A 61513-nucleotide genomic window follows, 5' to 3' on the forward strand; every position below is an offset into this window, starting at 1 on the left:
TGTTTATCAACTATCATTTCCCACTGATTTTAGGAATGAATTATTGGTAGAGTTAGGTTTAGGTTTAGGGATTGGTTTAAGTTTATATTTTTGGAAAATAATGTTGATCCAGGATCATCAAAAGATGTTGATCCAGGAACATGTCTTACTTGGCAAAATCACGGTCGACCCTGTAGGGTAAGCTGTGTCAATGAGGTAATAAATGAATACACCTAATTTTATTTCAGAATGCCTGATATCAAATGAATAGAAATACAACTACAGAAATACAAGATCAAGTGTTTCAAACCAACTTCTGACTCTACATCGGGGCAAAAATAAATAAATAAATAAATAAATAAACAGAAAAAAAAAAAATATATATATATTTAGATACATGAGATAGGCTAATTGTATATTAATATACAATGAACAATTTGTATTTATATCCAAAGTCATATTTTTATGCATATTATTCATATTTTCATAACCAAGCAGGAAACGTTTTAATAATCACAATATTTAACAGCAGTCAAACAAATTTAAATATAATAATAATAATAATTTTTTGTATTACTTTTTTTTTGCTAATGCTAATGATTAATATCAGCCACAGTTTACATTCAAGATGTAAAGTCGATAAAAAAGTGATTAATAATTTCCAAAATAAAAGTTTGTGTTTATATAATATGTGTATGTACTGTGTATATTTATAAGTAGGCTACAGTATATATACACACAGATACATACATATATTCAAGAAATATATGTAATATATATTTATATATGATATAAAAAAATTATAAATACAATAAATATAAATATATATTACATATATTTCTTGAATATATATACTGTATATACACATATATGCAAGTGCATTCATATATACATATAAATATACACAGTGCACACATACATATTTTGTAAACACTAACTTTTATTTTGCAAACGAATTATCGCAATTCATCGATTTTACAGCCTTACCCTAAAGCATATGATACACTTTACCACACTGCAACCATTTTCGGAAAAAAATGCTCTATTTAATAATTCAGTCCTTAGCTAAGTAATTTACGTGGTTTTATATACTGCCAGTTCACCAATATGTGATCTAGATTTTTTTTTTTTATAATAGCTGCTATAGAAAAAACATTGAAATGTTTTGATAATGGAGGAGACACAGCTTACCCACTGACATATCTTACCCAACTTTTTCCTATATCCCTCAGATATGGCTTGATTTTATGTTGAGAACATACACAACATATCTTGATCAACTCATACTCCCAGTATAATCAGATACATACAGTATTGTACATTAAAATGAAAATTAGATCACTTATACAATACATTCTTCTGTTTCTAAAGTGCACACCAGCATGTGTTCAGTTTCTATTCTAGCGTTTCTGAAAACAACAGAGTATCAGCAAAAATAAAAAAATGCATCCATTGCATCCATATCGTCCTGGGGTGCCAAACAGTAATTCAACTACATATGAAACAACTCTTCTAAAAAAAAAAAAAAAAAGCAAAGGAGTTTGGTACATTCCCCAGCGCACAAAATCTTTTCCATTGCTTGATTTTTACTCTATGTTTATAGCATGTCCTTGTGCCACATAAACAGTTTGAGCAAACAAGCTGCAACAGTTTAAGATGCTTAACATTTTTTGCCTGGTCTTTTGGTCTATGGGGGGTCATTAACTCAGCATTAATCAAATGAGGAGAAAAAAAGCCTGTGGTCTGATGGGAGGAAATAGCAAGGAACACAACAGAGTGCAGTTCTCGCAGTCAACACGCAACACTGGCGTGTGCACACTCTTGGAATGGATGCTGTGCCGTGGATGCAGAGAGACTTTGAGAGAGGCTCTAAATAGGAAAAATGTGTCTGCTGCCTCACAGGTTCAAAGAGTTTGGCAATGTGATTTATTCTTTTATTTTCCATGTTGCAATGAAGCTTGGACTGATTTGGGGAAATATCTGCAGGGGTCAGAAGCAAAGCAAGTGGATGTAAAAAGCCACCAAAAGTCTATCTGTATTTCCTGTTTACTCTTAATTACTTCCGAAATTTCAGTCATAATGATGCATCATGCTAAAGCATTTGGCACAGAACATTCATTCACTCACCCCTCAACCACATGCAGCATCTTTGAATCATCAGCGCTGACATCATTGCGATTCTTGTTGAAACACGTTTGAATCTGACAGGTCTCAGAGCAGAAACTCTTGACAATGTAATGATGTTAATAATATCATGGCAACTAGCAGATATATTTTAAAGCAAATAAATTTCTATTCATTCTATTGTGTCCCATTCATTTTGACTAATCATCAAAGAATCATGGAAAAAATGTATCACGGATTCCAGAAAAATAAGCACTGATAATAATAAGAAATGTTTCTTGAGCACCAAATCAGCATATTAAAATGATTTCTCCAGGATCATTGTATTTCTTGTCTTATTTTTAATGTATACGCAGTTTGCTTTGCTTACAGCAGTGGTCAAGCAAAGCTGCATGAACTCCAAAACCTGATGATCATGTTCTCCATATTTAGGATGATCCAAAGAGCATCTTGTGCTTTTGTAAAATTATCACACTTAAAAATAGTGTTGAATCTAAAATATTTCTCTTAAATTTATATCTTTTATTCAAAACCTGTCAACTTTGTTTATTTCCTGGTCTATTTTTTGACCCCACTGTGATAGAGATAAAATTCAGGAAGAAGAAAAAGAAGAAAATGCTCATCTGTTGTCCCCATATTGGCCCCATTCTATCAAACATTTACATTCCAACTGAAACACACACACACACACACACACACACACACACACACAAAATATTCAGGCACAGCGGTTGTTCTTAAATTCCGATTTTGTTTTTCATATTCCATTTAAAATGAATGTAAATCAAATGCAATTATCTTGTGGGCTGTGGGGGGTGAAGTAATTATTTTTGCGATTACAGAGGACTTTTGTGAATTAAATTAGCTGGCTCAGAGAATGTTTAACAAACATTAGAAGTATGACAACCTCTCCATCTTACTAAACATGGCACATGATTGGCAGCCTTACTAACATAACATTTATCTTTTTCCACTGATAACTCTCCCGCTCTCTAACATAAACCTTGAGGTTTCTTCTTAGTGCTTAAAGTATCATCATAAACTTCCTTCTTTTATACCGACAGCTCTAAACTGGTCTGTCGTGTGCTCTAAAGCGCAGCTCAAAAGCATCATGTGACTGATACTCTTTTGCAATATCTGAATGGCTTTGAAATGCCAAATGGGAATAGTCTATAAACCCTTAGATAAATAATATGCATGATTTATCACTTTAACTCACATGACTTTTTACTCATCATTAAACACATTTCAAAATACACCAGAGGCCTCATCCACCTGAAATTCTGCTAAAGCCTTCTTACATATTTACTCAAAATCCAGCCGCATAACCGTAAAAATGCCAAATTGAAGATGACAGTGCTTTTAATCATTGCTACAATATGACATTTCCAGAAACAGCCCAACAGACAGATAACATTCTCCGGACTATATTTCTGGCAAAAAATAAATTGTCTTTTTACGATACCCTTTGGACCCGGTGGAATGAAGGTCTAATTCAAACCAGAGAGGGTGTCCTATTGGGGTGTCAGATGTTTCAACTGTCCCATGTCTGTCTGTTGTCATTCACAGCTGTATCCCCGTTTTCTAGTCGAGCCCATTAAAAAATGGAATGATTACAGCTGTTAGTATGTTTATTTTAACATTGTGATTCATCAGCAGATGAGCCAGTTGTTAGTGCTGATTTTGTTTGTCAGGGTGTTTTTATTGTTGCTGTTGCTACATTGAGAACACACAGATATTTGTATTATGTTGCAGCCCAGATCTAGAAAACATGGGTAATATGATACGTACAAATACAGATGACTGCAGTTTTGGGATTAGGGTGTGCAGGTGTTACGGTTACAGCTTGCATTCCCGACACTGTCTGTGCATGTGTTAGGGTGTAACCATGGAAACTAAATGGGAGCTCATGCTAATTATATGCTTCGATCACACCCTGTTTGTTCAAGGCATTATAATTCATATGAACAAAAAAATATGATTTGATTCTCAGTTCAGTTCAAATAAGGGGGTCTACACAAAAAACACTCTGATTTATAACAACTGGCATTGATTGATGTTTTTTATTAGTCAGAAGTAGTAGTATTAGTAGTTTTTTATTTTTTATTTATCAATATGCATGAACGCACAAGGAGAGAGATACATTCTTCATTTGTTGGCTTTAGACACAATACAGCTGTTAAAATACAAATAGTATTTTTTTTACCCTTGAAGATATAGTGGTAACACTTTACAATAAGATTTCATTCGATGACTACATTAGTTAACATGAACTAAAAATTAACAATAGTTCTATAGCATTTATTTATCTTTGTTAATGTAAATGTTTTATTAATACATTTAAAAAAAATATTTGCTAACATTAGTTAATGCACTGTGAACAAATAAAGATAGATTGCATTTTAATTATTAACAAAGGTTCATACTAAATTCTGTAAAATTAATTGCTAGTTATATGAACTATCTAACAAACAACTAATATTAAATCTGCAGTCCGTAAGTTTTGCCTATTTGTCGCCATCTCTGTTTGAAAACCTGCAATTGCATCTGTTAGGTAAAAAAAAAAAGTTAGCCTGAATGCACCGTGGATAAAAAGCGTCTGCTAAATGCATAAATGTAAATGTAATGTTTTGAGAAGTATATGTGTGGCAGTCAGTCACCACAATGGTGTGGATATTTCATATACTTCACTTTCACAGATTCTAGTTTGGAATATAAGAACCAAAAAAGAATTTAAACTGGATATTGTCATCTGAACAAGTAAATTACAGCTCTGCCACATTTGTTCTGACCAACTGAGGAAAAAAAGCATAAAAATAAATTGCGCTATGGTGATTTACTCTAAAGATCGGTTAACTCATATCACATAAAACCATGCAAATTATTATTATTGTTAAACTTTATTCTCAAATTCTTAATGTTGACGACATCAGCATTGCGTGACTATGTGTATAGTCTGTATCAGCGTGTGATTTCAGTTTCTGTTCAGTCTAATCTCTAATTGTCATAACATTCGAATTTCATATTAAGCAATTCTTTTAACCCAAAAAACTAATTATGCTGCCTTCGAACTGGTTGTCTTTGAAATAAAAATCTTGTGTAAGCCCAGGCTTTCTGCATTCAGATGCACATTTAAAACTGGAATATACTTATGTGACGAGTGGGGCGGGGCCGAGAGACGGGAGCCTGCTGCCTCCGTGAAGGAATCCGGAGGAGCAGGGAAAGGAGGACTCCTGGCGGCTGCCCAAAACTGGAGGAGCCGTCGCCGTACACCGGGCGGCGGAGGAGTGTCATGCCGTCCGCCCAACTCGTCACAATTTAATTTAATATTCATGTGTTTTCATAATCCTTTCTGGATAACAATCTGTCATAAAAATTCTAAAAGTAATTATTCTAGCTGCGGTGAGAAAAGGCTATATATAAATCGCCACCTGCAGGATCCTCACATGCGATAGCCTAGTAGTCGGGACAACTTCTTTATGTTTTTCGACGTGACGTAATGACGCAGCAACATGCTCGAATTTCCTGCAAAACCTACCCGTACAACCCTTAAATTAGAAAAAAAAATATTATAAGGTAACTGTTGTGAATAGGGCTAAAGTAAGGCAACAGTTTTGAAAACTGTTTGGTTATGTGCTCTAATATTGATTTCGGATCATTTTTAACCAAAAAAAAAAAATAAGTGACGGACTGCAGCATTAACAAAATAGACCCTTTTGTAAATTGTTACTGATACACTATACAACTAAGTTAAGCTCAATCAACAGTATTTGTGGCATAATTTTAATGAACATAAAATTTTTAAATCATTTTTATTATTGTGTATTATGTATATAAGCTGTAAAGTTGTTCTTGTCAGTTTTACGGCAGTTTTAGGATTTATTGCTGCAATGACAAGTCAGAAAATTGGATATAACCTTACTCTATCACTTTAAAAAAAAAATTTTTATTGTAAATACAACAAAGATTATTGGAATATTATTCTTGTTATTTATTTATTTATTTTTGACAAGAAATCACTATTTTAGTTTTTCTAATTAAGATTTTGACATTTAATTCAGAGTTTCTTTTTTGTATTTGTGTCCCTTGTGAAAAATAAATATACTTATATGTATTTGAAATACAGTTATTTCATTCTATGCTACAAATATATTTACATTATGTGCTTAATAAAATACCCTGCAATTGCACTTTTAGTATACTAAACTGGAATACTTAAAGTCTGCTAAATTGGAACAACCATTTTTGTACTTAATGCAATTTAATTGTGCTGAAGTCCTGCTGAAGACTAAAGATATACTGAAGTATATTTGATTGATTTTCTGAACTTAAGTTCTACTTAAGGTACACTTTAAATATCTTGCATTTAGATACAGATTGAAAGATCATATCACATCAAGTGGTGCTCTATATTAAATTTTATTATATATAAAACTTAATATATAATTTTATTAAGTCTTGAGTGATATGTCAGTAAATAAGTTATTAGATTTGAACTATACTTATACTTTATACCTTTTTTTTTCTTTTACTAAGGATGTCAAACTAGCAATTAAGTGGAAATTGTTTCAATAGTTTTTGCCAGTGTATAAGGGTAATGCAGTCATGATTTCCTCACTCAAGTTGTTTAATTTTTCTTTCCACAAAAAAGATGTTTTGAAAATAATGTTAAAGTGTTTTTTGTCCATTCGCTGAAAGTCATAATTTAGAGAATTTGTGGAACACAAAACAAGATGTTTTGAAAGACTTTGTGACTTCATGTCCCGCAGATTCAATAATTAATAACAGAAAAGTAATTTACATATAGCATTATTTGGCAGAGCAGCCAAGTATTATTCCTAGCAAACATATACTGGAACTTGGAAGGTTGTGCACATCTTATTTTTAAAATCCCATTTAATCTACAAGGTGCACAGATGCTTCATAGATGATGTAGCAACAGCGTAGTCACAATGGGCCAGTGGTGCTGAAGCAGTTAAATGGTTCCATGTCTCTCTGCTCTGACTCCAATAAGCAGTGCTTATCTCTGGCACGGTGTCAGAAAATGGCACGAGCCTGCAGACCCCCCTTCATCCACAAGGAACTCATAAGGAAACAGTCTCACTGCTGCAGGCTATAGGCTGCTCTTACTTATGCTCCGCAGATCACCCGCCAACCACACTGATGGATGTCTCGTATTCAGAGCAACAAAACACTACAAAGTGTTAAGTCAACACAAAGATTTTCAGCACGGAAAGAGATCACGGTCAGCACGCTGCTTTTATGATAAAAACTGAAGAATAAAAAAAGCAAACATTTCTATTCATATTCTGTGTTAATGGAATTTATTGTGTTTTAAAATACAAACTACAAGAAGTTACTATTTCAGTGTTACTCCTTTCAAAATCTCACATTTATTTTAATGGGTTGAATGTGATTCTTTGTAATTATTTATGAAATTTAAGTTGTTTTTAAAATTGTTTCTATCCTATTTTTATTTTTCAGTGTCAGTGACTTTTTCACAGTGGCTATACTACTGAAACCGTGTTTACTGTGGCTCCTATTCGCTTCTATTGCAAGTGCCTGTAACTGTAACCCAGATATATTTTGTTAAAGAAAAGGAGTCTAAACAAATTACATTATGCTATAAGTGCTGTCCACTGAGTTTAACTTGCACTGAACACACAATGTGCGTATCCAAAAATGACTGCTGTACAAAACTATATGCATCTGCAAAAAGAGTCCTTTTTAGAGTTAAATACATTCTGTGCTGCAGCTTGCCATTCATTTGACTTCTGACACCAGAGTCACTATAAATGCCACACATTCCATGCGCACGAGGTAATTCTGATTGGACACACATGTTCTAACAGTATCTGCTGTCTCATTTCAGCCAAATCATATCTGGGGGATAAACAAGATGCATCTACAGCTTTGTTGCATTTCAAAGCAATCACAGCATATTAGTGTAATGACTGAAAAATAGCCACTAAGCACATGTTTTGCATTTCAAACGTACATGTGCAATGCAGCTTTTTAATTACAAGATGACCCCACCTGACTCTATAAACTTTGAGTTGGGGTTTCAAAGGCAGTCGAAACTGACGATGGATGATGGGAGAACCTCAAAATGTTTTCCAATTAAATATTGCTATTTTATACAATGATGCAAGTGTTTTTTACAATATAGTATGAGTGTTACAATAATGAGTTTAAAAGTCAAAAACACATTTTATTGTCAAGATGCTTTCGAATCAAATGCTTTTTAAGATCTAGGATATTTCACCCAAAAACGAATATTCTGTCATAATTTACTCATGTTCCAAACCTGTGTGATTTACAAAAATACAAAATACATTTTAATTGTTTTTGTGACAAGAAGATGACAGAATTTTTATTTAATAAAAAGTAAAAAAAAAAAAAAGATTGATTTTTAAAAAATATTTTTTAGTGTATTTTGTGATTTATATTGCTAATTAAGTGAATTCTGGACTAGTAAAAAAAAAAAAAAGATTCAAATGTTGTTTCCTAATAAAAATTGCAGCTGTGACCATTTGCTTTATATACAGTAACGCTTTCCAACAATGAAACATAATCTAATGTTTGCACAACATCAAGCTTCATTTGACTATTCTTTAATGTAGTTTGTGTACAAATCTAGTTACACCTAAAGAAGAAATAAAAAAGGATGTAATTTAAAAAACCTGTTCTGAATAATTCTAACATGTAAAAATTCTTCTTTTGCTGTCAAGTAAACAGCCTGACCTTTTGACACTAAAAAACAAACGTAATCCCAGAGTGACCATGGTTTACGTGCCCTAAATAATCATGAAGAAATTCTGAAGTGCTGAGTCAAAATTCATCTGGAGGAGCAAATTCAGTCACGGATCATAAATAAAGGGCAGAATTGGATTAAATCAAGATGTGAACAAGGAATGTGGTCACAGATTAAGAATGAATAGTAAAGGGACAGTTAACAAAAAGCAGATTATGAAGTGCTAAAAATAATTCATATGCACAAACTCGTCTCATCTTCACAGAGTGAAGTTGTGTGTTTGAAACCACCCCCTGGTGCCTAACACAGGCCAAGCGAAGCATCAATCATTTATGTTTTCAACAAACAAGAATCTATTGGCAGCAGCCCATACACATTTTATTCCATCGATTTAAGGACAAATGCACCATAGCACATGTACTCATAAATTCATAAGATGAGAGGTAAACAGATAAAAGCCAGCCTGGTATATTATCGGATCAGCCATGTATTGGATTGACAGGGGCAACAGACCGGAGAAGGTTTTCTTCTCCAAACAGTGAAAGGTGTCAGAAATAATTAAACTAGGGTTTTCAAAACTTATTTCAGCAGATCTCCATCTGTTTTGTGAGAAACTCTGATGAAGCTGTCCCTGGACCGTGCGGCATGTCCAGCGTGAGCCTTTTGCAGATGGATGTTCAGGTGTTCTCTGTGGGGCCTAATTCGTTTCATGGTCAGAAGTTAGGAATGTATGAACACAGATTTCTATGGCTGATCAGAAATGCCAGATTTTTTTGCATTCCGAGAAGATTTTTATTATTCTGTTGAATTCTCTGCAATTAAAACTACCTGAGCTAACTAATCATGCATGCATGACTATGCATTCTAAACAGGTTGCTGAAATTCCATAAAGGAATAGTTCACCCCAAAATGAAAATTTGCTTTAAATTGACTCACCCTCAGGTCATCCAAGATGTAGATGAGTTTGTTTCTTCATCAGCACAGATTTGGAGAAATGTAGCATTAATTCACTTGCTCACCATGGATCCTCTGTAGTGAATGGGTGCCGTCAGAATGCAAGTCTAAACAGCTGATAAAAACATCACAATAATCCACAAGTAATCTACATGACTCCAGTCCATGGATTAACATCTTGTGAAGTTTCAAGTTTGTAAGAAGCAAATGTGCACATTTCTCTCCTGATTCACATTAGATTTATTTTTCACTGTAGAAAGCAATATTATGAGGACTCTAATGTTACCTTGAAGTAACGATTTGAAGTTAAAAACTTCTTGAAGAATTTGTTTCTTACAAACACGCAACTTTTTTTGCTTCACAAGAAGTCAACTGATGGGCTGGAGTCATGTGGATTACTTGAGATTTAATGTGATGTTTTTTTCAGCTCTCAATCTGATGGCAGCCATTCACTACAGAGGATCCATGGTGAGCAAGTGAACTTCAAATAAGTTCAGATGAAGAAACAAATCTTTGATGGCCTGAGGGTGAGTAATGTTTTAGCAAATTTTGATTTTTGGGTTAATAATTCCCTTAAACACGTATTGCAATGTCACTGTATTTGACTGAACGTCTGACAAAGCAGGTATAGCTCCAGGAAACATGTTACTTGTTTAAACATTATACATGCATGTGTGCAGTCCTTCTATGTTCTTGGGAAGTTTAAACTACAAGGAAAAACAAAGATAACGGGAATCCAATCACGTGTAACAATAGCAATTCTATTCAGACGTTTGTGCTTAGAACACATGCCGCCCTTTTTTGTAGTTGAGGTGTCATTCACAACTTACCAACAGGCTTTTATTTGAAACATAAGTCCTGCTAATCAATCAAATAATTAATAATACTAATAATAACATTTAATAATAATAATTCATTAATTGATGATGATTTGTAATATTAAAACATTAGTATGGGATCAGGTGGGGTTAGTCTTAGGTCATTATAGTTGTGTAGATTGGAAGATTTTCAAGTAACCCCAAAATAACCCTAAATTTTAGCAATGCTGTCTCACATTACTTCCTGAACAGTCATTGTTACAGGATTTAACTATTCATCTTAAAAATATTTTAAGTGAATTAAATAAAATAAAAAACATATCTGATTTTGACAGAATCTTGTTGTAACTTCCTCTTGAATGTGCACTGATGGGAATAAGATACAATTAGCATGTGTTGCAAACCTTACAATGGACCTGCATGAAAGCTTAAAAATGAAGTGATTCCTGTTGTATAAGATAGTCCACGTCTAAAGATTCTTTAGTATAAAGATTACATTAGCAAAAGCAACTCATAGACATCTATATCTATATACATCACAAAGAAGATAACAAGCCAAGAACCAAAGAACTAAATAACTTACAAGAAGTCCCAAAAGCAAAATTAGACTGTGCGCTGCTCATAGCCAAGGAGAAATCTCTGAATTACTGTCTCCCGATACTGAAACATAGTCTGGCTATTAAGATTACAAAAAGAGGAGCATGTGTCATCACTCATATAATCATTCACTCAGTTTTAAAAGATGCAGTGGAAAATATTTTATTGTACTTTGGGAGCACATGACGTGCTGGTTAACAGCAAGTGGTCTAATGAACACACACTGAGCAGGTTGAGTGTGACTTCGTAAGACTTCATAGTTCACCATAAACTCTGTAAATAAGCTGAGCATTACCTTACAGTAATTTCATGTCTTAAAAATGTACCTAATGGTCGCCACAATTAGTTGACTTCTTTTCTATCTACTTGCAGGTATAGATAGAAAAGACTTAATCCAGTCTTTTAATTAAAATGATTGTTTTTACTTAATTTGAGTAGCCTTGCTGAGACCTGACACAGGATTCTTTCATGTTATTTTATATTATTTACAAAAATTATTGATTTGATTTACTCATAACCATAATGTTGAAACCAACTATTATTGACAACAAAACAATATCGGCATCACCAAAAATTTTTAACATACTAATAATTCCATGCTTTAGACAATAACATTTACTACAGTGATGAGAAGTGATAAAAAATATTACGTTGTTGAGTTTGACTCAAAAATAAATAAATAGTTAAATAAATAAAAATAAGCACAATACTGTTTGAGGTAAGATATTTTGGTGTATTTGAAAGTAGTCTCTTATGCTCACAGAAGCTGCATTTATTTGTTTAAAAAATACAGTAAAAGCAGTAATACCGTGAGAATAGTATTAAAATGTAAAACTGTTTTCTAATTTCATATATTTTTACCATGTAATGAATTCCTGTGATGGAAAAGCTGCTTTTTCAGCAGCCATTATTCCAGTCTTCAGTGTCACACGATCTCCCAGAAATCATTCTAACATTCTGATTGGGGCTCAATAAACATTTATTCTTATTATCAATGTTGAAAACAGATTTTTTATTTTTATTCTTCGATGAATAAAAAGTTCAAAAGAAGAACAGCATTTATTTTCTGTTGCTTTTTTATTTTTTTTATTTTTTTTATTTTTTTTGTCTCACTGACCCACAAAATTAAGTAAATATTAATTCTGAAGAAAAAGTGGCTGCACTTGTTGATGCCAATGTTTGACTTGTTTCTAGGGTATTGTTATGTGGTCACTATGATTTTCATGGTGGGCACAAGGGCCCCTTATCTAAAAAACCTCCTCCTGAATACATATACATTAAAAAAAAAAGTATGGGCCCCCTTTCTTCAAAAGTCACATCTACTACTAACCACATTATTTCAGGACACAGCACATCGATTTACAGTGTAGTTTCCATTCTGGTATCTCTGCTCCACGACTGCTTGGCATACATTACAGGCATTTCTCTGACACTTATTAACCAGCTAAGCACTAAAAGGTGGACCTCTGGACCAGGAGAATGCTGGCAAATAAAAAAGCAATGAAAACATTTACTTGTCATTTAAAATCGTCTGAATTGTGTGGACTCAATTCAAGCAAACCAACAAAAAAGTTGCTTTTACTATTACGGGCATTATATCTATATAATTCTCTTTATTTCAGACATCTTAGCCCAAGAAATGTGTTAAAAAAAACGTTTTGAGTGTTTTGCTAATTAAGTTAATTCATTACCACATCCTATCCCACATAAAAGTCCATCCTTGTAAGAAGACAAAATGCATGATTATAAACTGCATGACAATGATATAATGTCACATATGGCAACAGATGAGTGCTAAAAACAGCTATGCATGACAGAACATGAGCACCAACACAGCAGAATATCATTGTGACAACAACGGATGGTTGATCATCAGGGGATCATGTCTGCATTTCCAAGAATCATTACTTTAGGTATTTACTCTAAAACTTCACTTCACATGCTAGACACATAAGTGATCCACAGCGTCTTTACAATCAGATTAGGCACAATGACTGACCAATCAAAACTGTGCAATACCAGCAACTGTGAGTAATAAAAATCCAGACAATAATAGCTAGAAAAATGCCACGGAAGATTACATGTAAGTGGTTCCAGAGAGCAAAAATGCTTTCGAATTGAAGTGATGATGTGTCTCAAACACAAAACAGAGAATAGACAAGCATTGTTAAGTGCAAGAACAGCCAAAACTAAATAACAACTGTAACATTTAATGACTTTATAGTTTACGAAACGACTTGCATTTAGAAATGAATTCCTCAGAAAGTCATTCACATCTTTCAGGTGATGCTTCTTAGAAAGCTAGCAGTTAATTACCTGAAACGCCTTTTAATGTTTTTAGCTGAAATAAAGCGTTTCCAGAATTACCAACAGTTCCTGTTAGCATGTTGTCTTAAAGACATTTCTTTGCTTGAGCTATGAGTACACACTTCTCAAAGCTAGTTTTCCCAAGAAAGCTAGATTTAGCTGCTAGGAAGTGCATGTGTGACTCTTAAGCATGTCAAAACATTCAGGTTTTGGTTAAGTATGCTATGCATTTGTGAAAATGTGATTTTTCAGTCTAAAAGCTTCACAAGACCTAAGGGTTCCATTTAAGACTGGGCTTTAAAGGGGTCATGATCTGACAAATCAAAATTCCTTTGATCATTTGATATATGAGGTCATTGTGTAATAAAAACATTCTGTAAGTTTCTCAACACTCTCTTGTTAGTCTGAAAACAAAATCCAAACAATAAACTTTATTTGATGAACTACTAACTACTAACGACCACATCAGTAAGAATTTGGCCCTTTGTTAATTTCATTTTAAACACAGATTCATTTACTAACGAGGCACAATTTGATCCAGGATTTTTTAGAAAGACCGAAACTAAAAGACAATTCTGTGCTGGCTATATTGGATCTGATGTCGTAGCACACAAGTGTGAATAACTGTTTTTATTATGTGATTACCTGTAACTTCCGAAGAGCCGTCAAAAGAGAAAATATCCGGAATTATGATTTTTTTTCTTCTCTTTTTCCGAGGGTAACTAGGTGATGCTAATTTGGCCAATAAAAATGTTAAAAAAAAATTATTAATCTGTATTTTTATTTTTTTTTGGTCTCATCTCGTTTTCCATCTAAAATGTCAAAACATCATTAACACAAAATACATTTCCTTAAAAAGCAAAACAAAGACTTGTTTTCAGAGGACAAACAATAAATGTATTGTTTAAAAACAGTATTATTATCTCGTATAATCATACCATTTTTCTCAGAGCAGAAAAAATGCTCAAAAATCCAAAAGACCTACTGTGGTAACAGGGAGGCCACATAAACACTTCCACGAAACAGAGTTGAAATAACCACACTTCTAAATCTGTTAGTGATTTCTCTTTGAGCACGAAAACAGAGTTCACACCATGCAAAGACTGATAGTAAAAAAGATACGACCCACTTGTTTTGAATCAAATCCACTGGATCTCCACCAGCGGCTGGTTATAAAATCAGCCTGTGAGGAGTAATATTAATTTTGATGCACAGATTATTAACAAATAAATAACATGTGCTGTCCGAGCATGTCATTACATCAAACCACTTATATAATACAATATATACAGGACACCCGATAGTAATAAAGAAAGTGGCAACCAGATAACTTGCTGAGAACAGAACGGATTTTGCATAAAATGTCACGGTGGTTTCGCGATGCATTACTTGGCAAGTGTAAACAGGAGAGCATGTATGGGGATGTGATGAGATGTGTCATTTTCATGGAGGAGATTCTCTTCCTGAGGCTCAAAATAATTTGTGGCTGTCGGTATTCATTGACTTGATGATGTTGCAATAACAATGCCTCTAGGGGACTTGCCCCATCTGCTTGGAATACACTCTCAATTTTTTTTGGAGTCGTCGCTCAAGCACTGATATAACCAAAGTCTGGTTTCAACCTGCTTCAACCACATTTAACAGCTGGCGATGTACACAGAGGGGGGACTAACATATATGTAATCACTCTATTACTGAAAAAAGGAAATACATCACAGCTGAGCTGTCATGCTTACATTAAAACATGTGACCCCCCCCAAAAGAAGTTCACTATGGACGTAATACTTTGATGCAGAATTGATCCAATTCTGGTTTATTCTAGCTTTCTTCCTGAGACAGTATTATTGTTACCTCTAATCACCACAATATATCAATCCCTCACTAGTTTTCTGTAGCATAATAGAAAACCACAAATTCAGATAGTTTGTCACTTACACCAAGACTGTAAGACTGGAAGAGACCAGAAACATCTGAGCGAGAGCACAGCAGATTGTGCTTTATTGTTCCAGAACACTCGGTATCTTGACACTGTAAAAAAATTGAGACTGTATTTCTACTTTCTACAGATAAAAAGGCGAGAGGGAGAGGCTTTGCTCTGACTTAAATATAGAATTGGGTTTCATGAATTGAATGGAAACTGGTAGGAGTAAAATTGTCTTCCTGAACATGTCTTCACTTGGCGGAAACATTTCCAGCAACCTTATGAAACAATTAACATAACGTTACCATAGTCACACAGCCTATTTGCAATTCTATTGTGTCTAATGTGCTGAAACGCTTTTAAAAACAAGACACAACTGTGTACTACAGTAGCACTTATAAAGAATTATTAGAAATTACCTATTTTCCCCCTCTATAAAATATATTAAAACAGTTATTTTGAATTGTAACAATTTCACAATATCCTTATTTTTGATCAAATAAATGATCGACTTTAGTAAACATAAGATATTTCTTTCAAAAACATTACAAACATATATACCCAAACTTCTGAATGGTACAGTATATACCATCTGTATAACGAATTTTATTTATTTGTATATCCATGGATGAGCCATATGAATTAGTAACGATTCAGAGAGAGAAAATAAATAAATTTTGGGGTGAGCAAAATGTTTGAGCTGGAATAATTATCATCTACAGTTTTTCTCTCTCTTCAGTTACAAATTTGGGCATGTTCCATTCACAAATTATTTTGGCTAAAGCCTCTGGTGTCATAATAGCTGTACTTGATATAGAAATCATTAATTCCACATTCCTAACTTGTTAACAAAATGTGTAGGTGGCTGGAATGTGTGAGGACTTGTACGGAGTCATTATCCCAAGGACAACATCTCCCAGTCACATCATTTGAAATAAACTCGATCACCAATTAGATGTGCATTCCAGATTCTTCGCAGGAAGTTCATCATCAGATGTTTACAAGGCTGATTCTGAAGCATATTTGTCTGGTAAATGAATCTTTCCAAATACAATTCTGTCTGTCCATCTACAATTCAAAACCTCCCCAAGTCCGACTCTGTGAATACAGACAAGCAGGAGATATGAAAATAATTCGGAACTAAAACAAATGGTGTCATCTAATTAAAAACAATATTACAGGAATGCTGAATTAATGATTTCTCTCAGGGGTTATATTCCATCCTTTTAAGACAGGGCATTGAAAGTTGTTGGCTAGTTTAGAACAGGGATGTGGCTGCTGTCACTCAAGACAGCTCCCGCCCCTTCCCACCCCCTGTCAAGTATATAAAGCACTCAGGTTTTTCTGTGAAACTCAGACCATTAGCAGTGTCACAGCTGAATACTCATCCCTAGCCAACCAAGATCTGGATGCTACTTGGAAATACAAAATAATCCTTTGAGTGAATTTTAGAGACCGACTGAAATTATCAGGTATGTTTTCTTGGTTTGCTTATTCTGACTTGTGTATTTTTGGCTTTAGTGACCTCAAAGGTCAAAAAATTGATTTTATGGCAAATCATTATCATTGAACCAAAGGTGCACTTGACTCCACAGGCAAGCATAAGTCTTACTACTGGGAAATGACATGGTTGAGCAAAACGTAACCTCTGTGTAACTTTGAAAATAAATGAATGAGAAAAAGAGTGTGCTTTTTATATGACTAATTACATTTTGGCATGTCCTACCACAGGTTCCATTCACAATGAACTCAGTGCTTCAGAAGGCTTTCCTGTGGTGTGTGCTGACAGCACTTCTGCTGAGCATCACAAGCGCAAAACCTTTGAATACAGATGGTTTGAGAAGGTACGCTCATGACTAAACCACTCATCTCATGTAGGTTTTGAATCAAACCTAATGGCTTTCTCTTGTCATCGGCTAGGCTCAGTGTTTGGCTTCAAGGTAAGGTGAGGAGAGATGTCCACAGCTTGTCCGAGAGGAGCGAGAGCGACTCAGCAGCTCTGCTGACTCAGAGGACCAGCGATCCCGAGTCATTTGTACCACAGCACAGGTATGTCACATTCTTTGACTGAATAGACACATATGAAGGCCAAACTGACTAATCATTATCATCAAGAGGAAACATTCCAGTTTATCTATCATTTCACAAACATTTTGGGAATGTTACTTTTGAATGTTCTCTGAATGAGATATAGACCATATCTATTAACACTTTATTGGAATGTTTTGAGAGAATCTCTCCAGGACATTCTGAGAACGTTCCCTGTTAGCTGGGTGAACTGATGCAGGAGAACTAATTGCTTTCTGTTTCTCTCTAGGAGTGTGAGGGTAAAGCGTACAGACGTAGCCTACTCAGTCAAAAGAGTGGAAAGAGCGGGCTGCGTTCTGTCCACCTGCTCCGTGCACGAACTGGCCCACCTGGTGAATATGATCAACACAAAGACGAACAACGCCCCTCCTGAAAAGATCAGCTCAAAGGGCTATGGACGGAGGCGGAGACGTTAGTTCCATCAAACCTCCCTGCGCTAACTTTCCACGAAAGCCATCTCAAGCTGGCATGGGTTCAATCTCTCTATTAAAGAACAACCCAGGAACACCTCTGCGGTTTGTCCTGAGCCTTTGGTTTCTATTGGCTCGGTTTACTGAGATACTTCTGATACTACCTATGCTGAACGTTAGTGTATTCTCTTCAGGCACAAAGGAGCAACTGGAGCATCCTTCTCTCCATCCTCTGCCTGATGGGTTGGACTGAGAAGGACTCAGGTCACTTAAAGTGGTTTTGGAAAATAGGACTGTTATCAATTTGAAAAATAAAAATCACAACCTTTTTTTTTTTTTTTTTTTTGTGGGTCTAAGGCAATACCACAGGAAATAGGTGGTCAATGCTCTGTGCATGTGTTTAGCATTCTTGTCATTCTAATGGAGCTTTGGGACTTGACTCTCTGTCTCTTCTGCAGCACTGATGCGCCCTCTGCTGGAGGAATGAAGGACCAGCCTAGAACTCTGCCAGAAGAGGACAGAGAGAGAATAGCAAGAAGAGGGAAAAGGAACTAACTTTTATGACTTAAAGCTATTTACCTTGGAGGACCAATGATGAAGAGCAGAAAGAGAGAGAGAGAGAGAGAGAGAGAGAGAGAACTCTTTATGGAAGAAATAATTTTTGTTGTCCTCAAGGGACATCCACATACTTGAAGACTGATTTATATATACTGTGGGAGCCGTGCAATATTTAACTTTAATATTGTTATCTAGTCTATTATAAATGTGTACAAAGATGTATATTATGAAAATATTGTATCTTAAAAGTTCATATTTATATCTACATACTGTACATGTATTCTTAAGACACTATTGTATACAGAAAAAGGGCATATATGGTTTATTTTGAAATAAGATGTTTATCCTTTAAGTCCATATCGCTATAGCATTTGTTCCACATGAATCATTTAATAATGTGACACATGTTAATTAATGATGTATTAAACCCCAGCAAGAGTGAGGAAGGAAAAATTGCCTGTGTTGTTTCCATTATTTCCATGGCAGCTTTCGGTTCTTTACCTTGAAAACAATCAGAATAACATAATAATATTAAGTGGTTTGAATGAATATAACAACATGTGTGTGTTGATTCCATCTAGACTGCTAGTGATAAAATTAATTAAATTTAATTTCTTTAAACAATAAAAAGTTTCACTTTTCAATTACTTTCACTTGAGTAGACACCGTATAATATATATATATATATATATATATATATATATATATATATATATATATATATATATATATATATATATATATATATATATACCTTAAATAACTGCAAAAAAGCTTAATAAAATCAGTTTAATTTAATGGTCTGTGGGAAAAATAAGAACTTCAAGAGCTACATTAAAAATCCAGCAGAGGGCGCGCTTTCCCCTTCAATTATTATACACGCTCAACGCAAAATAATAAAAGTAATTTTAGAAATAAATAGCAAAAGGTGAAGCAGCAAAAAGAATAACACTGATTAAATTATAAAGTAATTTTAAGATAATGTAATTCAACTGTCACTTAACGTACAGATAAAAAGGCAGTCTTGCGAAACATCGTTCATGTGATGAGTTGTGAGATAAGCGAAACAGGCAACTTCCACTTTTTTGTAACGTTAATTATAAGAAAAGCAACATTTAAAAGAAATTTACTTATCAAAATTATGCTTAAAATAATGTACACTCACAATGAGATGAATTGGTTTCGAGATGCGTTATGTAGAAGTTCGTGTTATTTGACACAGCGACTAAAAACACGGGGCTCATCCACAAGCAGGACGCAGCTGGACGCAGTCAGTGGCGTTTGAGTATCGTATTTTTATATGGATAAAAATGTAAAAGCAAAAAAATAATAATAATAATTAATAAGTTATGCCTTAAAAGTAGCATCGGTTCCAGCCAGTTCTCTGCTCAGATGAATAGAATGACAGGTGTATGTGTACACAGTGAGTGAGTAACATAACCAAAATATGACACAAGCACTGAAAGGGTTAAGTGCTGGGACATTTTTCACTTGAAGATGCTGCTTGTAAAAGTCTAGAGGCATATCTTCACACCCAGTGAGTGCTGTATTACAGGGCACAGCAGAGTGTCTCAGGGGACAGTCACACACAAGCACACACACACACACACACACACACACACACACACACACACACACACACACACACGGAGAGAGAGAGAGAGAGAGAGACAGCAAGACAGCAGGAAGAGAGAGAGAGAGAGAGAAAACAGAACTCTGCACCCATAAGGTGAGTTGGTTAATATATCTCTTTAAAACAAAGTTTACTAACCCCTTGGCTATCCCTACTCTGTCTCTTACTTACACTGTTTACATATCTCCCTTTGTAAAATGGATTAACTTTAAAACTGATGGATTAAAGATGGTCCAGTTTTATCAGTGGTGGTGGCATGTTTTGAATGTTCAGGCATTTCCTTATTCAGAACTGTGTTCTTGTAGATAAGGTAAGATGACGACTAACAACATTCTAGCATTTAAAGGGAGCTGTTTTACCCCAGTAAAATGCTGTAAATGAAGTGCTCTGGATATTCAGTAAACACACTAGGAAATAGCAATTTCCTTATGTGTTTTGCTTTTGTATCTGACGTTATATTAATAGTGTCTGCCAGATTGTTAGAACTTACGGATTTCCTTTTCCTGTTTTTGAATACCACAAGATTGTGGCAGTTAGCTGTCATCAACTTACTGAGAGGTAAACAGCCCCTGTTAATGTAGTATTCTTATAAAATAACAACACACACATTCATTGTGGTGCTTTAACTGTGTAATTCTTCAGGAATATTCCTTGAATGCATTTTAAGCTCATGAGGACTTTGTCTCTGTCTCTCAGGTGGAAGTTTCATAGATCGTGTTGCAACTACTACATTGTGCAAAATGAGCAGAAAAGGAACTCCCCTATCCAAGCAACAATCAACACCCAGCTTAGGGAGGGGTAAGTTTGGCATAGTATATGATGATAATGTATCTGAACGCTACATGTTACCTTAAAAATATGTCTCTTTTGTCTGTGTAAAAGGCCAGTGTGCTGATCCACTGGAACAAACTCCTAAAAAGGTGGCCTTCAGACGTATTGTCTGGTGTTGTCACTCAGTCAAAGTAGGTTAAAAGCATAGCATGACAAGGTGTCCGTAACATTCTCTGCAAGCATGTCGTAAAGTGCTCTATCAAAAGAGCGCGGCCCGTTTCTATAAATAACCTATTTGCATTGAAGCACTTTTCTCATGCCAAGTGTCGATGACTTTGCAAAAACTGTTTGTTTTCATTTAAAGCTATTTAACAGTTCATTCAGTTACACTAATGACATGCATACAATTAGACTGTTAATTGTTTTGCTTTTTAATATAGCTTTATGAGAATGATATCACTGGAATTTAATGTTTGCACCCTTTGATTACATGAAATTAGAGTTAACTTTAATCAAATTCCGCAAAACAAGAAGAATGCTGCAAATGTACGGCACTAAGTGGGCTGGACTTGAAATGAAAGAAAGCCTCTTCTGTCTTTGAGATGGTGAAGAAAGTGAGTTAGTCCTTCGGATAAAGAGAAATGTGAGGTAAGGGGAGGGGCATAGGCTCAGTAGGATGGGCAGGTGTGGAGTTACTGCTGCGCTGCAGGGCGGAGTTCAGCTTTTCTCAATTGTTTCCCTACAAATTAGGAAAGGTCAATGGAGACACGGTGTTAATAGGCGCAAATAAAAATAACTATTCTGTCTGTCACACTCGATAGTCTTTCCAAGACAACTCTGTGGTAGCCTGACCTTCTCAAAACACAGGTAAATAAATGCTCTCACTGGAGTTTCCATGACTTGGTGTGTTTTGTGTTAAAATTTACTTTGAGCTTTGTGTTCTTCCATACTCATTTCAAGGTGTAACAAAACAAGGTGAGAGTAGCTTCAGTCACGGTGCTGTATGAATACAGATTATGACGTTACGGGATGGTGTTTGGAACAGAGTATTTCTCTGGGCTGTGCGCCTGTCAGCTTGTGCTTTTCTAGAAGCTTGCTAATAATACTGCACTTACAGTATACTGGTGGTGTATGAGTTGTGTTGACTTAAAAAGGAGTTACCTGTGCAGGGTAGGGCATAGTTTGCGTGGGCTGGTTTAAAATCAGGTAGAGCTGTAATACATGACAGGTTGCTAAGGTTGAGCTTGGGAATGTAAACATGGCTCTTAGTGCCATGCAGTGTATACTGCATGTTAAGCCATAGCGTATGCAGCCTTCCTTTAAAGGTTGAGTGATGTTTCTGGAACATGAGTAAGCCAGGGCCAAGACAATGTTATTCCCTAATAAAAACATAGGGTGTGGGAAATTTCCCCGACAGCTTGCAAGCTCTAGAACCTGCCAGCATTTAGAAGGGTCTCAGGTTTAGCTCACAGCTTGTTGTGACATCCAGCCAAGCTCTCTGCTGACGTGATGCTGTCAGACACTTTAAATCGCGTTGAGCGGGATACTCAAGACTGGAAAACACTGAAGACCTTGAAGTGAAGACCACAGTTAGAAAGCAGCAGGAAAATAGAGTCTCCAAACACAGAGATCCAGTGAAAGCATGGCAAAATTAGGTGCTGAAGGTAAGAGAAAGTGTATATTCCAGCATTTGGTACAAAATGGTTGCTCAAGCAGAATACTAGGGGTCAGGAACATTCAAAAGATTGGACATTGGAAGGGTCAAACGGAAGTAAGGGGTAAACTGTGGCAAGCTTCTCTTCAATAGAAAGGTGATTTGTTGGTTGCACATGTTAAACAACAGCTCAACAATAGCACAATTCTTCTGATAGAATGGGTATTTTCAATGGGTTAAAGATGGGTTGAAATAAATAAGGAGTGATTGTCAAAATAATTGTTTGATTATTATTTAATACTAGTACTTTCATATATATATATACGTTTATTTGTGTTATACTGTATATTTTTATAGTAATAATATGAATGGAGGAATGAAGGAAGTGTGGTGTGGTTTGTCTGGTGAGGGTAACTCTCTCTCACTCACTCACTAGTGGTATAGAACATGTGACAAAGAATAAAAAAAAAAAGAAAGAAGCAGACAATGCCTAAAAATAGTTTCATTTAAATATATAATTTATCCAATGTTGAAGCCTCCCACATGACAGGGGTTTTCAAACTTTTTGATGGCCAAAAAATGATGATCACTTTCATAAAATATAATGGTAGTTATATAATTTAATACTATGGAAATACTATGGAAAATACTATTCATCATATTACTTACACAACATGTTGTTTCCAGTATTAATTCATTAACTTTTTAATTGTCTACAATTACACGAATTACTTGCTATATAAATCTGTAAATATAAAACTTAATATTTAAAACTAAAGCTACCAATTAAATAGCAGTTATTGTGTTAAATATTATTTATTTCCATATTTTTAAATCAGAATGAAACCATTATAATTTTAAGCAACTGTTAAAAATGTTTAATTTATATCTTATGTTATCATTTTAACTTTGAAAACCCAGATGCATGTGTGAAAACCTCTGTACGACACTCTCTTGCCTTTTCTTACAGTGTTGCATTTAAAACTTAACCACAAAGTTACACTTTGTAAATGTGTTGCATTAACTTCTGCTTCACAGTGTTGATTGTTCAAGTCTTCTGATATATGAAAGAACAACGATACAATATTCTTCCTCAACTAGAGCACAAACATGATTTCTCAAGATTATCCTTAGTAAATAAAGTAAATAAAGGTGCATGCCGTGCTCGCCGTGTACCATGTGCAGTTTCCTGCCAGAGGACACAACAACAACTGGTCTGACACTTTGGGAATCTAGTGACTGACCTCAGGACAGGAACTTGTTTAACCTCACAGATACTTGACTAAGACCAAGGCATAGAATTCAGAGGGAAACCTGAACTGTCTGGACCGATACTTGAGGACATGTTTATAACCATGATTTGTGCAGTTGCAAAACCACCATGGCTTCATTGCCACATTAAATGAAGTTCATTTTACCACCTTCAATAATAGTTGTACATTATAGCAAAATATAGCAATTAATTTCTTGTCCAAAATCGTACATATAATAGTAATAGCAAATTTTGTTCATTTCAAAGTAATATTCTCAGTTGTCAGGTCTTGGCAACACTTGGCAAGAACTTCGTTCTTTACTGTTATTCGCACAACACAGACACACAGTACACTCCACTTAGTCTCATTTGACACTGGTAAGGGAGGTAAGAGATGAAAATGGTAACACCCAGAGTATACTCTGAAAACTTTGAACAATTGTACACAATGTGCATAACAAGCTGTTCCTAGAACCTGATCATTAACATAACTCATAATAGAAAGTAGGAACCAACATTCTTGGTGTATTTATTGGCACCACTCCTTGCAGAAATGTCGCGTCAGTTCACAAAGATCTCTTTCCACGAAATGGATGAGAGAGTGCAACACTTGGCTGAGAAGGTGTACGCTTCGGCTCTGAAGGAAGAAGACACTAAAAACACCATGTCAATGTTCACCGTCCCTGAGGACTGTCCCATTGGCTTGCATCAGGCCATGGAGCGGGAGCTACGTAAAGAGATAGAGGAGGAGAAGTCCGAGAAATCAGTCAAGAGGTCAGTAAACTCAAATACTGTACAGGACGTAGAACCAATCAGCAATTTGCGTTAATGCGATATTGGAAATGTATTTCTTATGGTATATGCCCCGTTTTAGGAAACAGAGTTTCAAACTAATGCGATCCCAGTCAATTTCCCTGCAACTCCCAGTTTCTCCAGAATGGGCAATGTCTGTGATTTCACCCCAGCTGACCCCGTCCTCACCTACAGTCCCCCTGCCAATCAATATCCCAGAATTCCAGAGGCTCACCATCAGTGGAGACTACTGTGCAGGGGTAGGAGGCAAATTATTTTATATATACATACACTTTAAATATCATATATTAATTATAATGGTAATTGTAATGAATTAAAACTTCCTAATCATCGGGAAGAAGGAGGCGGGAACCGGTGGACAATCAAAATGAAACTTTAATAACAAAATAAACACAAAACAGCGCACCAGCCCCTCACGGACGACTGGTGCGCTCAAATAAAAACACAACTAAAAGCCCAGGCCTGGTCCTCTCTCGTCCTTCACTGTCGTCGCTCCAGTTTTATATCCTTCCATCTCCTCTGTGGGACTCAAGACCGGTGGTGGGTGGCAGGTGTAGCGGATTTCCCAATCACTCCACCGGCCTCACTCGTGTTCCCACATCCCTCAGCCCCGCCCCACTCGTCGCATACCCCCATCGCCCCTCGCAGGCCGTGGGGTACCCTCGAGACTGCGCTCTACCCCCCCCCCCCTCCCTCCGGGGGGGACCGCTCACGCGGACCTGTGGGAACCTGGGGGTAGGACAGATGAGGCGAGAGAAACGGAGATGGAAGGAGGAGTGACAGAGACGAGAGAGGAAAAAAAAAAAAAAAAATTTCGGTTCCCAGGCGCACTGCTGCTCGGCCCTCCACCGGCTGGGCGATCTCCTCCGCAGTGCCTGGCGGTGGCACTGGACGGCCCTCGGCGGACGGCACGACACTCCTCCGCCGCCCGGTGGACGGCGACGGCTCCTCCGGTTTTGGGCAGCCGGCAGGAGTCCCCCGTTCCCTGCTCCTCCGGATTCCTTCACGGAGGCAGCAGGCTCCGGCCCCCTGGCGAACGGCGCCGACTCCTCCGCTCCCTCACGGACGGCAGCCGTCCCTCCATATCGTGGGCGGTCGGCAGCGAGCTCGCCCGTCCCCGGCAACTCGCTCCAGTCCACCGCCTCGAGCGTCCATGGCGGCATCCTCCTCGCCTGCTCTGTGGCACCGCGGATTCACCACAGCGGCGAGGGATCTTCAGCAGCGAGTCCCTCCTTCTCCCGGGCTTCGGCACCACTGTAATGATAAAACCTTCGTATTCATCCGGAAGAAGGAGGCGGGAACCGGCGGACAATCAAATCACATTTTAATTACAAAAATAAACACAAAACAGCGCACCAGCCCCTCACGGACGACTGGTGCGCTCAAATAAAAACCAAAACACAACTAAAAGCCCAGGCCTGGTCCTCTCTCGTCCTTCACTGTCGTCTCTCCAGTTTTATATCCTTCCATCTCCTCTGTGGGACTCAAGACCGGTGGTGGGTCGCAGGTGTAGCGGATTTCCCAATCACTCCACCGGCCTCACTCGTGTTCCCACATCCCTCGGCCCCACCCCACTCGTCACAGTAATATAAAAAGAGATATAATAATGTGTATGGTCTATATAATAATGCATTTATACACACACACACACACACACACAGTAATATAAGGGGCAGTTTAAGAAAGTGAATAAACAGGGCCGGGAATTTAATTTGAGCCAAATAGCTATGAATTAGTGAAGCTAAAAAGAGTACATACAAGTGACTCTGTTCAGTTCTGCATGACCAGTTTAGGTGTGTCTTCCGAGTCAAATACTTTGAATGCTGTGGTACATTAGTTAGTAAGTGTCCATTATACAGTGATTGCTGTTTGGATATTAATATTATGTTGGCGCATGAACAGACTAATTTGTATGTGTTCACATCTGTTACTTTTAAAAGTACACTAGCAGATAGTTACCCTCAAAGCTAACATTATATGGACTTTAAGTCACAAAACTTTAAAGTAATAAATTCTAATTACCATTACAGAGGTGTATATATACATTACACTAATACATTCGTATGGGTTTGGGGTCAGTGAGATTTAATTAATCATTCATTTTGATCATCAAGGATGCATTAAATTGATCAAAACAGACTTCTGAACTTCTTCAAACAATCCTGGAATTTTTTTTATTATGGGTTTCTCAAATATTTTCAAATCAAAAGGGGCACAACTGTTTTCAACATTAATAACAGTATAATTTTAATATTGTATATAAAAACTGATGTTAAGAACTTTTGTTGGAGTCATGAGATGTTTTATTGGTATATATTTCTATGTATATATTTTGTAGATTTAGTTATATATGGATCATTTTGGATGATTTGTAAATGTATTTGCTGTATTTTGTTATATATTTAAGATATATGTGTATTTGTTTAAAAGATGTTACTTGTATCTTTATGATGTAATACATTAGGTGTATTACGGTAGTACGTTTTAATGAGCATACACCTTTTTGCACATATTTTTGTGGCCTTTGAGAATGAGCATTCTGTGCTGAATCTGGATGGATCTCTTTCATCTTTGTATCAAAATTAATAATAGTAAATATTTTTAAGCATCAAAATGGGGGAGGGAATCCAGAAAATTCAGCTTTGCCATCACAGTAATAATTTACATTTAAAAAATATTAAAATAGAATACTGAAATAATATATTTCAATATTACAGCATAAGAGACTTATTTTAAAAACATAAAAACTTTTGAACTGTAGTGTATATGCTGGTGCACTCCTCTTGATTCATCTATGATCACTTCTGACAGATAACAGTCGAGGACTATGAGCAAGCAGCAAAAACCCTGCTGACAGCACTCTTCATCAGAGAAAAATATTCTCGGCTGGCATATCACCGCTTTCCCAGGATAACAGCCAAATTTTTAAGGAGTGCAAATAATGAGATTTGGAGTGAGGAGGACGAAGTGCTGCCAGGTATGTCATGGTCAGCAACAGCGCATGCAGCGATAATGCACAATTACCGTATTTTCCGGACTATAAATCACACTTTTTTTTTCATAGTTTGCTGGTCCTGCAACTTATAGGCAGGTGCGACTTATTTATCAAAATTAATTTGACATGAACCAAGAGAAACGAACTAAGAGAAAACATTACCGTCTACAGTCACGAGAGGGTGCTCTATGCTGTGCTCAGTGCTCCTGTATTCTACCCCTGAAAAAGAGTGCCCTCTTGCGGCTGTAGACGGTAATATTTTCTCTTGGTTCTTGAGAACGGTATAACTGCAGCCTGGAGATCTCCAAATAGGGGCGGGAACTCCAAAACGGGGTGGGAGCTCCAAAATAGGGTGTGGTTTCCTCCCATTGAGAGACAGGCTCATGACACGCATGCACAATTTTTCCCCCAATCCACTTCAGTGCAAACTCCGCCCCACAGCTGATTCCAAAGTTTTTATTGGTTGTGTCAGTTAAAGTTTTCCAACACTATGCAACAAAAAATACTAACCCCTAAAGCTACCTTAACCAGTGAAATTGACTGAATGGCGGGATTGGCGCTGAATAGTGTAGTAAAGAAAGTTGCAGTTCAGGAGGTAAACAGTTAATAAGATTATGCGATATGAGACTCACCGGACAATGGCACCTTTTTAGTTACACCCAGCATAGACAGTAAAAGAAATGGACACAGCGACCCCATTGGAACTCAATTGAGACAAGTGAAGCCCATTTTTAGCGTTTTTTAGCACATCCGTTTCTGACGCGCAGACTCAAACTAAGCTTGATGACGTCAGCAATCTGACAGATGTAAATCTTCTAGTAGCTGTGCGTGAAAACTGCCATCGTTAATCTTGCAGAGATGGCGAGCTTGAGCGGTGAGTTCTTTGGCGTGAGTGAGCAGGAGTAAGTATTCTGATTAATTATTTTGTATAGTATTTTAAAATGTAATGCCAGTACGCCATATTAAGTTAATTGCCTGCAAGCTTCTCCTCCTGTCTGTACGATAATGCGACAGAGAGTCGAGTGGTTATGACGCAATCGTTAGCCTATTTTTACAAAAACTTTTCTACGGGGCCATAATGTAACATAGAAGGTAATGGAGCCCTTTATACATTGTCGTGTATCTTTAGAAATAAATAATGGACAAACGGAGTCTTTAAACGCCTCAGATGTAAAGTTATTCGCTGTCAAAGTGACGCCAAAATGAATGGGAGTCAATGGGAATGCTAACACAAGTGAAGTTCTGCTACAAGATGACGGCACGCGGCCGACTTCAACTTCCGGTCGACTTCCTTGCCGCCTGATCACTACCCACTCCTAGCCTGCGGCCCATTGCTGGCCACAAGCTTTGGGCTCTGCTCTCATGGAGAATATTTATTTATATAGCATATTTTATTTTAGATTAAGTACAAACTATGTTTAATTTCTAAAGTTTTATTTTGAAATGTAAGTCAGTAACAATTGGCTGAAGCCACAGCCAATGGTGAAAGTCTTTGCGAAAGGAGACCCCGCCCCATTTGGGAGGTTCTGCCCACTTTTGGAGTTCACGCCCCATTTTGGAGCTCTCCGGTCTGCAGTTATACCTACTTGGGATCTTGGCTTCTAAATAAATGCGACTTATAGTCCAGTGCGACATATATATGTTTTTTCCTCGTCATGCCGTATTTTTGGACTGATTCGAATTATACTTAGGTGCGACTTATAGTCCGAAAAATATGGTACCTGTTCAAAGACCTATAATGATAACAGCTATGGGATGACATGAGTGTTCAATTAAATTACTGCCCCAAATCCCCAAATATTCTTTCTCAAAGACTGTAGGTTGTTTATTAAGTTTTGGTTGTTTATTAAAATTTATACTATAAGCAGCCAGTCATGTTTCTATTTATGGCAGGACATAAATATAACATGACATCAGCTCTTTATGCTTTATTTCCATGGCAATAGATATGTGCCCTGCTCCGAGTGAGGGTGAGGATCCCTACAGTATGGAAGACCTTCCACAGAATCTGAACTACTCCCTGAAGATGAAAGACGGAATCATATACGTCTATGATAATGAAGATGCCTTAAAACAGGATCAGCCTCGGAGCTTGCCATATCCTGACTTGGAAACCTTTGCTATTGAAATGAGCCATGTCCTTGCCATGATTGCAGACGGACCAACGTGAGTTTCCTCATGTTATACTTCTCTGCAAACCTTCAAACCCCAAATTAAAGGAACTGTTCACCCATGAAATTTACATTTTCTGAAAATGTTCTCACACTCAGGCTAGCCAAGCTATAGATGAGATTGTTTCTTCATCAGAACAGATTTGGAGAAATTTAGCATTACATCAACTGCTGACCAGTGGATCCTTTGAAGTGAATGGGTGCCGTCAGAATTAGAGACCAAACTGCTGATAAAAACACAAAAATCCACACGACTCCAGTCTATCAGTTAACGTCTTGTGAAACCAAAGCTACATGTATTTAAAAACAAATCCATCATTAAGGCATTTTAACTTTAAATCATTGCTTCTGACCAAAATTCGAACCACTGCTATAGTCCGTAATCTATAATATTGCTTTCATCTGTTCAGATAAAGAAACCAACTCATCTACATCTTGGCTGGCTTTCAGGGTGAAAACATTTAAAACTAATTTTTATTTTTGTGTACGCAAACTATTTCTTTAACACAATACAATCTCAAAATTGATAACACTGCATACGCCTGTTGCTAAATAATAAACAGGATAGGTGGTATTCAGCAAAAAAGGAAATGCATTATTTAGACATTTTCTTTTTTATAGGAAGACCTATTGTCACAGAAGGCTTAACTTCCTGATGTCCAAGTTCCATCTACATGAAATGCTAAATGAGATGGCCGAGTTAAAGGAACTGAAAAGCGTTCCTCACAGAGACTTCTACAATGTCAGAAAGGTATTTATTTATTAATATTTACACTAATGTTACACATCTCTGTTACAGCTAACACAGCCGTATGTGTAATGCACATATTATGCCACACACAGGCTCTCAACAACAATGACGGCTGATCAACAACTTCAACAGTAGGCTAGATTAGTGTGGGTTAAAGGTATAGTTCACCCCAAAATGAAAATTTGCTGTTAATTTACTCTCCCTCAGGTCATCCAAGGTGTGGGTGACTTTTTGGTAACACTTTATAATAAAGTTCAGTTGTAAGTCACTTTTAAGTGATTAGTTAATGGTGAACTAATCATTTACAAAACATTCATAAGCGCTTAATAATAATTTGTGTATGTTTTGTAAATTAATTTACAAGTCATTTACAAGTAGTTATGATGAACTAATTACTTACAAAACATGACTATGCATTCATAGAAGTAAATTATGTGTTTCTGTAGCTCAAGTGGTAGAGCATTGTGTTAACAAGCGCAAGGTTGGAGGTCCGAATCCCAGGGAACACATGTTAGTAGAAAATTGTTAGCCTGAATGTAATGTAAGTCGCTTTGGATAAAAGCGTCTGCTAAATGCATAAATTAAATTATTTAAATTAATTATTACACTACCTCCTACATAATGGTCCTTTTCTAAATATACATATTTGTGAACATCTAGGTTGATACGCACATTCACGCAGCTGCCTGCATGAACCAGAAGCATCTACTGAAGTTCATCAAAGACACATATAAGACCGAATCAGACCGAGTGGTGCTGGAGAAAGGTGGAAAGAAGTTAACCCTCAAACAAGTGTTTGACAATCTGAAAATGGACCCATATGATCTCACAGTAGACTCATTGGATGTACACGCGGTATGTATTTCACATGACTTCATTTTTCTACATTTCAGCATAGATCTGTAATTAAGAAGTTGCACTATTGTTTGTTACAGGGCAGACAAACGTTTCATCGCTTTGATAAATTCAATTCCAAATACAACCCAGTAGGTGCTAGTGAGCTCAGGGAGATCTACATCAAAAGCGATAACTACATCAATGGAGAATATTTTGCACGTCTCATCAAGGTAAGACTGATCAACTCACATCCTGATTTAGCAACTAATACATAAGGCTAAAATAAACTATAGTTGTTAGAGCACCCAGATTATTTTTTAAGCAGGAAACAAACAAATTGTTACTGTTCTGCACAGGAGGTTGCTCATGACCTTGAAGAAAGTAAATATCAGCATGCAGAACCCCGTCTCTCAATTTACGGCAGAGCCCCTGAAGAGTGGGACAGCCTGTCTAAATGGTTTATCAGGCAAAAGTTGTACTCCCCTAACATGAGATGGATCATACAGGTGCCCAGGATCTAGTAAGTCCTCCTCAAATGTACCTTAACGTACCAATTTAAAATAGTTTGTAATTGTAAAATAAAATAAATGTCATATTTGTAATTATATATATATATATATATATATATATATATATACATAAAAAATTATATATTTCTATCTATATATATATATATATATATATATATATATACACACACACACAATTATTTATTCTTAAATATAACAAAAATAAAATAAATAAAAAGAAAAAGAATGAAATTACATATTTCAAAATAAATTCAAATTGTGCACTTTGTTTTTAGCGACATTTTCCGATTAAAGAAGATTGTTCCCAACTTCGCCAAGATGCTAGAGAACATCTTCCTCCCACTGTTTCAGGCCACCGTTAATCCTCAGAAACACAAAGAAACGTATGTCTTCCTGAAACATGTAAGTGCTTCATCACAGCTGGCAAGACCAGTCAGAGCAGACTCATGCCACATTAGAACATTTAGTAACCAACAGGGCAATTAACAGCTTTAATACAAAACATTCATTTTACTAGAGGAACAAGCTTTCATGCCAAATCCCTTCTGAACAATTGAATGGTTCTCAGATGACTATGACTTCATGTACAATTGTCACGCACAATAAAATCACAAAAACAACAGAAAACATGGATTACGCCCAAATCAGTAATGTCCTCAATGTGTGGTTGATGTCACACATGTTGATGTCTCTATATTTGAACAGCCCGGTCAGTGTTTATATAAACCATGGGCCTTAAGTAAAATAAAGGCAAATCGTGGCCATGGATGGATTTCAGCAAATCTTTGGATGTTTTTCTACAGGTGACAGGGTTTGACAGTGTGGATGATGAGTCCAAACACAGCGATCACATTTTCACCTATAAGAGTCCAAAACCTGAGGAGTGGACAATGGAGGAAAACCCACCATACACTTACTACCTCTTCCACATGTATGCCAACATCATGGTCCTCAACAACCTTCGAAAGTAAGGCGCTATAAAGATCAAGCTGATTTCAGCATTCAAATCCATTGCAAATAAGCAAGCTATTTCCCTCAAATTTAGCCAAAAGCTTTAGAACTGAAATTTTTGTTTTTTGTTTTTAGGGAACGTGGTCTTAATACCTTCCAGTTCCGTCCTCACTGTGGCGAGGCAGGATCCATCACTCATCTGGTGTCAGCCTTCCTCACAGCTGACAACATCTCTCACGGACTCAACTTGAAGAAGGTCAGTCTCAAAGACAGACTGTTTGTGTGAACATCAAAACATCAAACAACAAACAAGTCATGACAAACAGTATTAATGTATTCTTTTCTTATGATTTGTTTTCTTGTCCGATTTCTCAATACAGAGTCCAGTCCTGCAGTACCTGTATTATTTGGCCCAGGTGCCCATTGCCATGTCTCCACTCAGCAATAACAGCCTGTTCCTGGAGTATTCCAAGAATCCCCTCAGGGAGTTCCTGCAAAAGGGCCTGTGTGTGTCTCTCTCCACGGATGACCCGTTACAGTTCCACTACACAAAGGTCAGGGAGAGTTACTGGGAATGATGTACATGGAATCAGACACTTCTGACACTGAATGAGTTCATTATGAATCTTTTAGAGCAGTCATGTGATGTGATTTTATGTTATGTACCTGCAGGAGGCCTTGATGGAGGAGTATGCCATTGCAGCACAACTGTGGAAACTGAGCACGTGCGACGTGTGTGAGATCGCCAGGAATAGTGTGCTTCAGAGCGGTTTGTCTCATCAGGTACTCTCTCTGTCCTACCCTAGAAGACAGGGTTTTTTTAATCTTTTAAATAACTTGGACGCCATAAAGTTTTAATATCATATCGTGGGTTCAGATTTACAAATATTTTCAGGTCATCTTTCATTTCCAATAAATAAAAAAGGTGACATTGAGGAACATCCAATAGAAATAAATGGGGTGAATTTTAAGAAAATGTAAAGGTTTAAGGTTAATTAAAGCAGTTCCATTCATTCTTCTATTAAATCTTGTTTCTTGATCTGTAAAACTAAGTCATTTTACAGTGACCATTTAGTTTATGGTCATGGTAACGAAGTTGTATAATGTAATATAACTTTACACAGAATAGAAAAATCATGTTAACATGCATATTGTCTTTTAACATTTATGAACTGGTACTAATATCTATTGTAAGTACCTTTTTTATTATTATTTGTCACAAATGCTACTGTGTTTAACTTGTACTGAACCCAGAATATTTCCTACAGAAAAATCTTCCAGTGCTACATTACAATCCATATGCTAAAGCACTTTAATACAGAAAAAAAAAAAAAAACGGAATGATTTTCTAGCTCAACCTGACATTTAAATTTTCTTGCAGGAGAAGAAACACTTCCTGGGTGAGAATTATCTACAGGATGGACCAGAGGGAAATGACATCCGTAGGACAAATGTGGCGCAGATCCGTATGGCCTATCGACATGAGACCTTGTGCAATGAGCTCAGCTTCCTAGTGGATGCTGTCAAGTCAGAAGCAGTGGCTGAAAAAGCCTCATAAACATGGCAGGGTGACAGATACAGTAGGCTAGAACAAGGGTTCATATGAGTTGACCCCACATCAGCATAAAACCTTATCTTGCTAAAGGTGAAGCACTAAACAGCCATGGAAATGCATCTGGTTGCAAGTTATGGAGACATGATGGACATATCCTTTCCCAAAGTGCCTTCAGGGATGGATATATCCATTATATGTCTCACATCTGTTTCTTATATGTCACACATCAAATGTTCCTGTGCTTTGCATGATGTTTGAGGGAGCATACATTTGTTACCTTTTCTAATGAGGAAGTCTTCAGGTTTGTGGTTTAAACAAAGTGTTCTTTTGTTCAGATGAATGTTGTATGCAATAAATGAATGTTTTACACAAAGACTGGAAAAAAATTGCCTTGGTAAACTAGTTGATTTGCAACCGGAGATTTTGAGGCGGTTATTCTGTTGGGCAACCTATGGAGTGGCATTTTATCTTTTGTCACAAAATCTTGTGTACTTGAACTTACACATTTTGTACACCAACAGAGATAGTTAAGCTGATTTGTTTTGCTTTTGAAACATGCCTGAGTTCTATTGTTTTCAAAGTAAAATGAATAAAGAGGTGTCAAAAAGAGCCTTTCATGATGTGACTGTTAATATTCCAGATAAGTAGAAAAATTATTCTTCCACTGCAGCCCAGTGGAAGTATTGGGAACTGCTACAGCCTTCAAACCAGAACTAGCTATAACAAAATATTCAATTTACTTTATTATTTAAGATTTACACAAGAATAGAGAACACCGTACATCCCAGCTCAGTCCATATTTAAAAGAACTCTCCTTTGAAAGAACACTCACAAAAGAAAACAGCAACTGATGTCATCTTCTCCAATAAAATTACTACCATTCAGTCCAATCTCTATAAATCTGTGAATATTGCAGAAATTAACATTTTTTAAAACTAGATCTTGTTAAAAGTAGATCTTGATGAACTAAATTAAATCTTAATAAACTGCCACACAAATTTAGACTTTGATCTATACAACTCTTTATATTACAAGTGAATTCCCCTAAGCTCCCAGATTCACAGTCTCTCTTATACACACAAGTGCAGAATGAAAAGTCTGGGATTTCAAACCAGAAAAAAAAACATGAAAAAGTGACTAACCTCCACTGAAAGCGTCAGTGATGCCCTATAAAATAAAATAAAATAAAGCTTTCATTTGCAACTAAAGAAAACAAGAAAAATTAGCTCATTCTCAAATGTTAATCCATCATAATTATGTTCAGTAATGAATGTTATACCAGAGTCACGCCCTATAATTAACAATTGAACCAACTTACACATAGATAATGAGTTCATGTCAAACAGATCACTATAATTATTGTTAAGCCTAAGATTATAAATGCACATCAACTGTACAGTTAATGTTACTGAATCATGTGTGACTGAATTACAGCATCAATACTATGAAACTGTTGCACATGCTGATACTGTGACGGTATTCAGGTATTACAAGGCCTTTACGGAACAAATGCAATTAAGTGCAATTACTTCACAAACAAGATAAAACGGCAAGTGCATGAGGAAATTAAGTTTTACAGCTACATCTCATCTAGCATTTATCTACATACAGTTCACAGTCACGTCTATGGATTGGTCAGGTGTTATAATATGGTTAACCTAAAAATAGTTTATTAAAAATTCAAAAACTCAGCAGTATTGCTTTCAGTGAGCGACACTATATAGTGCAACAAATACCCACAGTCACACAATGAAATAACTGTTTAAAGAAGGTCATCTGTACTGGGGAGACAGGGAGTATGACAGTGGCTCAGTGCTTCATTTTAAGGTCGGTGTGGGTGCCCGGCTTCATCTGCTAGATTGAGAATGTACCCAGCTATATCTTCCTCCGTGGGAGCATCTGACATGACCCATGATTCATTAGCGGCAGTCACCTGAATCCGGCAGAGGGGGCAGTTTCGGCTCTGACCGCTCCTATATGAGGCACAGAGACATGATGGAGAAGGGTTTGTCATGGCTGATTAAAATTATTTATGGATTTTATAATTTTTTACGGTCATAATGTTGACCCAAACCTGTTTGACATTTTTTCTTCATACTTTCAGTAGGTCTAATTAAGGAAAAGAATCTTGAGATTCATGAGTTAAACTGAAATTGTATGGCTTTGTTCTGTACAGACATATTTTATTCAATTTATTTGTGTTTGTCTTAAAAGGTTTTACTTTTGGTTTGAAAAACTCTGCAAACCTTGGATTCAGTTCACAAATTTGAAAACTGAACTGGTCACAGTTCAGATTTCTGCTGCTGTGTTCCATGGAACAAAAGTAAGTTTGGAACAATATGAGAGTAAATTATGAAATATGTAATTATTTAGTTAAACTGATCCATTTAAGAGACAGTCAACCCCAAATTCACTCATCCTAATGTTGTTTGAAATCTGTATGACTGTCTTTCTTCTGCTGAACACAAGAGAAGATATTTTGAAGAATGCTGGTATCCAAATGTTGGTGAACAATTTTGGTTCCCCTTGACTTCCATTGTATTTTTGTCTATAAAATGATAGTCGATGGGAACGAACATCCCTCAAAATAGTTTCTTTTGTGTTTTACAGAAGAAAGTACAGGTTTGGTACAACTTGAGTGTGAGTAAATGATGACAAAATATTCATTATTTGGCTGATCATGTAATCCATTAATAAAGCATGATAATAAATCAGACTCTTACCACTTGTCAATGCACTTCTGACAGAAGTTGTGTGCACAGGGCAGAATAAGGTCTGCTTTCCCATCCATGCAGATACAGCATTCTTCCTCATCAGTCAACTGTTTCACCCTGTTAAGAGCAAATTTAGCTTCGTGAGACAATGAGTCATCTATTATGCATCATTACACCAGGTAAACTGAACAAATGCAGTATGTAAATACCTGCCCATCCACATGCTGACCTGGCAGGTGTCTTCTGATGACAGCGGTCCAGAGGATCCCTCTGCTGCAGCCTCTGAACAAAATACTTCAGCTGCCTGACTGGTGATGTCTTTGTAGAGCTGGATAAACTGGTACAGATTCATAATACGCGAGGCCTCCACCATTCCATCCTCCTTGTTAATCTACAATCACACAGAAAGAGCAGTAACAATTGCCATCCCACCCTAGACAAACATTAATCACACATTTCAAAATTTGCAGTACAGAGCAAATGACTATATTATTTAGACTGAAAATCATTCCACCTATAAATTCAGAGGTCTGTATATTAATCTCACCTTGGTACACACTATTCTCACAGCAACCTTCCATAACGCGGTTGCATCAGATCCTGGCTGAACTTCAAACAAAAGATGTTTCTTTTGGCCGGAGGCTAGTTTAGCAGTTCTGTGTACAAAAAAATTTAAGCATATTACCTATTAAATCACATCAGACTGGATAATGTGCATGTTTTCAAATTAAACTGCAAACTTTAAAACAAGCAGGAAATATAGTGAGCTTATTCTTACTTTTGCACCTTCATAAATGTAGTAATAATTTATATACATAATGTATTTTTATTATTTTTCTTAATTATTCATTTGTTTTAGTAGTATTATTATTAGTATTATTTTTAATTATACTGTTTAATTAATATTATGCAAATATTATTTAATTAACAAAACCATTGATTTAGGGTTTTAGAGTTCATTAAATTGCGTTGTCATTGTGACAAGTTGGTAAAATTCAGTATAACTTTACACAAAACAGGTTGAAAATAGATTATAATTGAAACGGTCTAACAATTATGAATAAGCCATTGCACAATCCCATTGTAATACCATTGTTAAACAAACAGCTGACAACTAAAAATTTTACATCCAAACCTTATGAACATTTTACTAACAATAAGATCATATTTAGATTTCCCTTGCAGGAAATTAAACAGTTTATGGTTAAGCATTACATTAAAGATGGGCATGAGGGAAACTGCATTATACATTTATTTTTTATATTTATTTTTTATATATGTCATTTAATATTATCGTCTTATAATTAATGCGCATCTCGTCAGTAAAGCCGGTTCTCTAATCAGCGGTAAATTCCATCAGGTGCATGATTTCACAGAGCAGCTGTTACTACACAGAACCATTGTTTATGGAATGATATTGCGGACATTATTCAAAGGCATTGCAAATTGTATTTGCAATTGCGTTTTCAATTTGTGGACGCATAAAATGTGACATAATCCAAACGCAAATGCAAATCGCGCATTACCGTTTTCATTTTCGATTAAGTGAACGCACAGTGTCTGCCAAATTTAAAATGGAAATGCAAAGTCCGTTTGCAATTGTGTTTTCCATATCTTAGGAGCTATGAGCCTGTCATATTTAAATAACAATATTAATTACCACATTTGCCTTTTTACTCTCTCTGCACTGTGCATGTAAACTGCCAAAACTCAAATGGAATCGCAATACCTTTTGCATTTGAATTTCCAACGTCTACATGGAAACCTGTCAATCAAGTGACAGGGGTGGGGCCATTTTATTGGGCGTGTTTGCATTGGGAAGTGACGATCGTACTAAAATGTACCATGTTTTTACTAGGGTAAATATGAGTTAACGATAGTGTTTATAATTAAGCCACAGTAGCCACAAATGTACAGTTGTCTGAGACGTTATGAAATGTTCTTTAATATCATGAACCATAAAATGTAGTCAGTTTTCTGCTATTGTTTATTTTCATAATAGGTAAACACAGGCCACAAGTTAAGACGGTCACAGATCTGTTCCATAATTGTTAACTGACTAGCTGCGCAAATCCACGTTCATTATCAGCGTTTATTTGCGCAGCTAGTCAGTTAACAATGGCTCTGTGTATTAAGTTAACAGCTGCTCTGTGAAATCATGCACCTGATGGAATTTACCGCTGATTAGAGAATCGGCTTTACTGACGAGATGCGCATTAATTATCGGACGATATTTATCGCGCACCCCTATTTCAGAGTAACTCTAAAAACATGCTGCAAACTGCTCTAGTGAATACTAACTAGCAATTTAAATTGTAAAGCAGCAAGCTCAAGGGCTGCGTGTGCAAAATGAACCAATCAGCCTGTGCCAAGTATAACACTGTGAATATCATCAGTTTGCATTAAAGACCCATTAGTCTACACCATCTAGATTTTCATGACAGAACTTGGCATTACTTTTAATATCATCAATAATATTATGGTTTTTATGGGACATCACATTCTAATCAAACTGCAGAAGGTTATCGTGTGACTTAAATTATTAATTCTAACACCTCACTTACACATCGTTGAGCTCTGCCACACGACCCAAGAACTCATCATAGGTGAGGTAGCCACTGTCACGCACTAGACCCACATGTTTGATCACTTTCTCAGGGAGTCTGGTCACTGCCTGGCCAGAAAGCTGCTGGCCCATCTTGGCTCCAGATGGAGGGCTTCTTCAAAACAACTCTAGACCTCATTCACTGCTGGAGGCTCTAGATAAGAGTGAATGTTGACATGACACATCATGCAGTGTGACGTGCTACACTTCATAAAAACTAAACTTTGAACAGCATTTTCTTTCACATGGAATTTTATGACCTCATGTTAATTGATAGCATACAATGAATATTGTGTCACTGTCACTGATCATATGAACTTGCTTGCTTAAATATAAGCTACTTAATCTATAAGATGCTTTGATTTGAATCATTCTCAAATCAAATTAATAACATGATCACATTTCAGAGAAATAATTTTTAACTTCTTAATTTAACCTTTCACTCACATTTTGCTGAAAACAAAATTTGTAATTGTAGAGAAATGGAAAATTAAACATGGATCCCACCGTCCATATATTTTACACTAAAATATTGATAAAATGAAATGTATGCCCATGTTATTAGTTAAGAGACGATGTGAACGTGATGTGCTTAAAAAAAAAAGTCATGGCCACAAATTAATCATATTAAAACTGCTGATATTAAAAGAATCTCCTCTCTGCTTATATATTAATTATTCATGCTACATCGGTCATTTTTCATATATATATCAATGAAGGTCTCATGTTGTTAGTGACATTAATCCCAAAACATTTATTCATAATAAATGTGCACCAATACTTTCGAAATGAACAGGTGTTTATTTATCTTCTTACCTAACTGTTACATTTTTGTTAACCAAAAATTACAAACTGTCTTTCAAAACACGTAACATCCAAGTAGACATCTGAACCATATAACGTTACATTTGTTTGAGAATGTGAAAAGGCGGTTTAAATACGATGTTGATATAAAACATTTACTGTTGCTACTAGTGTTAGCTTGGCTAGCCAAAACAATACATAAAGACCGTAACGGAAACACACCCAACACTTAGTATTGGCTACAGATGTACACGAAACAAGTGAGATTAAAATAAGTGACTACAAACCTGCTGAAATGTGTTTTATCCAGGCAAATATTCGAGATGAATGATGATAACAAGAAAACATTGACGCGGGTTGATGATGTCACGCTCAGTGGTAAAGTGTATTGAACCACCTTGATACTTACAAAAAAAAAAAAAAAAATTACCTTGATACTTACAGACAGCAAGTGATATATCTAAGGAATTTAAAGAGTACAAATTATTATCATTTAGCCTTATCATACAGCACTATTAAAAACGGAGTAGTATTTACATCCGTTATTGATATTTGAAAGTAAAATAATATTTGAAAATGAAATGAACAGCAAACTAAAAACAAAGTAGGCCTAACAATTGATTATTATTATTTTATTTTATTTTTTTCAAAAACGCAGTGTTTTTTAGGATGAGTCCGGGTTTTGTTCCATTTGAAATACGATGTTGCATATTCCTTTGTTGTTGTTTTTGTTGGTCTGTTTTGGCATACAATGCCTCTCACTTATTTGTTTCCACATCTCCGTTTCAATAATCTGTACTGGCCTCATTCTGGACCAGGATGGAAACCGTTGTCCTCTTTTACTAAAGCAAAGCACACTAGTCAGTGAAGAGTATGCATGTAACAACTGTTTTCTCATGACAATGAATTAAACACTTACATTTTGAGATACCAAGCTGCACCTGCCGCTGCCAGCAAGAACAGTAGCACGATGGAAATGACGACAAATGTTTTGGGAGTAGCTAAAATATAAAGAAGACAAAAGAGTGTGATAAAATGAATGTGAAAAGTTATTCAATTATTAATGAGGTGAAGTTTCAAAACCCAACCTTTAATTGATGATCTGTTATGTGTAGTGGTCTGGGACAATGCGGGCTGACCTGTTGGAGTTGAGCTATGCTGAAGAAGAAAATGAGTGGATGAATGAGAGGATGACGAGGGGGATGATGATGAGAATTTGCCTGAAGTTCTGGGAGATGAAAGAGACAGAGTGCTTGATGTTGCCTGGGAACTGTCACTGGTGCTAGAAAGACTAACTGTTGTAAATGTTGTAGAGGAAGTGTTGAAAGTAAAGGAAGTGGATGGGGTGGATGTGTAGGGAGGAAGGGATCTTGATGTGTAGGCAGGAGTAGAGGTTGACTTAATGGATGATGGATGGGTTGTTTTAGTGAAATAATGGTTGTTTGATGGTGTTCTTCCTCCTGTTGTAGATTGAGGCCTGCTTGATGTTGTTTCAAATGATCCATCAGAACCTGAGGTGCATTGTGAGAGACATTTTACTAATAATCCTAGTAGATTTATTTACTGATTTTAAGTTTACAATTACATGTTTGTTAAAAAAAAACAACAACAAAACTTCAAAAACTTAAACAACAAAAATTTCAAAACTGATTATTATGATGAAAGTATTTTCAGAAACATATTATGCATATAATGAATTACCTGCTGGCTTAAAACAGTAAACATCAAACGTTTTGCTGATGTTAGCTCTCCAAACAGAAATGCCTAACTGGTTTTGACCACATTTATCGCTTTTCTCGATTCGGGGAATAACAGCGATTTGCTCCTCAACCCAACCAAACCTGTGTGAAAACAAGATGTCTTCTAAGAGTGCAATCGCTTAGAAGAAACAGAACCTGCTGAGTTCAAATATAACTTCTAACCACCACACAAACTTCTATTCTACATCCACAAAATTAATTATACATTTGGGCATATAGGTTTTATTGTAGGTCTGTGTCCTGAGTCTGGTATTCTACTTTGAAATGATGTATATAAGGCATACAGGTTTTTAAATGTTATTTAAAAAGAATCATATTTCCTAAAAGAGCAGATCAATACAATATATTTACAATCATATTTTAAATTTGATTATAATGTCTGTCAAGTTGTCACTCATTAAACAGTGATTTACCTGCATGTCTGAAAGCCATTTTTGTTTGCCGTTTCCACTTCAGCCTTATTAGCAATTCTCATTTGAATAGCCTCACATGCTTCTTTGGCTGTGGTGGCATTAAAACTGTACACATTGTTCTTGGTTTGGACTAACAATACTCCAGAAATTCCATCATTTGTAGGGACTAAAAGCAACCAACAAAAGATGGTTTTAATAAAGTGCATAAGTTTACATTCACAAATTATTAAAAATTGCATTTAAATCAACAGAACAAGAAAGAGATAAACCTACCTTGGATTAGACTCACATCTACACAGAGTGTGCTTGTAAATAAGAAGAGCGGTAGACATAACTGTAACCAGACTTTAGTCATGACTGCAGAACATGCCACCAAACCTGTCCAGAAGTTTGAACACAATCATTCTGATGATGCTGCAGAAAGAGACCCAAGAAAATAGGAAACAGGAGGCTGGGGATGATCTGTAAGATGACCTTCCCAATGAGGGCATTTAAAGCAAGGGCAGAGGACAACTAAAAAACATTCACTTCCTCTGGTTGTGCACCAGTTATGTCAAATATCTGGGAACTCATTTGATATATCATGCACATATAGAAATTCTGGACAAGTTGGAAACATATCTGACTTCAATTCCATGTCTGAGTCACATTTAATGCAAGTTAAATTCATTGTAAATGCTGACTTAAAACATTTTTTGATGTCCTTGATGATTTGCTATCCAACTGAAAAAATATTTCCTCTCAATGTGTCCTTGGACAAGTGAAAATTTTATAAGCCTAATATGTAGCATCTGTGATGTTAGCAGCTTCTGCAGCTCATTCTTTCCAGTGTTGACTGTGATTCTGAAGGCTAAATAAACAGAGAGCCTCATTATCACATCACTTTCAAAGCAACCAGCCAAGCTGCATGCTATCGCGAGAAGTTCTGGGACTGTGAACAGTAAATTACATTCTGTGTTAGTGTACAGTGATGACTTATGCAGGCAGACATAGAAAGCATCTCCTCTGAATGAACCCACAAGGGAGGTGTAGAAAATTACAGGAAGTTACTCAAAGCATCCTGTACCATTTCTACAGATTCAAATAATTATCCAATCTCTAAATTCCTGACTAAGAACATAAACACAGCTTTCCCTGACTTTTCTGAGAGCACAGGAAATAAACCATGACAAAAGGATTTGACTGGGATTTTCCATATTATTCTTTTGACATTTTAAGAATTTAGTGTTCTCTGCTTGTTATATTACTAATTGAAGTCACGAAGAGTTCAAAATGTTCAGTCACATACAGTTGCTGTTATGCAGCTAATAGTTATAGTAAAATCACAAACAGAGCTTGCTGGGCCGGTGCAACTTGTTCTTATTTGTGCCGCTTCGCTCTGCTTGAATAATGCATTTACAATGGAGGGGTTTGAGTTTCCTTCCTCTGTAAAGTAAAGGGAATCAATCTTGTATACTATACTTGTAAAGGATCTGGTGTTATTGAGGTAGACTTTTACTATAGTTAGGATATAATTCAGAAGAATTCTGAATAATAATTGAAGTTTGCTATTTAAATGATCTTTTAGTGTGTTATTCACTTGTGAAATTGTGACAATGAGTGATTACAAAATAAATAACTATATGGATATGAAATATTGATTTGACTTGAATCTTATATTTTTATTGTCTTAAACTTACTCTTAACAAAGTCTGTTAAGAACCGTTCACACAGGACACATTTTGTGTTTAAAAATGTGAGAAGCAGGCCAGTCCTTTTTTCTAAACAGTTAGGCGTAACAGTCAAGCACGTCCCTCTAGCGCATGTTTACTTAGAGAAACTATGGAAAACCAGCACAGAGGAACGCAAAATCTCATTCTGTGTGAACGGCCCCTTAAGGGTTCAGTGCATGTTTACATAGAAAAACTAAATAAAAGCAGCACAGTTGAATGCAAAAGCTTGTTCTTTTTGAACAGCCCCTTACCCAATAAGCAACAGACGAAAACTGCAACGTTATTGCAGCTAGTAGGCTATTCTCTCTATACACAAAGAATGTAAGTTGCTTAAGGCCCCTGAACCACCAGGGTGCCCCCTTGCTCTCAAAGCTGATTTAATGATTAGTGTAGAGCGATTAATTGAATTTTGTTTGGTTTTTGATTTTGGCTCCCAATGATTATGAAAATGCAATGCAGCATTCTGTTCTTTTAAAGTGCTGCACTATTGCCCTTCCTACATAACAGTTTCTTTGGGAAAGAGATGCTGTTCCCTAGAAGGCTCTCTGTGCCCGCGATCCAAGACGGAGTGAAACATACAATGTTGGGCTTGTGGTTTGCACTTAATGGACAAATACACACAAAAATCAAAAGTCAGTCAGTTACCATGTCTAAAGTAAACATAAACAGTTGGGAAAGTAATCGAGTGTTTGTTAGTATATTAGATCTGTGCATTCGGTCTTAAAGTGTCTCTGTCATTTTCCCTGCTTTTCACTGAATAACTTAAGTAACTTTAACAAGAATCAACATGATGGGGGCCCCTGACAAATATTGCTTAAGGCCCCCAGAAGTCTAAGACCAGCACTGATTGCAATTATAATAATACTGAAATCCTCTGAAGTATTTTATTACTACAATCCATACCTGAGATGTGAGATGGGTTCAACATTTTGCTTGATGGATGATAAAATGGGGAATTTCCTACAGACTGTATGTAATGATCAGAATATCACAGACTCAGAAAATGTAAAAACCTAGTCAGTCTTCAGTTCTGGCATCATTACCAATATGGTGTTAACCCTAACCAGCTCATTTCAGGATGCTGAGAGGCTATGGTGGAATTAGTCAAGGATGAGATGAGCTGTGTTTGATCCCTTGTGGTAGCATAGAGTTTCTGCTCCCTGTGAGTTGGTATAACATTTCCTCATAAATTATTGAACTAGGCTGCATGTTGGTGAGTCTCCTTAGTTCCCATTCCATTCACGTCTACGGGGACTTTGGGTCTGCAGGAGGAAAACACATTTCACAACGGCTCAAAATTTAAAGTTTGCATTTGGTTTCAGTGTCCTTTCAGAGAGATGAACTTAAGGGCCTGCTCTCATGGAGAGCTCCAGGCTCTGACTTCACTAAGGACCCCTGCTTCAGACAGTAGTACTTTTAAGTCTCTTTCTCACAGCAGCAACAACATGAATGGCCGATTCGAAAGCATTGAAGAGCTTAAAGGAGTCTCTAAACCCACGCACCCTCCTCGAAGACCTGTACGTGCAGTCCGACCCATGAGTGCTCTGAGTGCCAGCGGCTCCTTCCTGCAGATCAACCACCTGCAGGGAGAACTAGTGAGGAAGAGGAAGGTAGGCGCTGACATGATGGAGAACATTAGTGCAATGTCCTGTTTGCACATTCAGAAGGGTGTATTTTACTAGATCACACACATTAATAGTTAATAGAATTCTGCATTTGTATTTGAGGTCTTTCTCAAATATTCTGACTTGTGCCTCGTGTGATTGACATGTACATGTGAAAAATAATTTGTATACAAGTCATTTTCAGTGAAAGTAAAAAAAAAAACAAGAAAGAAAAAAAATGAAACTAATACTTTTCCATATATATTTTGTCTTTTAGATTTTTTTCTTTTCAGATTAGTTAACCAGAAAAAACCCTGAAACTAAAAGTGCAACCATTTAAAAAAAATAAAATAATAATAAAAAACGTTTACTTGAAATAAAATAAATGGAAACTTTTGTTAAATGTAAAAAAAAAAAAACTACTAAAACTACTAAATATGACAAAAACAACAAAAATGACTAAAACTTACATTTTAAATGGGGAAAATACACAAATGCAAACTGATTCAAAATATTATGAACAAAAATTATAATAGTAAAATAAAATCTATCTATCTATCTAGATATAATTAAAAACATTATAAACTATGAGTATAAATTATATAATTTTCAACAAGCTGGGAAAGTTGGCAAATTTTTTAATATATATTTTGTGCCTTACTGGATGCATATTTCCACCGTATCTGTGTTGTTCAGGAATGTGATGACCTAAAGAAGGAGAACAAGTATCTGTCTAATGAAATTCACATGGAAAGGATCATGATGAGGACTGAGAGTGAGCTCACCATGAGAACCCTGCGCAATCTCAACCAGGAACTCCAGGCCCAAGTTAAAGAGGTGTGCATACACATCCGGAATCACAGTCAGTGTAGGAGAGCAGAACTGCTAATGCTAGTCGACACTGAAATACTAGTCAACTAGTCGAAATGGGTGTTTTTTAAAATAGTGTTTTTAATGTTAAATAAAAACATGTTTGACTCTTTCTTTTGTAATAATTAGTTGAAACAGAAGCTGCATCTCAGCCAGCAGAGGGCGACACTGTGCTCCAGGGCAGCTGAGGATGCTGATAGAGGACGAGCAGAGGCGGACAAGAGCAGGGCACTAGCGGAGGCTCGGGCAATAGACAGCAGGCAAGAGAAAGATCTCGCAGTAGCTGACAAAACACGGCTCAGTGAAGAACTACATCTTCTGAAAAAAGAGGTACAGATTCAACATCAAACACATAATGCAAAATAATGCAAATGCAGAATAATGATATATATGGCTCCACTTAATTTATTTGCATACTGTCATCCATAGCACAATGATGTCCAGCTACTTTTAGCACAAGCTGAAAAGAATTATTTTGAGACCAAGCTAAAACTAGACAGGGTGTCAGGAGAAAAGCAGGCTCTCCATGAGGAGAACAGAATGCTGGAGGGTGAGAGGAACACGTTACGACACAAACTGAAGGAGCTGACTGAGGAGAATGTGAAGATAATGGAAAAGTAAGCTCGAAAGCCTTCAGTAATGCCATCTGTCTTTGGTAATACAAGCATTGTGAATGGATCCTGGCGTGGCAGCATTCAGGCCATTATAATGCAATAAAAGCTAAATAGGAATAGTCTGGTTCATGATGCTGTCTGTCACTGTCATCCACTCTCTCTGTAGGGAGGTGAACTCCAGACGCAGAGCTCTGGTTGCTGAAGAGCAGAGAGAAAGGGCAAATAAAGCTCAGCAGGAAGCTGAGCAGGAAAGACATTTAACTGAGCGGGAGAGGGAAGATCGCACCAGGGAGTGTCTCAGCTGGAGAGAGAAACACCAGGTTCTGGCAGAAGTTATCAGAGCCCAGGAAGAACTTCAGTCTCTGAGACAGACCAAAGCAGTATGTCCCCCATTCCTTATGTGTCCATCTTGAATAAAGTGATAGATTTTTAGTATGCAAGGTTGCATACAATTGATCAAAAGTGACAGTAAAGACTATTTCTACTTCAAAAAATTGTTAGTTTTAACTTTCTATTTAGCAAAGAATTCAGATTTTTTTATTTTTTTCATTTTCCACTAAAATTTTAAGCAACATAACAAAATTTTTCTTGAGCATCTAATCAGCATATTAGAATGATTTCTGATGGACATGTGACAGTGAAAACTAGAGTAATGACTGCTTAAAATTCAGCTTTGCCACCATAGGAGTAAATTATATTTTAAAATAGGAATTAGACTGTAATAATATTTCACAATAATAAATTTTTTTAGTGTATTCTACGCTTGGTGAGCTTTTTTTTCCCCGAAAAAAATCTTTCCGAACCAAAATTCTGGGCAAAATTCTTAAACTTAACATTTTTGAACAGTCATGTATTACATTTTTTAAATGTAATATTCACAGGCATAATATTAAATAATAATAATATCAATGATAATGACAGAATAAAACCTACAGAACTAACCCTAAATTTTTTACAATATTTTCAAAATCTAACTATGACCTTGTGAAATGATTGTTTACATTTAGTTTCTGAATTGATGGCAAAATAACACATGCTTGCATCTTACTTCAGTGTCAAGCTAATATTAAGAGCTACTTCCTGTGTATGACTGAAAGCGACCAGAGGGTTAAGATCCTGAAAAATCAAGATGGCACACCAAGGAACTTCACGGTAATGTTTCTTGTCTGTAATTGCAATACATTATTAACAAAATAAACAAGTGTAAACACATCCGTTTTGTTACTATATAACACAGCATTAAATAACATGCACACAGGAAGGAGACCCGGTGTATATCTCCACACCTGACCTCAACAGTGAAGAATCCGAGAGAAGTTCAGGGAGGTATGTATTACTCATCAAAGGCTAATCTTTGATTAGTAAATAAGTTGACTTAATTTGTTTTATCTGTTCAGCAGGACAATGTTTAGGGTGGCTGCGCCTCGAGTTGGACGGGACACCGGCCCAGCACACTTCAGCGAGCTGTCACCAATGGCAGACTCCCATGAATCAGGATTTTCAAGGAGAAACAGGAAAGTGGAATATTTCTGGATCCCCACTGATGAGGAAAAAATGTAAAATGTCTAGTTTTAGATACATTGCCTAAACAAAATATTGCTTGTAAACAATTTGCTAAATCTCCTATTAGATTCAGTTAGCCCAAATTTAATTTTGTAAAGGTTTTAACCTTCAAAATATACTTTAAATGTTGTGCAAACAACCGAAACAGTACTGTTTGGTAAAATAGTTCCATCTTCACTTGAATAGATTTAGGAAAATGAAAGCCATGAAAGGTAAAATTCTCAGAACATTTCTTACAAAAAATGTAGACTAGAAAACTTTAGCTGATCAAGTTTTTCCTTTATTGTGAATTCAGCAATAGTGGTGATGAATACAGCACTAAGCAGCCTTACAATGACATGATCATAAGCCATTTCCTTTCTGACAACCGGATTGCAGTTAACATGTTGGCAAACGCAAGTGAAGAAGATTAACTTTGTCAAATACAGTTAAAACTCCTGTCAATAAAAGGTTGTCTGAGAACCCCTTATTGACAAGGGCAAAAGCCTTTCACCTCATTTTTTCTGGATTTTTCCCATTTTCTTTTACATTTAATAACCCATTAAAAGGCAGGTTAAAATAATCACTTCGATGTTTAAGATTGGAATAATTTGCAGCAGATCAGTGGGACCTGAAGGGCAACATTACTATTACCATTAAACAGAGAATACATTTCAGTTACCTTGTCAGAACACACTGCAGACAACATTAATAAAGTAAGATGGGGCAGCGAGGCGTTATTTTGACACTAGCTTGATCTCTGCATCTTTAATGGAAAGCACTTAAAACTACTGCTAGTTGTGATATGTATTAGGTAGTGTGTTGTGAAAAATCAAACTAAGCAGATGTTCTGGATCTTAATTCATGGCTAAAACTTTAGATATCAGAAGCCTGCACTAAATATCGCTTCTTCAGTAGGAGGTAGAAATGGAAACTGCTAACATGTTACAGTGATTACAGTTTTACGGATCTTTAAATCATGCACAAGGGGTGAAGGATATTGCAACCGACCCAGAATAACACTAATAAAAGCGTCAACATCTTAACCTACAAAGGCCATTCAACCAGGATCTCATGATTCATTTTAAACAATCCCCAAGACAGGCCGTAAACATATCATTGGTTCTATAGAACAACAGTTTCACTTCCACTGAGACACTGAAAGGTTTTCTGTCCGGTGTCATGTGAAACCAAAACAAACACGTAAGGAAGATTTGGCTACCACTTTTTCTACTGAAAAAGCGTAGTGGTTCTGAAACTAAAGCCTGACATTGGTTATGATGCAAGAAAACACATTAGAGACGTTATGATAATGGTATTACTATGTCTTTCATTTAATTAATGAGCCTAGCAGCAGTGTACTGTAACTGGCTGAGTGTGAGCTACTGCAAATAATGCAGGAGGCCAAAGAGAAGTCATGTAGCAGGAAATTAATGTGTACTAGAAGACTATTCTGGTTCATCAGTCAGCTTCTTCCTCGGACTCCTCTTCCTCAGCCGTCTCAAGCCAAGTCAGCCACTGGTTCACCTGAAAAAAAAAAAAAAAAGGATTTAAACACCTGTAAAGTACATACTTGTACTCAAAAGGGTAAAAACCTTCCCATTCGAGAACACAGAGTTTACAGTGGTTAAACTTACCTGAAATAAAGCTTTTCCTTTTCCAGGAAATTCCTGGGAAATGTCTTCTTTCCATGCAAGGAAACATTCCTCCTCAATGATCTCCATGTCATAAAAGTGGACAAAGTAGCGAAGCAACATGCCTAAATTACAAAAATAAATAAATAAAATAAAACCTAGAGCCTCAATTCAAGTAAAAAAAAAAGTTAGTTTAATTGATTCAGAAAATCGCAACAGGCACAGCAGGTTATAAAAAGTAGTTTCTGTACCTTTTGGGAAAGCGTTGGCATTGCAGTGCACCTGCAGGGCATACAGGGCACTGACCTGAAGATCAGTGTGATTATGGAGGAACTTCTGCAAGACTGGCTTGAAGAAGAGTAGCAGTTGCTTCTCCTGGTCCAGCTGCTCTTTAGAAGGGGAGGCCAGTTGCTCATCACCTTCGTTCACACCAAGCTCAGCAAAGATATACTGCAAAAAGCTGTTAAACGGAAAACCAATAATGACAAATTATATAAATCTCAGTCTCACATTTCTCCATTTATGAAAGTAATGCACATTCAATGGGCTGTACCTGGTCACAAGTATGTTGATGAAGCCCTTGTCGGTGTGAAGTTTGGGAGAAATGTTGTCTTTGATCCACTTGTAGATGGCCTGAGGGGAGGGGTCTGCCTTGATTTGCTTTAGCAGTTCCTTCTCCAGTTTCAACAAGGGGAAAAGGAAATTTAAACCTTTCCCCTCAAGAATCTCCAGCATGCGGTCCTTATTCTGGTCAATTTCTGAGAAACAAAAATCTCTAGTTTAATAAGTCCTATTTAATAGCAAAATATCGACAGAAAACCATGAGTTGTGTGTAGGAAGACGACATACCAGGAAGCATCTTCTGCATGTTGACCTTGCTCTGCTGGAAGAGATCTGTGAGCCACTCACGGTCCTTGAGCTTGGAAGCTTGCTGGAGGCATAGCAAGAAAAGAGGAAAGTGGTTGCCATTCTCCAGTGGATGAGCCAGTTCTGCCACACTGACCAACTCCGCAATGATGGCCCGTGCTGCAAACTGCGCCAAGTATGACTTTACCAGAGGAATGTCCACCTCAATCTTAGGGCACTGATCTAAGACATTCAGCAGAGCCTGATGACAAAAATAATTATGGAAATTAGATGAAAAACCAAATATTTGACTGCTTAAGGGGGAAAAAAAGCAAGGTAACTTGCCTGCATGAAGTTTTCCCCAGTGATGAAGCCCTCAGTACGCAGCGTATGGATAAGAGTGCTAGCCTGTTCCCGGTCTTCATCAGTCCTCTCCAGAGAACACAAGATGATCTTACTCAGCATCTCTGGCAGAAAGTGTTTGGGAGCTCTCATCTCTTTCACACCATTGACAGCTTCCTCCATGTTCTTACTGTTCAGATATTCAGCCACAATGTTCTCCTGTTGTAAAAAAATTCACTAAACTATTAGAAAAACTCTTAACAGCCGATGAGGTGAATGCTTTGAACACAAAAGGGTAGTGCAACAAACAGACACGCACAGTCATTTTCAGCAGTTCCTCCTTAGCAGGTGCTGGTTTCTTAGTAGTCTTCTGAGGTTTCTCCTGGATCAGAGGTGGGTTGGTTTTCAGACCAAGTTGTGGAGGCTATAAAGAGCACATGGACTTAAGATTTTTTTTTTCAATGCAAAGTCGTTCCATTGAATTTAAACCAATTGACATGCGATATTAACCCCAACTAAAGAGTTCAGCAAAGCGGAGAGAATTTTCTACCTGTCCAAGGGGTGGAGTCTGTGTCCGTGGAGGCTGAGCACTGGGAGGAATCATGGTGGGAATCTGGGGCTGCAGTTTTGGCACTTGGTTTTTATTCATGAGGAACGACTGAGCAGGTCTAAGGCTGATCTGTAAGCATGGATCAAGGGAAAACATACAGAACATTATTAGGCTAGTTACAAAGATTAAAATTCTTGATACTATTTTGACAATTCAAACCCTCATATCTCATAATCGCAGTCAGCGGACTGGCTGGCAGTTTAAGAGTGAGGGACAGAAGAGAAGCATGAGGAGGAGAGAAAGAACAGGAAGAATCAAAGAACAGAAAGTATGAAAACTGCCATCCAGTGGAGTCCCTCAGAATAACGCGTCTTTTTATAATCACAGGGCGGAAGATGTTTTGGTTTTACTCGGCACTTAGTGTCTCTGGTTTACCTCGTCTGCATTGAGCTGCCCCTTCTTGAATCGTGGAGGCATGTCCTTAGATTGAGCTTGCTGCTGGTTTGAATGGTTCTGGTTTTGGTTGTGAAAATGCTGATTCTGTCCCTAGGAATAAATAGATGTTTAGTATAATCTCATAATAATAATGTTTTATTATTATTATTATTGCTGAAAGAGCTGCTAAAACATTTATGCTCACCTGGTTAGACTTGATGAAAGGCTTCATACCCAGGTCAAACTGTGACTGTGGTTGGGAAGCCATGTGTCCACTGTGGCCATTGAAAAGCGGGTTTGTACGATGACGTCCAAGGGTAGGGGAAAATCTGTCCTGGATCACACCTGGACCAGTCCCTATGCCACTACCTGCAAAAATAGATACAGTTAAGATGAAGACGTGGCACATTTCTCAACAAACAAATACAATTGAAAGGGGATAAACTCACCTGGCATCTGACCAAACATGTCAGCCAATCCCCCGAGAGTTTCTCTATCCAGTTTCATCCTGTTTGGCATGAAAGGGCCTTCTAGGAAGAAGTCCATTCGCATTCCCTGATTCATGGGTGGAATGAAAACACCCAAATCCTTCAGATAGGGAAAGATAAAGACTTGTAATATTGTTTTTGTAACTTCACACTTTTGCAACATGACATTTTTTGTAAAAGGAAAAAGAAAAACCTGTGCTGACTCACCTTCACTGCATCTTGACGAATCTGGTTAATCGTCTTTGGTCCGTTGTCAATGAAAGCTTTGCGAGGAACCCAATTGTTCTCTCTCAGCTCCACGGTGTCCTGCAGTAGGAAACGAATCCTTGCAGGCAAATCCTTGTTGTTCATTAAGGATCGCATACGGCCAAAGTACTGATCCATTAAAGACTGTGGGAAAGGATAAAATGGATGAGAGGTCATGCCCACAAATTACACTTGCGTAACTTAATGGCTGCTTCATCCACTTAAAACTGCTCCACAAGAAAGAAAAAAAAAAGTTTCATCTCAGTCTAAGAACTGTTTGGTTCACAACAGAAAGACTTAAAAGGCACTATGGGTACTTTCCAAAAAGCCATCATGATATTATTAGTCTTTCACATCTGGTTCTTACAAATACAAAGCCAATTTCTAGCAAATTTACCAATTTTAGACACAAGGTGAAATAAAGTACATAATTCAAGGATCAATTTCAGAAAGAACACAAGCTGCAGACAATTGCCTCATGGCTGAAACTCATCCCTTACAATCCCACAAAACCACAAATAAACTCAACTTATAAATGTGCACTACACTCATATTCCTTGGAAAAAAAAACTAATTTGTACTTTAAACTTATGGTTACTGGTAACAAGATCATTAAAAATAAACATGATTGACGAATTGGTGTTTAAATATTTATCCATCAATGGTACCTTGGCTTTTTCATGGTCGAGTCTGGGCCCCACAGTCCTCATTATCTGACAGAGACACTCCAGATCCTCTCCCATGTCCTTGAGCTGGACCCTCTTCTTTTTCTCCAAAAGCTACAGATAGTGTAGAGTGCATCTCATCAAAATCACTGAGCCATCACTAACCAAAACACATAATGGAGTGGAACTAATATACTGAAATATTGAGTGGGATACTCACTGTTTTGATGCACTTATGAAGGATAGATTCATGGATGAGGTCAAGTTTCCCGAGTTCTCCAATGAATTTGATATTGCCAAGCATCTTGATTTTGGCAATGGCACGCTGCTCCTCCTCCTCAGAGGTGAGAGGGTTGTCTTGTTTGTCGTAGACTAAATGAATAGAGAGTTGAATGATAAAAACCTGCAACACAGCACAATCCTTGCAATAAAAAAAAACACCTAGGATGTTGGGGGAGGGAGTGACTCACTTTCAACATTTTTGGTGCGGTTTTCAAATTCATCTTGAAGCTTGGAAATTAGAAGTCTTCTGAAAGTCTGCAGGTAAATACACAGTACGGTGCACTATTAGAGAAAGGAAGCTACAGGGGAAATTAATTTGGTAGCCTATGATTTATCTGGGAATTAATACATGTAGCTCTTTCAGATTCAACAACCCATTCAGCAACTCACTGTGCTCTGCTTTTGCGATGACTGGATTTCAGGTGTTGGACCATCAAAGTTTGGTGCATCCTCTGCCAAACGCAGACATAGCTGAGCATAGAGTGAGCTGTATTTGGGCTCTTCTAGGGCTTTGTCAACGATCTACAGGACAGATGACAGAATGGGTATGTTACCTTAGTAATTCTGTAATGTATTTTTTTTAATGATTAGCATTATGCACTTTTCAAAAACATTGTGTATTTTATTTTTTTTAAATGTACTTTTTGGTCATTCTACATAATGTCTTCCCAGTTTCTTACATTGATACAGTTCAATCAAATTCAGAATGAAACCTGGTGAAAATTTTAAACAGCCAGTAACCATCTTACCAGCAAGATGATTCCTTTGAGGACAAGTTTAGAGTCTACGCCCACATTGAGAAGCTCAAGGCATAGCTTGTCAAACTTTTCAGGGGTCAGTTTATTAAGTATGCTACAAGAGAGAAGCAAGAGCAAAGAATAAACATCTTGAAACAGTTAAAACAAAGAACACTGTACACCACATGTAATTTGTGCTTATCTGAGCTTGAGCGCGTCAGCTGACCCAACCACAAAAACATGCTCACAAGGCTCAGGGCACAATGAACAAAAGAGCTCAAAAACAGAGGCTTCTTTAAACTCAATCTCTGTTGAAGTGAATATTCATTCTCCTTAAGGACACTCACCCTCTCACTTTCCTAAATAATGCATCGTGATGTTCTTTGTCATTGGAGGAGTTGACATCTCGTCTAGTGCTTCGTGAAGGAACCCATCTCTGAACGCTAGGCCCTGGGGTTTTCCCCAGGTACTCGCTGAAAGGAAACAAAGCGATCAGAGTCTCCAAAGCGTATTACAAATCTGGACTGTTCTTGACTTTAACAAACCATACCTGTTACCGACAGTCTTGGGAAAGTGCTGAGATGCACCCCTACCTCCTCCTCCGCCCGAAGAAGCACTAGAATTAAAAAAGCAATACTAGATTAGACCACTTCAGAAAACCACTCGCACGGCAACCACAAGACAATACATAACAGGAGTTGTGGAAACCATTTTAAAAAGCAAAGCAGCAGAAAAAGAAATTGGTGGACCAGTTAATACACCTTAAGACTTTTTACTTTAACGTGGCAAGTACTCCAATATCTGAGTGGCTCCATTTTAAGACACCCATCAAAAAGAGTCCCCCATCTCGATCAATTTTCAATCTTCAAAAAATTCAGGCAAATGCTTTACCCCTCGGTCATGAGTTAAGTTAAATCGACTGAACTGTCCACTTGCTCAAGGTGACTGGTGTGGCGTCAACGCAGATGATCGGGTCTAAAACGCAACTGAACCAGCGTGCAATAGAGAGAAATGCCAGTCAATATACAATGTTTATAGTGTTTCATCTGAGAGTAAGCCTATACATAGACAATCTTGACTGTCATGAAAAGCTTCAACATTGGTAAAATCCCATTTAAATTGGGTGCCTCAAAATGAAGCCTTTTGCTGAATAAACAATGATGTATACATAGGCAATTTGTCATTATATTTTAGGGTACATCTAAGCTATGTTTCTTATTTTGATGGATAACAAGTTAAGAAAAACTGGTAGCCAAATCCTGGCCAAAGTGTGATCTTTGATCTCACCTGAAACGAGAAGCACCCCCTTCTGCAATCACACTCTCCACTTTGGCGGCTTGACAACAAAGAATTTTCAAAAAAATAATAATCAAAGGGAGGGGTGGGGAAATCCGAACTGTATTAAAGAGAAAAAAAGAAAACAAGGAAAGAAAGTCAAGGAACCATGAGAAAACACAAGGGCCATGATCGGAAATGGCTGCGTATCACACATACTGGAGTTACAAGTCTGATCAGATTTAACGATTTCCTCTTCCTCTAAAGATGAAAAACTAGGCCTGCATCAGAGATTGAATGTGATCAAAAATTGTTTATATCACGAATATATTTGGTCGGAATCTAATTATTTATCTTCTTTCATAACAAAAGAGGCCAAACCCTTGCACAATAACGAGGCTAACAAAGAAAAACGGGCAAACATCGTCTTTCGGTTTTCATTTTTTCGGAAAGGCTGAAAGACGACCAAAACACCTAACGTTGTTAACAATAACGCAAAGAGACATGGCTCAACATTTCCACTAATATTATAGCTTCTGCGTAATAGCAAACATGCATATTGTGTTTGGTCATGTAATATTTTCCACGCTTCGGGATACAGAAAGAAGCCAAAATAGACATATTAATCTATCCAACGACTGATACGTATATCAATATTTTATAAAAACAGCAATTAAAGGAGAAACACTCTCAGGTGTTTGTTCTATAACGACGCCATTTTCTGCATTCACACTCGTAACAGCAGCCATTTTATCTTACGTTAAATAATAATAAATAACCCTACCTTTACTAAGGCAACCTCAGTTTTGTTTTTGGCTTTGTCCTTCTAAAAGAGAAATAAAGGATGGATATAAAAATATATATGTTTTAGAGAGTTTTGAGACGGTAACCGGTCAGACACGATTGCAGCTCACTGTGGGTGAGAAATGTTGTGCGCGAGCCTCCTCCTGGCTGACTGCTTGACGTCACACAGGAACTTGATTTGTATTTGTCAGGACTTTTCGTTGGCAGTAATTTTCCGTTATTATGAGAAGGACCACATTGGCTACGGATATTTTGAAATTGTCTCTTACAATTGTATTTATTTATTTCAAATCTGTAGTTCTAACTTTAGAATCATAAATTTGACGATAAACAAAACGGTTGATCATAAAAAAAGATTATACCTGGACAATGACGCTGCATCCATGCAAAGTCCTTTTTTTCTATGGTCTTCGATCCAATGCAACCAGTCAGTATGGATAGTGTAGTTCTTTACTGATACGATTGTATTTTAAAATATTATATAAATGTAGGCTATTTTGTACTCTATAAGTTTATTTTTTGATTTCCTCTGATGAACTTTGAAAATAAATAATTCTACGCTAGTCATTTAGGTAATTTTTGTTTTTGCAAATCTGGAGCACAAAATGAATGAAATGATAATGAATTATATATACAGTACAGACCAAAAGTTTGGACACACCTTCTCATTCAAAGAGTTTTCTTTATTTTCATGACTATGAAAATTGTAGAGTCACACTGAAGGCATCAAGGGCTATTTGACCAAGAAGGAGAGTGATGGGGTGCTGCACCAGATGACCTGGCCTCCACAGTCACTGGACCTGAACCCAATCGAGATGGTTTAGGGGTGAGCTGGACCGCAGACAGAAGGCAAAAGGGCCAACAAGTGCTAAACATCTCTCAGGGAACTCCTTCAAGACTGTTGGAAGACCATTTCAGGTGACTACCTCTTGAAGCTCATCAAGAGAATGCCAAGAGTGTGCAAAGCAGTAATCAAAAGGTGGCTACTTTGAAGAACCTAGAATATGACATATTTTCAGTTGTTTCACACTTTTTTTGTTATGTATATAATTCCATATATAATTCCACATGTGTTAATTCATAATGAGAAGGTGTGTCCAAACTTTTGGTCTGTACTATATATATATATATATATATATATATATATATATATATATATATATAGAAAAGAAAAGAAAAAGAAAGAAAGTGAAGTGACATTCAGCCAAGTATGGTGACCCATACTCAGAATTTGTGCTCTGCATTTAACCCATCCGAAATGCACACACACAGAGCAGTGAACACACACACACACACTGTGAGCACACACCCAGAGCAGTGGGCAGCCATTTATGCTGCGGCGCCCGGGGAGCAGTTGGGGGTTCGATGCCTTGCTCAAGGGCACCTAAGTCGTGGTATTGAAGGTGGAGAGAGAACTGTACATGCACTCCCCCCACCCACAATTCCTGCCGGCCCGGGACTCGAACTCACAACCTTTCGATTGGGAGTCCGACTCTCTAACCATTAGGCCACGACTTCCCTTCCCTTAATATATATATATTCCCTTAATATATATATATATATATATATATATATATATATATATATATATATATATATATATATATATATATATATATATATATATATATATATATATATATATATATATATATATATATATATATATATATATATATATATATATATATATATATATATATATATATATATATATATATATATATATATATAGTTCTTTTAGAGGACCTGTTTGAATTACTTGAACTGATTTAATCTGATACAAATTAGATTCAACTTTATTGTCATTATGCAGAGTACAAGTACAGAGCTAATGAAATGCAGTTAGCATCTAAACAGAAGTGCACGAATATAGTGTTTTATATACATATAAGTGCAGAGTAAGAGAAACTATGATTTACAGAATTTACAGTGGAGTTGTACATTATTAAGCAGAGTATGTACAGAATATAAATAAGAATACCATGTAGGGAATATATGTACAAATATGATGAGTCTAATAGTTTTGCATAGTTCCATTTTAGTGCTGTTGATATTTTGTGAAGTTGTTGTCACAGAGCAAAGTGCAATGTTTCCTGAGGCTGCCACTAAAATGATGAAAGGTTCATGTTGAAATCTTCTGACAATTTGGTATTCTGCAAAATATTAGTAAATTAGGAAGTTGCTTGTATGCCTTAGAAACACAGCAGGTTTAAATTAATCTACGTCATTACAGATTTCCAGTTTCTTCCAGACCAGCGCAGTGAGAGACAGGGTGACTGAAGCATGAGTTAACACATCAGGCTATTTTCTCCTCTCACTATTCAGAAACAGCTACAACATACTGCATTATAGGAATTAACGGCAGTTTTTTTTAAGCTAACCATAAGTGGTTTTTAAGTTACATGACAACTTTCAAGACAAGAATACGAGTGTAGAATAAACTCCTCCAATGACAAGTGAGGAAGAATTTGACATTAATAACTGTGAAAATGGAATGGAATTGAATGACTTTTGACTGCAGATGAGAGAAAAGGGAACTGGATAATGAAGGGTTGAGCAGGTGAGTGTATTCAATTCAAGACAGATTTGTCTCTAAAGAGAGAACAATGTCAGCAGCATCAAGCAAATGAGGGAAGCTTACATCAAAAAGTGTTACAGAAAACCTGAAGATAAGAAACAGTGGACCAAGTGTGTCTGATGTGCGCTTAGACAGAATTGCACACAGGCTTGTTATGGGCAACAAAGGGAAGTGCAAACCCTGGCAGTGATAGAATAGTTGGATCAAGGGCAGCAATTAGGCTTTATCTTTGCATCACATAAAAAGGAACTGTCTCTCGGAGTTAAGCAAGATGTGGGTGGGACTAATAACATACAGAGTATAATTTCTTTAGGAAATATTAAACGAAAAGGGGAATCATATATAGTTTTCCCTTCATGTTATAATTTGTAAATTCATTGCAGATAATAAAATACAGTAGAGATATGTACCTTTTATTAAATTATGCAAAGTTTTTCAAATATCCATAACCTCACAATTAAATTATCTTTTGTATGTTTCTGAATAAAAATTAAAAGAAAAAGAAAGAGAGACAAATGTAGGTCAAATCAAAGTATTTTAGGACAAAATTAATTATTTGCAAATCTCATGCACTCCTTTTGCAAAACTCTAAACACATTCTCATTCACTTAAACACTTATTACACTGTGATGTATTTGTGCTGCAAAATGCTAAACACAAGCAGCAAAAGTTAAAGACAACTAAACCACAGTTGTCATCGTTTACACACAACGGTTCAAAATTGTTCACACTTGTTTCTAATGATGTGATCAAGTCAACTGTGCAAAATACGAGACAGCTTAGAGTGCACAAGTGGCACAGATGTCTGAATGATGATACGGACAATAGATGGAAACAATTTGAGAAGGAGCAGATGAAGAGTAAATGTAAGAAGTGGAGGATGAGGAGAAAAAGAGTAAGGTTTAGAGAGTGTTTTCAAGGCCGGATGTGTCAGACCAGAGGGTTTTTTTTCTCTTTGTCTAGCAAAAAAGACAAAATTACTTGTGATGTGGACAAAGTCCTCAGGCCGGACTCAGGCACAGAATGAATATCTCACTGACCCTGATTTTACAATCCCACAACTTACAGTATTTGAATGTACTGTTACATGCTATTCATTTAGAATTTTATTTGGCTTTTTTTGGCCTTTGCAGTTGGACTGCACTATTTTTGCATTATCCAAATGCTGAATATATACAAACATTCAGTACTATTCAATATTCAGCACAATAGTGTTCTTGCAGCATACAGTAGGCCTATACAATATATTTACCTTACTCAGTTTCAATTACCATACATTTTTACAGAATTGTAAATAGTTTACTCAATACAATCTACTTTTTTTCTGTAATGTTCTGGATGCTGTGTTCTACATTTTCTCTGTAGTGTCTAATGAATGCTCTGTAGTGTTTATTTGATTGACTTTGAGTGTAAGTTAAATAATTTTGCATTGATTGTTTGATTTTGATGGAAGAGTCAGAGGTTTTGTGAATTTAGTTTGAGTATTTGGATTTGTGTTTAAGCTTCGGAGAAAATGAGTGATGGTTTCAAGAAATGTGTTTTAGCAATTCAGAAAAACTGTCACTTG

General features: G+C 36.6%; 6 protein-coding genes and 1 non-coding gene across 11 annotated transcripts; 3 read left to right on the forward strand and 4 right to left on the reverse strand.

Annotated features, from left to right (window-relative positions):
* The first annotated feature begins 16809 nt into the window (after positions 1 to 16809).
* admb (adrenomedullin b) lies at positions 16810 to 18974 on the forward strand. The gene is made up of 4 exons (XM_059507167.1): positions 16810 to 16926; positions 17186 to 17298; positions 17375 to 17503; positions 17772 to 18974. Exons 2-4 carry the CDS (start codon positions 17198 to 17200, stop codon positions 17956 to 17958), a joined length of 417 nt encoding a protein of 138 aa, XP_059363150.1. The 5' UTR covers positions 16810 to 16926; positions 17186 to 17197; the 3' UTR covers positions 17959 to 18974.
* Positions 18975 to 20220: 1246 nt separating this feature from the next.
* On the forward strand, positions 20221 to 34638 carry ampd3b (adenosine monophosphate deaminase 3b). Of its 5 annotated transcripts, none has more exons than XM_059506640.1 (16): positions 20221 to 20239; positions 20840 to 20941; positions 24372 to 24594; positions 24695 to 24872; positions 27445 to 27610; positions 29575 to 29794; positions 30421 to 30550; positions 31211 to 31405; positions 31486 to 31617; positions 31744 to 31907; positions 32193 to 32319; positions 32721 to 32884; positions 33004 to 33124; positions 33249 to 33422; positions 33541 to 33651; positions 34250 to 34638. In XM_059506640.1, exons 2-16 carry the CDS (start codon positions 20884 to 20886, stop codon positions 34424 to 34426), a joined length of 2340 nt encoding a protein of 779 aa, XP_059362623.1. In that variant the 5' UTR covers positions 20221 to 20239; positions 20840 to 20883; the 3' UTR covers positions 34427 to 34638. The 5 variants fall into 5 exon arrangements, with proteins under 5 accessions (XP_059362623.1, XP_059362622.1, XP_059362626.1 ...); XM_059506639.1 differs by lacking the exon at positions 20221 to 20239 and adding an exon at positions 20557 to 20701; XM_059506643.1 differs by lacking the exon at positions 20221 to 20239 and adding an exon at positions 21026 to 21105 and having other exon boundaries at positions 20862 to 20941.
* A 1007-nt stretch (positions 34639 to 35645) lies between these two features.
* On the reverse strand, positions 35646 to 40958 carry rnf141 (ring finger protein 141). The gene is made up of 6 exons (XM_059506646.1): positions 40834 to 40958; positions 39702 to 39896; positions 37685 to 37793; positions 37347 to 37528; positions 37147 to 37254; positions 35646 to 36396 (listed from the first exon to the last, which is right to left on the reverse strand). Exons 2-6 carry the CDS (start codon positions 39833 to 39835, stop codon positions 36246 to 36248), a joined length of 684 nt encoding a protein of 227 aa, XP_059362629.1. The 5' UTR covers positions 39836 to 39896; positions 40834 to 40958; the 3' UTR covers positions 35646 to 36245.
* Positions 40959 to 40961: 3 nt separating this feature from the next.
* On the reverse strand, positions 40962 to 43145 carry lyve1b (lymphatic vessel endothelial hyaluronic receptor 1b). Its single transcript, XM_059506644.1, has 6 exons — positions 42993 to 43145; positions 42720 to 42885; positions 42248 to 42387; positions 41635 to 42057; positions 41466 to 41547; positions 40962 to 41388 (listed from the first exon to the last, which is right to left on the reverse strand). Exons 1-6 carry the CDS (start codon positions 43072 to 43074, stop codon positions 41211 to 41213), a joined length of 1071 nt encoding a protein of 356 aa, XP_059362627.1. The 5' UTR covers positions 43075 to 43145; the 3' UTR covers positions 40962 to 41210.
* A 2493-nt stretch (positions 43146 to 45638) lies between these two features.
* On the forward strand, positions 45639 to 49858 carry LOC132101818 (trichohyalin). The gene is made up of 9 exons (XM_059507036.1): positions 45639 to 45644; positions 45754 to 46041; positions 46732 to 46872; positions 47035 to 47235; positions 47335 to 47522; positions 47686 to 47899; positions 48573 to 48671; positions 48778 to 48845; positions 48917 to 49858. The coding sequence occupies exons 1-9, from the start codon at positions 45639 to 45641 to the stop codon at positions 49077 to 49079; spliced, it is 1368 nt and encodes a 455-aa protein (XP_059363019.1). The 3' UTR covers positions 49080 to 49858.
* On the reverse strand, positions 49341 to 57531 carry eif4g2b (eukaryotic translation initiation factor 4, gamma 2b). The gene is made up of 22 exons (XM_059506647.1): positions 57346 to 57531; positions 56574 to 56682; positions 56178 to 56272; positions 55837 to 55902; positions 55634 to 55759; positions 55299 to 55401; positions 54940 to 55071; positions 54738 to 54804; positions 54488 to 54639; positions 54271 to 54381; positions 53564 to 53746; positions 53318 to 53456; positions 53074 to 53237; positions 52869 to 52979; positions 52434 to 52562; positions 52203 to 52307; positions 51887 to 52102; positions 51545 to 51803; positions 51249 to 51453; positions 50947 to 51155; positions 50699 to 50820; positions 49341 to 50588 (listed from the first exon to the last, which is right to left on the reverse strand). The coding sequence occupies exons 3-22, from the start codon at positions 56186 to 56188 to the stop codon at positions 50523 to 50525; spliced, it is 2676 nt and encodes an 891-aa protein (XP_059362630.1). The 5' UTR covers positions 56189 to 56272; positions 56574 to 56682; positions 57346 to 57531; the 3' UTR covers positions 49341 to 50522.
* Positions 52649 to 52825, reverse strand: LOC132102022 (small nucleolar RNA SNORD97). The gene has a single exon (XR_009423268.1). It is a non-coding gene; the product is annotated as a small nucleolar RNA SNORD97 (small nucleolar RNA).
* Positions 57532 to 61513: the final 3982 nt, after the last annotated feature.

This window comes from Carassius carassius, chromosome 23 (genome assembly GCF_963082965.1).
Source record: "Carassius carassius chromosome 23, fCarCar2.1, whole genome shotgun sequence".
In the NCBI taxonomy this organism is placed as follows: domain Eukaryota; kingdom Metazoa; phylum Chordata; class Actinopteri; order Cypriniformes; family Cyprinidae; genus Carassius; species Carassius carassius.

Bases quoted from the DNA above. Each gene is read 5' to 3' on its own strand.
- admb (XM_059507167.1), top strand. From the start codon at position 17,198: ATGAACTCAGTGCTTCAGAAGGCTTTCCTGTGGTGTGTGCTGACAGCA. The intron at 17,299-17,374 runs GTACGCTCATGA...GTCATCGGCTAG, and splicing joins AATACAGATGGTTTGAGAAG to GCTCAGTGTTTGGCTTCAAG. The intron at 17,504-17,771 runs GTATGTCACATT...GTTTCTCTCTAG, and splicing joins TCATTTGTACCACAGCACAG to GAGTGTGAGGGTAAAGCGTA.
- ampd3b (XM_059506639.1), top strand. From the start codon at position 20,572: ATGTGTTTTGCTTTTGTATCTGACGTTATATTAATAGTGTCTGCCAGA. The intron at 24,873-27,444 runs GTAGGAGGCAAA...CACTTCTGACAG, and splicing joins GTGGAGACTACTGTGCAGGG to ATAACAGTCGAGGACTATGA. The intron at 32,885-33,003 runs GTAAGGCGCTAT...TTTTGTTTTTAG, and splicing joins GTCCTCAACAACCTTCGAAA to GGAACGTGGTCTTAATACCT.
- rnf141 (XM_059506646.1), bottom strand. From the start codon at position 39,835: ATGGGCCAGCAGCTTTCTGGCCAGGCAGTGACCAGACTCCCTGAGAAA. The intron at 37,794-39,701 runs GTAAGTGAGGTG...TTTTGTACACAG, and splicing joins GTGGCAGAGCTCAACGATGT to AACTGCTAAACTAGCCTCCG. The intron at 37,529-37,684 runs GTGAGATTAATA...GTGTGATTGTAG, and splicing joins TGAGAATAGTGTGTACCAAG to ATTAACAAGGAGGATGGAAT.
- lyve1b (XM_059506644.1), bottom strand. From the start codon at position 43,074: ATGACTAAAGTCTGGTTACAGTTATGTCTACCGCTCTTCTTATTTACA. The intron at 41,548-41,634 runs GTTGGGTTTTGA...TTTATATTTTAG, and splicing joins TAACAGATCATCAATTAAAG to CTACTCCCAAAACATTTGTC. The intron at 41,389-41,465 runs GTAAGTGTTTAA...GCTTTGCTTTAG, and splicing joins GCAGCTTGGTATCTCAAAAT to TAAAAGAGGACAACGGTTTC.
- LOC132101818 (XM_059507036.1), top strand. The intron at 46,042-46,731 runs GTAGGCGCTGAC...TGTGTTGTTCAG, and splicing joins AACTAGTGAGGAAGAGGAAG to GAATGTGATGACCTAAAGAA. The intron at 48,672-48,777 runs GTAATGTTTCTT...ACATGCACACAG, and splicing joins GCACACCAAGGAACTTCACG to GAAGGAGACCCGGTGTATAT.
- eif4g2b (XM_059506647.1), bottom strand. The intron at 55,760-55,836 runs GTATGGTTTGTT...GTTTCCTTTCAG, and splicing joins CCCAAGACTGTCGGTAACAG to CGAGTACCTGGGGAAAACCC. The intron at 53,238-53,317 runs GTGAGTTTATCC...CTATTTTTGCAG, and splicing joins CATGTTTGGTCAGATGCCAG to GTAGTGGCATAGGGACTGGT.